Source organism: Meriones unguiculatus, chromosome 3 (assembly GCF_030254825.1).
Source record: "Meriones unguiculatus strain TT.TT164.6M chromosome 3, Bangor_MerUng_6.1, whole genome shotgun sequence".
Taxonomy (NCBI): Eukaryota; Metazoa; Chordata; class Mammalia; order Rodentia; family Muridae; genus Meriones; species Meriones unguiculatus.
This window is the reverse complement of record NC_083351.1, coordinates 181,800,319-181,862,075: the sequence shown is the minus strand read 5'-3', so window position 1 is coordinate 181,862,075 and position 61,757 is coordinate 181,800,319. Positions and strand designations below refer to the sequence as shown.

General features: G+C 47.4%; 2 protein-coding genes and 1 long non-coding RNA gene across 9 annotated transcripts in view; 1 reads left to right on the top strand and 2 right to left on the bottom strand.

Moving 5' to 3' along the window:
- Nucleotides 1-1,168: 1,168 nt before the first annotated feature.
- Nucleotides 1,169-25,632, bottom strand: Tmem268 (transmembrane protein 268). 7 transcript variants are annotated; one of them, XM_060381196.1, is made up of 12 exons: nt 25,324-25,492; nt 23,915-24,207; nt 23,711-23,790; nt 22,256-22,333; nt 20,572-20,763; nt 17,538-17,647; nt 15,280-15,387; nt 13,741-13,890; nt 8,159-8,269; nt 6,058-6,138; nt 5,534-5,713; nt 1,169-2,420 (listed from the first exon to the last, which is right to left on the bottom strand). In XM_060381196.1, exons 5-12 carry the CDS (start codon nt 20,678-20,680, stop codon nt 2,241-2,243), a joined length of 1,029 nt encoding a protein of 342 aa, XP_060237179.1. In that variant the 5' UTR covers nt 20,681-20,763; nt 22,256-22,333; nt 23,711-23,790; nt 23,915-24,207; nt 25,324-25,492; the 3' UTR covers nt 1,169-2,240. The 7 variants fall into 7 exon arrangements, with proteins under 7 accessions (XP_060237179.1, XP_060237181.1, XP_060237180.1 ...); XM_060381198.1 differs by lacking the exons at nt 23,915-24,207; nt 25,324-25,492 and adding an exon at nt 25,544-25,627; XM_060381197.1 differs by lacking the exon at nt 23,915-24,207 and having other exon boundaries at nt 25,324-25,522.
- A 9,243-nt stretch (nt 25,633-34,875) lies between these two features.
- On the bottom strand, nt 34,876-41,768 carry Atp6v1g1 (ATPase H+ transporting V1 subunit G1). The gene is made up of 3 exons (XM_021650018.2): nt 41,566-41,768; nt 37,747-37,847; nt 34,876-35,626 (listed from the first exon to the last, which is right to left on the bottom strand). Exons 1-3 carry the CDS (start codon nt 41,645-41,647, stop codon nt 35,453-35,455), a joined length of 357 nt encoding a protein of 118 aa, XP_021505693.1. The 5' UTR covers nt 41,648-41,768; the 3' UTR covers nt 34,876-35,452.
- Nucleotides 41,769-58,100: 16,332 nt separating this feature from the next.
- LOC132653229 (uncharacterized) overlaps nt 58,101-61,757 on the top strand; it is a 27,006-nt gene continuing 23,349 nt past the window's right edge. Inside the window, exon 1 of the long non-coding RNA XR_009591019.1 lies at nt 58,101-58,335. This is a non-coding gene — a long non-coding RNA (uncharacterized LOC132653229). The remainder of the gene's footprint in view (nt 58,336-61,757) is intronic.

Genomic DNA, 61,757 nt, shown 5'->3' with positions numbered 1-61,757 from the left:
TACAGGCACCTACTGTATACCAGACAGCAAGAATTTAAAAAAGAAACCATGACAGGTTGTTGAGTTCCTGCTCCAGCTGGTGACTTGGTGTTGCAAGCACTGAAGCTTATTTCTATTTCTTTCAAAACATCTGCCAGGCAGGCTCTCTCCTTCCCACTGACTGACGGGATGGAGAACAGAAGGCAGGAAGGATGCGTGGCAGGACCTGACTTTGAATGCTCCCACCTGCAGTGTGTCTGTGGCCTCTGCCTCTGATGGGCAACGTGCCTTAAGAGCCAGGAGCAATGGGTTGTAGCCATGGCTCAGGAGTTAAGAGTGTGGACCATGCTTGCAAACGACCTGAGTTTAAATTGCCAGCACTCACATGTACAGACATATGATTAAACAGATAAAAAAGTAAAAGGAAAATTAAAAACCCGAACTAGTGGCAGGCTAGAGCCAGATGATTCAACCGCTAACCTGTGAAACCTGTGTGTTAGATATGGATTTTACAAAGAAGGAAACTGAGGCACACACAAAGAAATGTCCACCATGGGTTACCCCATATGCCCCCTCCAGAAGGCAGGAAGGCAGAAGTTGTAGACAATGTGGAAGGACCACACCAAGCCCTCATGAGCATAGTCGCCCCGCCACTCAGGAAACAGGCTTAGTCTCCATTAGTACCCTGAAGGGTCATCCAGATGACAAGCACAGGCTTCCCTTGATCAGACTGCAGAGTGACATTTCCCACAGTGGGCCAAAAGACAGTGAATAATTCCACTGAGCAAAGCTGCCACAGGACAAGGCTGGGGACTCCTCCACCTCTGACACAGAGAACGCACAGAGGCGAGACACGTCTTACCCGACAAGTCTGAACTGTGCCACTTCAGTCCGCCACATCGCTCTATAAAGGTATCAGTGGGCACACTGAGAAGCAATGCGCTCAGCGCGGTCACACAGCGCTGGAGACGGCAGATGTCTAACAGTACTCCAGGTTCCTAGCTTAGGCCAGTGCTCCCGCTCAAGGCCCCCACCAAGGACAGCTCAGCTTGGGGTCAGGGGATCACTCTGTGCATGGAGGTAAGAAAAACAAATGGTATAATGAGCTGGAAATTATCAGAATCATCCAGCCTGTGAGGACGAGCAAACGGAGGTGGACAAATAAAGTGACACAACTCAAGGCCAGAACGCTGGTCCATCATGATCTGGATATTATTCTACCATGTCTGCAGAACAAGGCAACCAATCCATGGGACTTCTGAGAATTATTTTTTTCTAGGCAAGTCCAGGTCATTCCCAGAAGGGAGATGGGTACAGTGTTGGACCTTGAGGAGTTTACAGTCTTGACAGAAAAGAGGTATGTACAGGGGGGAAATAGAATAACATAAAACATACACAATAGGAGCAGCTCTTATTATGGAATTTCAATGATACAGCAGCAGGAGATATACGGAAATCTGGGTTTTGAGGCATGAATAAGAGCCCAACAGGAATGAAAACATATGCCAGTTCAAGGAGAGTTCCAACTTATAATAATGATTTGTTGGGGGACAAAAACCACGAAGACTAGTTTTTGGAGCTCGACTTTGTGGACAGTCTTCAAACTCTGTGGAGATCTATGAGCTCTTCATACAGCCCAGAGTGAGTGTCTGATCATACTTCATTCCAGAACAATGTTAGTGTCAGAAATACCACTGCTGCTCGGCAGGATGGAGTTGTAATCACAAGCTAGCACGTTGCACCACAAAATCAGTCTGAGTCCAATAGGATCTTCTTTTCCAAGTGTTAATAGACAGCAAGCCCAGACAGTATTGCAGTTCATAAACAGGCTCACCCTTCTGACAATCTTCCCTGACACTGGAAACGGGTCGGCTTATGACAGCAGCAGCCTGAGGCAATGCAGAAAGAGCAGCATACTCTCTGAGCCTCAGTTTCCCCATCTGACACCAAGGGTCAGGGACTTGCCCTTTGGGGTCAGCTGCAGGTTTCTAGAGCTCTGCAGGCAACAGAAGGGATCCTCCATCCAGATCGCAGGCTCCGTCAACTCTAGCTCATGCATCAGATCCAGCAAGGCCAGGCCATTGTATGATGCAAACAAGGCATCTGGCATGAACTTTATGAGCCCAGGGCCTCCATGAGTGACACTCTCCAAAGCGTCCCCAAATGCTGATTTCATTTGAACTCACTGTTGGCCATGCTGGGCTCCTGACTGTTCCGCCACTTCTCAGTCCTGGAGGAAGATGAACGTCTTTGTCCCTGGGTCACCTGGCCAGGAATGGGCAGCATCCTGTGCCCAGAATGTGTGTTTCTATGAGCTGGCAGGGGCATGGGACACACGCAGAGTCCATGTGTCGTGTTCCCATTGGCTGGGGAAGCTGAGAGGTCACCAGGAGCCGGGTGTAGTAGCCAGCAAACACTGCCAGTAGCTGCCGGGCCATCTCCTATGGGAGGCAGGGAGCAACATAAGCAGACAGACCAGGGGTAACGGGCTTAGGCACAGGCGAAGCAAACACTGTCATCCTGTCCTCGACCTGGGAAGGAAGCTCAATGGAAAGAACAAGCCAGGCCAGTGCCTGGGACTCTTGGACGATGCATCCTGGTCTAGAGCGCCCACTCTGCAAGCCACTGGGTAGGAATTGTTGTGGCCTTGGCTGCTTCATCCCCAAGAAGGCCTCACTAACAAGACACACAATGACTGACTGAAGGATCTGCTCAGAAGTGAATCAGGCAGTTACCATGCCGGACGCTCTGGGCAGCATCCCAAGCACCAGAAGACTTGCAACCTCAGAGTATTGGAGAAGTACCACTCCCCTACCTACACCCATGAGGTCAGACCCAGTCACTTGAAGAAGATCACTAATGGGGGCTGAATAGCAGGAAGCCTCTCATGATAGGAAACCTTCAGTTCACATATGTTGTCTGGTAAACATCTTTCTACCAGACATGCTGAGAATTTGCTTATGAAACCTGGTTTACCACAAAGGAACAAACACTGCACATGAAGGAAACAGTGGTTCCAGGTCTGGGGAAGGCAGAAAGGAAGACCGTGTTGAAAGGGTTTGGGTCCAGGAGAGGAAGCATTCTGAAGACAAATGATGGTGAAAGTTACACAACAAAGGTGGCAAATCCCATGTGTCTATCTTACAAAAATGAAAAAAAAAAAGATTACAAAGAAAAAAATTAATTGGATATCATGCATTCTCTCTAAACATTCTCTCTCTGTAAAGCTTCACTCACTGACTGACCAGTTGGTATTGCAGGGAAGAGGCTTAAATCTCTCACTTGAGTCCATCAAAATGTAATAAAACGGTGTGGGTTCCAGAAAGCTAGTAATTAAAAACAGGTACTGAGATCACAGACACAGGGAATTCCAGCTCCTCCACCCTGCAGCTCACTGGGCACGTCCCTGCCTGCCTGAGGCACTGTCTTTACTGGTCACATGGACTGTGGAGCGGCGGCATGAGGCCGCGGGAGCACAAAGCTGTTGGTCCAGCTCAGTAAAGACCACTGGATCCACCAGCAACGCTAAGAAGCAGAAGCCAGGAGGCTTCTATAATCTCCTCTAATCTCCTCATCAGGAGGCTAAAGCAGATGGGTTGCTATGAATTCAAGGCTAGCCTGGACTACTGACTGAGTTAAAGGCCAGCTTGGGTTACAGAGTGAAACTCTGCTTCAAAACAACACAAAATCAAAACTATAGAAAGATCCTAACTTGGTCCTGGACAAGAAGCAGTTAATGGCAAACAGCTCCCCAGGACCAGCATTTTCTTAAGCTGTCTTTTTCTCTAGGCTAGAGGATGCTGAAAATGCAGATAACATACCTTTCACTAATTCAGACTGGCCTCACCAACTCAGCCCTAGATCAACACTGTAAGAACCAACACTCTACAGCCCAACTGGTTCACTGAGAGTCCAAGGGGAAGTGTCTGTCAAAACTCTCCTGCCCTCTCCTTCGTTCTGAAAGCCTGAGCAAGTCTCAGTCTCCCTGTCAAAGTGAAGTGATGCAGACCTCAAGGGTGTGCTGAAGAAGGCACACCCTTAAAGATGTGAGAGATTGTTCTGATTCTGCATCTGCCACAGACAGGGCTTCTTCAGACACAGCCAGTCCACACTGAGACTTGGGCATAGGTTATATTTTCCCTAACTGATAAGCTACTTTCAAAACATGCACGCACACGCGCACACGCACACACACACACATCACACACACTTGATATTTATGACTAGAAATTGTGTTTCTATGGTTGTGAGCAAATTTGAAAGAATAATTTTAAAGGCCCATATTTAATGGGTTATTGCATGTCAACCCAGACACACAAGCCACCTTGAATAAAACACATGGCCTTATCAGTCTTTTCTGTTCTGTTAAAAATAAAAATAAAAAAAGTGAAGAGACTGATACAGCCATCATTTTCTCTCTTAAATGCCCCTGGTGGGAAGCCTCAGACTTCCACCAGTGTCAGTAAGGAAGCTTGGGCTAGGCTGAACCTTGATTCTCTAAAGCCCTGGAATGAAAGGAAAATTCAAGTGATGGCCAAAGCTCCAAATGTCAGCTGAGATCACTCCTCCTGACTGGGTCTGTCCTCGTAGTTTTCAGGTCTACCAGCAAGGAACCAGACCCCATACATAGCCTAAAAGCAGAACCTTGCAGGGGACCCGGGGCTCAGAGTGAACGAATTCACACAGATCCAAACAGTGACTAGGATTCAAGTAGGCAGAACTGTGGATGATTGAGGCATGGTGACAGATAATGCAAAGGCACAGATTGATAGATGGATGGCAAGATGGATGAATGGATGAATGGATGCTAATGGCTAAACTGATGAATGGATGGATGCTGATTGATGAACAAACAGATGGATGATGGATAGACAAATGGATGGATAATGATGGACAGATGTATGAACAATCACAGAGAGACAGACAGATACATGAACATGTGACTGACCAGTTGAACAACAGAATCTTTATTCTTTAAGGGCCTCCCTGTGTAGGCCAGTCTGGCCTTAGACCTGCCATTCTCCTACTTGCACCTCATGAGTGTTTGTATTACAGGCATGTTTTACCATGTCCAGCAACAGACTTTCAAAAGATCAGTATTTATCCATATTGATCATAGGTTAGAGCTCATCAACACGCAACAATCCTCGCAGCATAGCTTTTAAAAAGGATGGCCAAGGTATTTACAAATACAACCGGAAGGGCCAGTAAGTACAACATTAATCCCCATAAACAATGCTCTAAAGTACTGGTATAGAGATGAAGCCTGAAATCCCAGCAGCTGGGAGGTTTATGGGTCAGCCAATCTGGACTACAGAGCAAAATTCTGTTATGTCAAAACAGAAGTGTCAGAAAAAACAAATTAATAAATAAATAAATGTTGGAGTTAGCAAAAAGAAAAAAGAAAAGAAAGCTTTGACCTTCAAGATTAGAACTGTCTCTAGCAACTAAGAGAAGCTACAACCCCAAGACGTAAAGCTTGAGCCATCACTTGGACCATGACCACATGGGGGCCCGCAAGGTAGGACCTCCGCGACGGCTGTGGCACCATTACCTCTGGCTCAGCCTCTGGAACAAGCTGATAGAGTTCAGTCTGCGTGAGCGGTCTCTCCTGAGGACCAGGAGTGCTGGGCAGGAGGGGAGCATGCTCCAAGTCCTCAGGCCCTTCCACCACAGGGCTCACTCCCGTCTCCATGACAACACATAGCTGGCTTAATCTGCTTCTCAGCAATGACTACAAAGAAAACAGAGGGGGCGCAGGTATGCTCTAAGTCTGGCAGACTTTGACCAGCTGGAGAGCTAGACACTGACCTCAGTGAGCTAAGACGGTGAGGTCACACTTTTCCCCACACGAGCAGAGTCCTGCGGAAGGCCTCTGCCCTCCATGCTTATGTTAGCTCATCACAGCTGGGATAAGAGTGTCTACCCACATGCTGCAAGAGAATCAACTTGGGTGCAAACCCTGCCTCAAGCCAAAGGTTCTAGCCGGACAGGAGGAGGGTGCCACTGCGATCCTGACCTCAGGATATTGAGATCCCAGGAAATGGCTGATCCTAGAAAAGGAGCCAGCCATCTTACCTCTTGGCTCCTCTTCATTTCTTGAACATGATTGGACAAAAACTGCACACAGTTCTCCAGGTCAAAGTAGACAAACCAGAGCTGTGAAGAGAAACAGCAGTGGCCTGACCTTGAACCTCTAACCTCAGGGCCATTCCCCAGCTCCCCCTCCTCATCTAGGCCTACCCTTTCGATAACCACTTGATATGCCTGCTGTCTGGCAGGAACAGTGTGACTGCAACTCATCTGTGTGGCTGGCAGGGTTAACAAATTGGTGGTACCGGAAATAGAACCCAGGAGAGAACACTAGTGCACCCTGCCACTAGGTTCTGTGGCCAACCTAGAAAAATAGCTTTGCAAGCAAATTCAGAGTATGTCCAACCACGGACAAAATGTCTGGAGCCCATCTCCCAACAAGCACCTCGGACAGGCTCCAAACCCCCTTGGCCATCACATGTCCATTGAGGAAGGGGAACCCTCAGAAAAATGGCTACCATTCTGTCTGAGACCCAAATACGCAAAAGAGAAAAGCCCTCCCAAGTGACATCTCCACCAACCAGTGCCAGATTCAAGGTTGTTAATATCAATGTTCTCATTGGAAGGGTGCAGGTAAGAGAGACATCCTGGTTGATACCCTGAACCTCTCCTTCCACTGCAGCCTCAGCACACCGCAGGCCAGGCTATCCTTACTAAGCCAAAACCTTCTGTGTCCCTCGAGACACTTTGATGGTGCCACACACATGAGAATCAAGTTCTGCAGAAAAGTAGAATCCTGAATCTAACACCTGCACTCACCACCTTGATCCCTGCTCAAGATGACTGACCCCGAAACCAAAGGTCACGGCCCTCCCTGCCAGTAGTCTCTCCCACCCAGCTCAACCCCGAGGAGGATCTATTCACATGACTGTTTTTAAAAATCTTTTTACTGCGGAAAAAAAAAATCTCAAACATACACAGGAGATGGGAACACTCCCTCATCCTGTTTTAACAACTCCCCCCATTCCCACCCCTGTTGACTGCTACCTCTTTCCTTGCCCATCACCCTCAGGGATTCTGAAAGACCTTCAGACATTGTATCATCTATGCCAACATGCCATTGTGAAGATAAAAGAAACCCTGTCTGGAAAGATGTGTCCCTTCATTAGCCACCTGGACAACCACAGATTCAACTACATTCCAGGGTCTCTCCTGTGTGCCGAGAGGAGACTCGGAAATGAATGAGGCTAGAAAGGAGTCGTAGACTCCCGAGGTGCAGACGTCCCGTCTGAACTGCCAGCAATCTCAGGTGAGATAACTTTATCCTCCATGCTATCCAGCTGTGATGAGCTCTGTTAAACAAGGACATGTGTATCCTCAGCCCCAGCTCCACCCAGAGAACAGTGTCTGGCATGTGGAGGCTCTCAGCAGACATCTGTCAGATGTGCAGAAGGCACAGCTCCTAGGTCTTCCGTGCACACACACTCTAGGCATCCCTGGGCCTCCCTGAAGCAAAGGGCTGCAAACAATGGAGCATAAGCATGCCAGGGAGGCAGAGCCTTTGCTGCAACCCAGCTCTGCTTCCTGGCTATGTAGGTTGTGTCTCTTCCCCAAGCCTTGCTATCTTCAGTTGTAGACTAAGAATAATGTACACCCCTGCCATGCAAGAAGCGAGGTGAGATATCACCGGGATCATAGGTAAGACACACTGCACTAAGCAATGAGCTGAGGCAACCAGGATCAAATCCAGCCTCAGCCATGTCCACACACAACTTCCTACTGCCTTAGGGAGACAGAAAAATACTGAGCCAGACACATGAGGCCTTAGCACCTTACCAGGCTCTCCAGCCCATCACTCGGCTGCAGCCCTGGGCCACCACGAGCTCTCACTGTCCCTTTAAAGCCACTGTGTATATCTGTCATCCTCATGGGTGTGCAAGCTCATACTGCACAGGGACTCTGCAGGGACCTTGATTCCTACAGTGCCCAACTGCAAGATTCAGCGGAGAGGAGTCCTGAGGGAGAGGCTGGAACAGGGTGGGGTGGGAGGGTGGAAGAGCGGGCCATCCCAGCACCCCACAATGCAGGCCAGAAGAACACGAGGCCGCCTGCAAGCAGGCCACCGGGAGGGTCGCTGAGACAGTACCTGGATCACACTCTGGCAGCCTTCCACTGCGTCTGTCACCCCCAGCAGCACTCGGTGGCGGAGGAGGGCTCCATTGGCGGCCACCAGCCTCAGGTCTGTGTTAGTGTTGGCCTGAAAGACAAGTGCCAGGCCCCAGCTGCCAAGGAGGTCCCCAGCCCTGGACATCACAGCTGTGCCTCTCCCACGGGCCACGTATCAACCTTCATGCTCAAGACAACTGTTTTCCCCTATGGTGAATTCAGTGTGAAGGAGCTTAAGCCCAGCTCTGCTGCTTTCTGGCTCTGTTGCCTCTTTCGCCACTGAGTCTTGCTGTCTTAGGTTATAGGTTTAAACAACAAAAACAAAAACACACCCTTGCCTAGGAGTGGGAAAAAAACTCAGTGAGTTGTGAAGAAAATCTTTAGCCCAGGACTAGGATGAAATTGTCTGAGGGAAGGAAAGGTCTAGTCTGTATGGAAAGCAGCAGCTCTGTAAACAAAACACCTACTTTTTTCCCTTTCTCTTTTCTGAGACAGGAACTCCAATTTCAGATCCCCTGGCCTCAGCCTCCAGCAAGCCAGGGGTGAGGCACATTCTACCATACTACAGGCCCACGTCTACAGCTCTCAGCGCAGTACCTGGCCTTCAGAGAGGCTGTTTCTTTCAGCTCCCACGCACTGTAGCCAATGGCAAATCTGCAGCCAGCAGATGCCAAGGAGACCGGAGAGCAGAAAGGAAATGTGTGACAGAAGCCAGAGCAACGGCCTAGAGAAGAGACCCTCAATGTGCCTTCAGGAAACTTCAGAGTCAGCCGAAGATAAGGGCTCCCCAAAACAGCAGGCCCCCCAAAGGAAAACTGGAAATGTGAAAAGGCTTTTGGGGGGATCACACAGAGACAGACAATGCTGGCACTCAGTGACAGAGGTCAGGGTTGCCAGCACATGCCTCCCATTGCAGGAATGATTAAGGGCCTATCCTCTGCCCTACCTGTGCATGGAAAAAGATCACTGGTCATGGAAGAGGTTAAAAAAAAAAAATCTATGCAGGATTCTCCAGCATGTTGTTTTGACTCCATTGCACACAGGGCCTAGAGCTGGAGTTCATGAGGGGTCACAGTGTACTGGAATGCCTCCACTGGCTTTAACTAGAATTCTGGTCAGTCTTGCTCATCTTTCAGAAACTCACTAACTGAGAGTTCAGTTCTGGACCCTTACTCCACTGCCTGTGTCACCATGGACAGGTCACTTGACACCTCTGCCTCCATGTCCTCATCTTAAAACCAGAGATGGAAACTCCCTTGACTTACAGGCCTTAATATTGATGAAATGAGCTACTGCATCTGGCCCACTCCATACACGGTGGCCAGGACTGTCACTATGACAAGGAACTGCAATGTCACATTTTCCACTATGTCACTGTGGCCACACACGGGCATCTCTACTGATTACCTAACTGTGTGTTGTACATGGGGTGGACATGCGGCAGAGTATCAGCCTCTCAGGTCTTGCACCACCCATCTATTCTTGAGGAGGGCTAATCACTCACCACATGAGGATAGAAAACAATGGAGAAAGCATGAAATCTTGAGGCTCTCACTAAGTAATGCAGAAGCTGCTAATTCTGTAGGGGACACAATCAGGAAGAAGAGGTCTGTAGGCTATCCCTAGAGCCAGGTGCATACTGTTAATCCAAGTACTTGGGAGGCCAAGGCAGGCAGATCTCTGTGAGCTTGAGGCCAGCCTGGTTTACATGAGAGTTCCAGGACAGCCAGGGCTGTGCAGAGACCCTGTCACAAACAAACAAATCTCAGGGGCTTGAAGTCCATGATCTAAAGGAAGAGCTGAGGGGATCTTTGTAGCTAGCACAGCATATCTAACAGGAATAGTGAAAGTCATAAAGCCAGCACAGCTGCTCGACAAAGATCCAGCAAAGCTGAGCCGAGTGATGCAATCGCTGTGGTGCAGTCTCACACTCTTTTGGATCTTTGGATCTCCATGTTGGACTTGATCACACATTGGCTGGGCGGGGGTGGGGGAGATATTATTTATACAACTTGGGGATGTTGCATTGATGAAAATTTTCTTATGAATCATCTATGCCTTCTCCCAGAAGTACTGCTTCTAAGCTTCCCCAGGAAGTCCTGACCATAGTACCCCTCCTGCCTTTAGGGAAATTTGCTTATCTGAGCCTCCTTGAAGGTCTTCCTTATGCCTTGGAGGTTGTGACCCAAGTAAATATGTCAGAGAAATCCTTATGAGGCTCTGACTCAAAGACACTCTGGGCACATCTGCCCTGTACTTACTCAGGAACAGGATAATCAGAGCAAAGTCAACCTTAAAAGGCTAACAATAGGCTAAAGAAGTTGGGAGCAGATCAAATTAAAAGCCTCTTTCTAATACTGATGGACAAAGAATGCTGTCGATAAATGATAGAAGAATAAAGTACTAAGACCTCCCTTTCTTAGAAAAAGTTAACTCATACAGAGCCACTGTTGTGTTACATGAGCAAGAAACAAAAAATACCAAGATTAGACATATGAATAAGTTCTACAAATATATAAAATATAAACACTGTGTTATGGAAGAAATTGAATAATAACTGCAGCAGCTTTAGCCTGAAGAATTTTCCTGGGCCTAATGATAATTAGCACTCTGACTATTCAAAGTTGATAATGCACTGCTTGGGACATCACAGTCTGCCCAGGCTGGCTTGGAGATTTTCTTTCTGTCTAGTGCCCTCGAAAGCACAAGAACTACCAGCTTGAGAATGGGCTGTCCTGCTTTAGCAAAATAGGCCCTTGAAAGGGCAATATTGTTAAAAGGTGGGTTGTGGGACTGATGAAGGAAAATGATTGTAAAAGATAATTCTATTCTGTCATGGATTCTCAATGATGACTAAACTTATGACCAAGTAGAAGTTAACACACATGTACAGAAACAAAAATGATATGATCTGTTTTGGAACAACACCCTTCTATCCCTGCTTACTAAATCCTGCATAAATAAAGAAGCACTGAGCCTGCCAGTCAGACAGGCTGGAAAACTACGGATCCGATCCCTGTGCCTGGCTCACTCCTCCCTCGCCCTTGCTTCACAAGTACAACTGCAGAGGGCAGAGGAGTGGAGAGGGGTCTAGGGAGGAAGGAGTCAGGCACAGGGATGCTCTTGCATCCACCCTTCTTCAGGCCTGACCTCACCTGGAGCTAGACCCCCGCATGTAGCCAATGTTATTTCTTGAATCTAGAGCTATTTTTACTACCAAACAAAATCAACAGTAACAATTCAGACCTATTGAGCATTTATGTAACACCAAGTACAACTGTGAATGCTTCCCACTTAAAATAGGCCCTTTAATCCACAACCACCCTACGATAGAGCCTGATGATCATGCCATCTTCAAATGAGAAAACAGGTTCAGAAGTGTTGTGACTCAGCCTACCCTGGGTTGTAGAGCTAAGAAGTCACAGCAGAGTTCTGTGTCCTACAACACTGTTGGGCATGGACAGCAAGCCCTAAATACGGAGCACACAGGACCCTGACAGGGTTCAGCTTGCACTTGAGGCCCCCGAATGTGCAGACTGCAGAGAGCAGGCCCTTCTCTGTGACCTGTGTCTAGCGCTCACCTGGCACTCTCCTGCTTCCCAAGCACAGCTGTATAAGAGCAGGAGGGGTGGAGAGGGGTCGAGGCAACCAGCAGGCACCCCTGGACTGTGAGTCACATGGCACTGGGACACATCTGTTAGGTCTCCTCCTCCCTTCCTCCTCCTTAGGGCAATTTATTTTTATAGACCAAGCACAAGGGTTACAAAGGCCTAAACAGAGCTCAGGGGTAGGATTATCTTGTCAGACTCAAAGCAAAACCCAACAAAGATCCTTTCAGAATGATTAAGCCATAAAGTCCCAATTTGCCCCTGTGAACACAGGCATGAAATGGAATTTGGCAATATGAAGCCAAGCCAGGCGGAAGCAGAACACTTGCTAAGGACTTTAGTGCAGCAAGCAGTAGTCCAGGAACTCCAGACACACGGACAGAGGTACCTCTCCAGGGACCCAAAGATAGCATCCTGAGCTAGGAAGAATAAGGCCTACAAGACATCCAGCCCTCTCCAGAACCTGTGGCCACATGGTTACACAGCACAGTGGACCAGGGCAGAAGCTGCTCAGCTGACCTCACACTAAGAGAGGGTCTTGGCACACCCAGGGGGAGTCCCCATTACCACAGGGGTCCTTAAAGTGGAACTGGAAGAGGGCAAGAAGCAGATACACCCCCAGAAGCCCTGACAATTTCTGGGCCAGGGCCACTCACACTGGACTTCTAACCACAGGACTTTAAGAAAATAAGTTTATACTCATGACAGCAGCACTGGATGCCACACACTGGGTGCTAAGAAGGTAACCTGGAATCTAAGCAGTCAAATCTTGAGGTCTAGCCTCATCACTTAGCAGCAGTGAGCCTGGGGCTGCTCCCAGAGCCTTGCTGAACCCCTGTTCCATGTCTGAAGCCCTCTGTTCAGTCATGAGGTGTAACCATGGAAAGCCTCCACAAGCTACCTGCCATGAAAAGTTCGATACACAGCACAAGCATACAGGGACACCAACCTCCGAGCACCACAGAGAGCTGGGAGGCAGGGATTGCCTCTCTAAAGGCGACTAGGGAGCAGAAGCTTGGCTCTGAACCCTGCCTCTTCCCTTATAATGGGATCCAGAACAAGTTCCCTGTCTGAGCTCACTGGCTGCCTCTCAGGTTGCTACAGAAGTGAGGCCTGGTTGTCAGTGAAGGAGCGACCCACCTGAGGAGAATCAACAGCACTGGCCCCCAGCCCTCAGTCTCCAGCCCTGGTACTAAAGCGAGGTGGGCCATGACCTTCTCTCCCCAACAATCCTAAGTATTGTACAGGTCCAGGGACAGGTGTGTGAGCAAGCTCAGCTAAACAGGGTGCTGCAGGAATGCTGGCTACTGGGAACTGCTCTTGAAACATCTGGCTTCAAAAAAAAAAAAAAAATCTGCTGTGACTGGCTAAGAAAACAAAGAAGAGAAAACAAAGAGCCTTTGCTCCTTGACCAAGAGGCAAGTGGCTTTGCACACCACACGCAATTGCCCCAGTGAGAACCAAAGCCACAAGGCCATCAGATTGTGAACTGAAAGCACTAAAATGAGACAGAGTAACCTTCCAGAGGAGCAAAGGAGGAAAGGAGAAGGGAGAGGAGGGGAGAAGAACAAGGCGGCACAAGCTGGTGGTCCTTGCACTTACGGAAAGAATCCTGAGTTTGGGGACAACCTAGGTTACCTGGCAAGACCCCACCTCAAAAAACCAAACAAAACAGGAACCACACGTGATGGCACACGCCTATAATCCTAGCACTCAGAAGGCACAGGCAGGCCAACCTAGTCTACACAGTTCCAGGTCATGGGCCTGCACGGTAAGAACCTGTTTTGTCTGTTTTTTTTTTAAAATGTACAACAAAGGACTTAGCATCACATGTGACCTTGTTTCTGTTAGTCATGGATGTGCAGCCATGAGGGTGGTTGCAGGAGCTGCCTGAGGTAGAACGTCAGACTACCCAGCCCTATGGAGAGAACAGACAGGGCCCCTGGCATCTCACCTTCCTCTGCTGCCTTTCAAAGACCAGCACAAGGGTCAGGGTCAGGCTGATGGCGGCCAGGGTCGCAAGCAGCACACCTGCCCACTGGTTGCCCAGGGTAAACATTTGGCTGGTGGAGTAGATGTTGGCCCACACCACCACGTAGAACACCTGTGGAGGAAGGCATGGAGCACTCAGGGACAGCAGTGCCACCCACTGGCAACCCTGTGGATAGCCCCGTGGCCTCTTGGGTCGGACAGCCTCCCAGGGGCCTGGAAGAATCCCTGCCAACCCTGGGACCTGAGCGCCTGCTCCCTGCTATCGTAAGGGACTCTTGACAATGGGTTGTAAGTGTCCTGGCAGAAGTGAAGGTATTCTAAGGAGACGCGTATGTCTCTCAATCTGATTATCACTGTTGAAACTATAGACCCCAAAGAATGGGGAATTCTGCTAGGAATCTCCTGCTGGGAAATGGCACCAGCCAAGGGGAAAGAGATATCACACCACTCTAACAACTTGTCAGACCACCTTATAAGATGTGACCAAAGCCCAGACAAAGCTAGGCCAGTGGTGGCCGGGGCCGCATCTTGCCTGAGCTGCGTAGATGTGTATAGCCTTAGATATGTGTTTAAACATCGCTCTCCCTTCAGGACCTCTGGAGTGTTTACTGAACCTTTATCACTCTCTCCAATGTGGCCACGTTGAATAAACCTCATTTTTCTGTATTCCACTTTTAATTTGGTTCTTTTATTTGGCCGGTTGAAGATGGCCAACTGGGTAAACCTGACGTGGGGTAGAGGTTATGACCCCTCAAGTTTGATAACAAGGTCTATCACTCATAAACCCCCCCCACCCCAATTCCAAACGAAACACAAAAAGGCAGCGCACTTGGGAGAATATTCAGTGTCTAAAGCCCACAGTAATTCTTGCCTTGCATATGACTTGGGACAAGCGATGGCACCACTCTGATCCTAAGTTTCTCCACCTGTGAACTGGAAACAACCCTGCCTACGTCACAGGGCTGTTCCAGGGCTAACAGTGTAACATTCCATAGCCCGGTACTTGTTAGGGAGTTGGTAAAGGCTAAGCTCCTTGTCTCCTCCTCCAACCACGTGACCATAAACACATACAGAACCAGTGAGCTGACTGGTTAAGGGTTTAGCAGCAGGAGCGAGACTGGGTTCACACACTGCTTGGCCATGTTCACGTGTGTTTGTGTGTGTGTATATGTAGGTTAGGTGAATGTTTGCAAGCACATGCACACAAAGGTACATGCGTGCACGATGTGCATGCCTGTCTGGGGACAAAAGAAAAACCAAATCTCAGAGAGAAAAGTCTTGGCCAAGGGCAAAACACTGAGTGGGGAGCCTAGTGGTCTGCAGATTCCCAATCCCAACTCCCCTCCCCTACTGACCCCATCCACAGTAAATCCATGTCTTTGGTACTGGGCTTCCCAGGCAACTGGATTCCTCGTCCCCTTATATGCCCCAGGATACACTGCTGTATTTGGTGTGCCTGAGGCCAAGGCAGGAGGCAGTGTGGGCCTACCCAACTACTTACCACAGCAAAGGCCAGCCGCATGGGCCTGGAGTTGTAGATGATATACCTCCTCACTTGAGGTTCCAAAAGGGCACTCTCAGCCAAGTTCCTGTACTGCTCAGCAGGGACCTATGCCATGCAGGATAAAGAGGTCATCAGTTACAGGACAGCCACTCCCCACCTTCTTCCTGCCAGCAAGCATGGCATTCCCAGTGCACAGAACTGCCCATGGGAGGAGGATAAGGCACATCTGAGGCACCTAAGAGGGCAGAAGAAGAAGCTCAGAGCACAGATTGGCACTCCTAGGGTACCACTCTACCTGCAGGAAGGTGACAACCTGAGGGCCAGGTCATCCAGCAGAGGAAGCAGACAGCCTGAGTCTCAGTACCTTCCAACAAGCACGGGACACAGCTTTGGGCAAGGCACAGGCCCTGGACCAAATCTGGTCATGTCATTCAAGCACTGGGTAACTTGGGCTAAGTGAACACGAACACACAAACAAACACACACACACACACACACACACACACCAACATAACATATCATAACATGACATAACAATCACTGTCATCAGTGTGTATATGTAGGTTATGTTATACACAGAGCCCGCTGTGTATCCTCATGTTAAGAACATATTACAATATACACATGAGCTCTTCACTAATCTCAAGGCAATGCTTTAATGTGGGCGGTGGGAAGATGGTTCACGGGTGATTCTACTGCGCAAGCATGAGGACTTAAGTTTGGATTCCTAGCACCCATGTTAAATAGCTGGGTGCTTTGGGGAAAGCCCTGGCAGCCAATCTAGGTAGATGGGCAAGCTCCATGTTCAGTGACAGACCCCATGTCAATAAACAAGGTGGAGACCAAACCAGGAACACACCAAGCTCTGGCCTCCACATGCCAATAAACAAGGTGGAGACCAAACCAGGAACACACCAAGCTCTGGCCTCCACATGCCAATAAACAAGGTGGAGACCAAACCAGGAACACACCAAGCTCTGGCCTCCACATGCCAATAAACAAGGTGGAGACCAAACCAGGAACACACCAAGCTCTGGCCTCCACATGCCAATAAACAAGGTGGAGACCAAACCAGGAACACACCAAGCTCTGGCCTCCACATGCCAATAAACAAGGTGGAGACCAAACCAGGAAAACACCAAGCTCTGGCCTCCACATGCCAATAAACAAGGTGGAGACCAAACCAGGAACACACCAAGCTCTGGCCTCCACATGCGCACGTGTGTACATATGAATGTGCACACCTCACAGGAAAGGGAGGGAGGGAGGGAAGCAGACAGAGAGAGAAGAGAGAGGAGCGTTAGGCTCTGCACAGGGGTGGGGTAGAAACACAGAGGACAAAGCAGCTTGTCCAGAGCAGGGGACGCTCGGTGCTGTCTGGAAAGTCTTCTTTCAATGGCAACATGTTAGACTCAGAAAGCTCTGGGGCACACTCAGCTGCCTGTGTCCCTGCCTGCCGTTTCCTGGCTAGCCCAGCGGACACCTCACTCGAGGGCACTGGGGACAGAGCCACACCACTGCCCTGCACACCAGGAGTGGGTACTATGGTTCCCTGAGAGCCCGCTGTGTACCCGAAGAGCTGCAGACGTTCCTTGCTATCACACGTGCAGCCCTGACAGAAGCCTACAGAACTGGCATTAACATGACCCTCTCTTGCAGACAAAACTGAGGCATAGAGAGGTTCAAGCCACACAGGTAGTGAGCAGCAAGCCTGTATCCACATCCACACAGCAGTCCTGTTTAGTCCAGGCCTGGGTTCACTGTTTGAAGGTTCCCATCCATTATGTGGTAAGTTCCATGAACTTACATGAACGCAGTTTCCTCCCCTATAATGACTCCCACCCAACATACTTCAATTTATTCCTCAACAACCTAGCAGGGTCTAATGTTCCATGAAGTTGTTGTGACTACCTACCACATGGAATTTCAAAGCTTCCTCCTGTACCATCAGGCCGGGTAGGGTCCTCTACTGTGGCATCCATGACAGGCTGACCTTACTTACTTAACTCATGTCTGGCTCCTGCTGGGCAGTGTGAGCTAAGCCCTGGGTCCTGTTCACCTCTGCACAGTTTAGCCAGCTCAGGGCCTGGACATAGTGACCACCCACCCCACACATACTGGGGAAAAAGGACATTTCTAATACACTTCCCTATGCACCTAACCACAGCCAGCACACTTAGGAGTTAAGGAAATGTTTGCAAAGAGATGGCTAGATGGACAGAGAGAGGACCACAGACTCAATCAGCTGTACTCACCTGAATGCCCCAGGCCTGCAGTTGCTCTTCTGCAGCTCCCAGGTCGAAGGAGATGGGTGCACAGGTATTGTCGATCCGAAGGACGGTAAGGACCTGGCCATTGTGAAGCTCTGCAGGCAGACCACAGTATCAGAAGGCCAAGCACAAATAACTCTGGAGGAGCTCAAAACTGAAGCTATTACACCTCAAGCTAGAAGGACCTTCTCATGATGAGGGACACCATAGCTGTTCCAAATCTCTAAAGACTTAGCCTGACTGAGAAGCCCCCAGGAGGCAAAACTAAGGCCCACGGGGTCAACTATATAATTTAAAACTTCCCAGACAGAAAAACCATCCCACAAAGAATATGGTAGTGATCCCCCTGTCACAATGTAAACAGAAGCTGAACAACCAATTACATTAAGTAGATGTTTAGTCAAGCCCTGAACAGGAAATTCAGCTGAATAATTTAAGTGCCAGCAAAGCACCAAATTCAGACCTAAACAGTTACCACAAAACATAAGACCCCAGATGGACACTCCTTCATCCCGACTTGTGACCATGCTGCCAGCCAGGACAAAGGGTAATAAGCACTGCTGATGGAATCCAGGGCACAGATAAGCTGGCCTGAGGCAGCTGCCTACCTAGATTACCCACTGGGGCTGAAGGAATCCCAGTGGTCCTTAAAGGAAGGCAGGGCAGAGTCAGGAGAAAGGACACAGAGATCTACACCATTACTAGCTCTGACCACGGGAGGAGGAGCCACGGGCTACGTACTGTGGGTAATCTGTACCACCTTGAAGGGAAGGACACAGAGCCTTGTACAGAACCCCCAGAAAGAACTACAGCCCTGTACTGCCTCCACAGTGAGCTCAGGGAAACCAGAGTCAGGCTCTGACTGCAGAACTGCAAGAAGAGCATGATTTTCAAGCTTCTGTGTTAAACATCCAACATCCTCTCCAGCCGTGCAGAGTCTTCCATCACACTCAGACATTAACCTTGGCCCCCACTGCCTCATTTGCCCACGTCAAGAATGAGCATGTGTGTGTGCAATTGTTCAGTTATTCCATTAAGCTCTTCCTTTAGCCCATAGTTCCATGCTGGTCTGTTCATTTACATGTTTGACAATTAATTAAGTAATTAATATGATAGAACTCTAGTCCTCAGTCTTGACAGTGTACTTTTCTCATACCCTGGATCAAGTAGGGAGAGCACCACCTATCTTAAGGACTCCACCACAGAATTCTAAACTCTAAGTCCTGTCCAAAAGAGCTTCCAATTTTACCCTTTCCCCTCCCTTTCTGAGAGGAATATGGGACATGGAAAAAAAAAAAAAAAACGCAGGTTGGATCTTGAGGGATCAAACTTTGAGCCAGCCTTTTACTAACAAGGTAAACTTAGAGGATCAACTGTTTCCTCTCCTTACCAGATGGTCACAGCCGCCACAGGAGACCGTGGACCACACAGATGATAGCCCGAATGTGGCCTCAAGGGAAGATTACTAGCCCAAGTGAGATCATAGCAAACTGAAACATAGCAAACTTTCCTTATCAAAAGCCTGATAAGGAAACACTAAGCCTTTTGCCCTCCCATACCTTGATAAAAAAGTCTAAGATTAAACTGAAGACTACTCTGATGAAAAGGGGTAGACAGAAATGAAGGTATCTAAAAGTCCCCCATTCTAGAACTGGGCCCTCACTGTGCACTTGCTCCAAGAGTCCTAGGAGGCGGGTGCTGTCACATGGAACAGCAGCTGAGCCTCTGGCATGCGGAGGAGTTTACCCAGTTGACCTGAGGGTAGAGGGATGGAGCAAGCAAGAATGGATAGTATAGTACCCAAACACAGCCACAATTCAGTGACATCTCCCACTGGTGCCCTCCTTGCCACACAGGACTCTCAACCTTCAGCCAGCCACACCCTGGGTTTCACAAGCATTTGCCCAAACACCACAGAGACCTTTCCCCCAGTCTCTTGTTTGCCTTTCTACCAGGAGTTCTCGGATTCTTGGCGACATGAACTCTCATGTTACTTAAAATCAGAACAACAAGTCCTGCACTTGGAAATACTTGCTTCTACACCCAAGCTAAGCAAAGCAGAGACAGAGAGAAAGGAGGAGGAGGGGGAGATTGCACACAGACTCAAGAGGAAGAATGCTAACGTTTGGCAGAGGGACGCCATTCAAGTCCTGAAGGAAAAAATATTTCATCCCGCCCCTTTCTACTGCAGCATATATAGATATTTAAATTTCTTTCCTAATAACAGTCATACACCTTTTTTTGAGCACTAAGTTTCAGGCCTTCTATGTAAGCCCCACATTTCTACAGAACACCTACAGTTCACAGTGCTATTTCTCCTTGCTCCACCCAGCTACCATCCATCCCTTCATACCCCCAACACTGACTGTGTCTCCTATGGCAGAGGCCTCCTGCTGGCTCTAAGGACACCATAAGGGTGAAACAGTACGAAGCCCTATCCTCCCTGAACTTCCACCCTGGTAGGGAAACTGGCACTCAGTATTTATTACACAGATACCTAGTACACTAAACAAATTCTACAGAAAGAATAAATCAGAAAATCCTGACTAAGGCTAAGCCACCAAATAATTTGTCACAGGAAGAAAGAATGAATGGAGGCCTAAAGAATGAATGGAAATCAAGCACTAAAAAAGCATCACGGGTAGGAAGAACATCATGTACAAAGGTCCTGAGACAGAATGCCCTGAAAAGAACAGAGAACAAGGCAGCAGAGGCCACCAAGGCTGGCCTGGTGAATGGTGGATCTTCATGACGTGTCCAGTCAGAATCCCTGAGGCAGAATACGCCAGCAGGCTACACATCTGAAAAAGGCTCTCTGGTGGAAAGAGAAAATTGGTGATCAAGCTTAAGGTGGTGACAGGGGGCAGTGACCATGAAAACACAGTAGATATGATAGAAAGTGGCCTGGAGCTGAATCCCAAAGTCACCCAGTTATCCAGACAGCCTAGTCATATGGTGGGAGTTCAGTATGAATGGGACACAATGAGAAGGAAGGGATGCAGGGAGGTCATGGCCTTACCTTGCCCCCAGCCAGCAGGGCTCCCCTGAGGCAGGGTGTTGCAATCCAGAGTAGAGGTGGGCAGAGGACCAGCTGACCCACCAGGGTCTGTGGGAGGCTCACAAGCCATGGCAGGCAGACAGCTGCTCTAGCTTTTACTTCCTGTTTCCGGGGGTGCAGTCCATGCTGGGGCAGTGTCTCACCTCCACTTGCCTATAAAAGAACAGCAGAAGAAAGAAGTCAAGCCTGGGCTCTCTGGCCCTCCCAGAGTTGCTAAAGGCCCGGGATGACCGTCAAGAGTCTAAATGCTGACTTTCTGACCCTACTGAGGAAATATCTTTGAGGGAGAAGGAACCAAAACCTTCTGCAGGCCTCAGTTGAGAATTCCCCTTCTTGCCTGGGGTCTTCTCCAGCTCAGCTACACCAGGCTCCCACTCATTCCTTCCTGAGATGCCCAGGCAAGCAAGCCTATGACAGGTGTTATAATCATTATGGAAAGGCTTGCTTCTAATACATACATATCACAAAACAAAACCAGGGAACAGGAAACACAGATTACATGCAAAAAGTCCTGGCACTTACAAAGAGGAGAACTAGCCAGACGGTCTGGCTACATTCCAGTTCTCTAAAGAGGCGAGGTCCGTGTTCAGGACTCAACACTGTGACCCCACTGCCTCCTACTTGTATAAACGTGGATAGGTGGCCCAACCTCAGATCTTCGAATAGGTTTCTTCAAATCTAGCAGACCTCCTGCCTCATGCCCGAAACCAGGAATCAATGGGCAGTACACACAGGAGGCCACAGGGGACAGAGAGCACTCTCCATGAATATCAGCTCTTTAAACTCTTTAATGCCAGTACTCTAGTGGAGGCAGAGGCAGAGGCAGACTGACCTATGTGAGTTCACCAGCCTGGTCAACGTAGTGAGCTCAAGGCCAGCCAGGGCTACATAGTAAGACCCTGTCTCAAAAAGAAAGAAAGAAACAAACAAACAAACAAACAAAAAAAGAAACCACCCTCAGTCCAGCCTCATGACATATGTTGATAATCCCAGCACTGAGGGATGCAGGGGGCAGAAGCAACAGGATAAAAAAGTTTAATACCAGCCTGGGCTACACAGTGAGTTTCAGACAGGTGTAGGCTACCAGGAAAGCCTGCTTCATAAAAAGAAAGATGATTGCTCCTGGTGTGACTGTTTATAGACCTCTGACTTAGTCAAGGGTTTGGTCTCTAGGACTTTCAGGTGGGCAAAGCCAGCATGGAAACATTGGCAGCTAAACTCTTATCTGAGAAAAGATAAGGAGAGTCAGTCCTGGCTTTGCATCTGGTTCTGAAGGATCATGGAGACAGAGCCAACGCCTCCAGCCTCAGGTGTCCCAGAGGCACAGCAGGCACCACTTTTAGCCACTTTCATCAGCAGAAGTGTGGATGCTCCATATGGGGTCTCCCTTGCTGACTTCGTGGGTCACTATCTGCTGCAACCTGTGCCTGTGACCTGAGAAAAAATTCATGTTCCATCAAATACCCAGGAATGGCACATCAATCCTACAAAATGCCCTCTAGATATATTTGGTAGACAAATGGTGGATAGTCCTCTAGAACATTCATTTGATACCAAGGAAGGTGACAGTGGGGAAGTCATGAAGTTTCCAGATGACACACACCTGCTTGAATCCAAAATGGGCCCCAGGCCTACTGCCACTGACCTCTCCATGGAAAAGCTGATCCTTCTGTCCTCCTCACTGTTTATCTCATTGCTTCAATAAGAGCAGCTGTGGGACACCCTGCAAAATGAAAATGTGGGCACTCTTGTTAAGAATGGAAGGATCTGGGGCCAGGGAGATGACTCAGCAGGTAAAAGCACTTGTGGGCACAAGTGTGATGGCCGAGTTCTACCCCCCCCCCCCCCGTGCCCACATAAAAATCCAGATGAGGTGGCAGGGTGTCTACAGTCACAGAGTTCCTATGGTAAGATGTGAGGCAGAGACAGAAGACAGGCAAGAAGTCTGTGGGCCAGGCAATAAGAAGAGAGCCCGGGGCTGGACAAATGGCCCAGAGTTAAGAACACTTACAGAGAACCAGGGTTCAGTTCCCAGCACCCACCTGGTGGCTCACAACCACCCACAACTCCAGTTCCCGGAGAGACCCAACACTTTCTTCTGCCCTCTGAGGGTAGCAGGCACACACTACACACAGACTCTATGTGTACAGTTCAGACATGTGTGCAGGCAAAACACTTACACGTAAATATTAAATAAATCTAAAAAATAAATACTGACAGATAGACCCTGCCTCCACAAGGTAGAGGACAAGACCTACTCTCAAAAGTTGTCCTCTGACCTCTATATTCATGCCATGGCACGTGTGTGCTCACACTTAGACACAAAAACTGAAGAACATATGATGGCAGCATAACGTGAAAGCCAACTGTGAGGAAAAACGACTCTCTGTGAGGGTCCCTGAGCAACCATGCAGCCACATGTGCCTGAAGCCAGCCCAACCTTAAACTCTATAACAGCAGGTCTCAACCTGAAGGTCTGGACCCTGTGGGGGTTGCATAGCAGATATCCTGCATATCAGATATTTACGTTATGATTTATAACAGTTGCGAATCTAAAGTTATAAAGTCACCATAGCATGAGGAACCGTATTAAAGGATAGCAGCGCTGGACAAGTTGAGAACCACTGGTTTTTGGGGAGCCTCTTCTTCCAAAAAGAACAGATAAAAGATGAATATTAACAATTTTCAAACCACTGTCCTAACGGAGCCTAAAGCCAAAAAGCAACAAAATGTTATGAAAATACTGAAAGCTTTGGAGCCAAAAAGCCTGTGTAAGAATACATGCACAGCCATTCACGTGCTTTGTGACTTCTGTCCTCAGCCCTACGCCGCCCCACCCCCACCAGACCCCTGTGCCTGGACTCTACACAGCATCTGCACAGTGGGGGTAGGGAGGCCTGCCTCACTCAGCTGCTTTGGGAACATAACAGCAAGAATAAGAATGCTGTTCTCTGCCAACACCCCAGGTTCCCTCCTTCCCTCAGTGCGGTTTTCCCTCAGTGTGGTCAAGACATGCCCTCTCCAAGCTATGTGGCTATCAGCTGAAGGATTCTAGCATTCGGCTCCAGAGTCTTGGCCCACAGCACCCATGCCCTCATACCTCTGGACCTGGTCTGGCTGGCTTCCTTTCAGCTTATTCATGACACCACCTTTGAGTAGATCAGGAAGAAACCATGTTTCCTAGGCATGATATAGAAACAAATTCTAGTCAGCCTGCAATACTCCTCACGGGCAGACAAGGCCTCCTCTCCGCTCCTCCTCAACCCGACTCATAGCAGCAGTGTCAAACATACTGAGTACTTACCAGCCAGCCTTACCAGCCATGCTTTCCTTCTTGTAACCCCCAAGAGGCACAAAAGCCACAAAAACAGCCACAAGGTTGTACCCTGAGCTGACACGGCTCCACTTCCTCTGATCAACTGCTAGGCTGGCAGGCACAGCCTTGACATCTGTACTCCGGGGACTCAGGGCCACAGTTAAGCCTCACAACACTGGAGTGTTGAAAAGCCGGGAGGAGCTGACACAGCTGGAGTTGCTCAAGCCTGGGGCTGTACAGAAGGATCCACGGGTTGCAAAACCCCACAATGAAGCATTGTGCTGGGGGCAGAAATCACAGCACCCACATCAGCCCCCTCTGCTGCCCACAGAGACCCAATCAGCAGACGCCCGTCCTACACCCAAGGCTAAAAGTAACCTGCCCAGCCCAACCACTCTCCACCTGGGCAGCCTTGAGCAAGGTGCTGGACTTCTCTAGGCCTCCACTTCCTGGAGCGGGGACGAGAATAGTAACTTAGGATTACACTGCGACTCCATGTTCACACAATCGGCACTTGGAAACCGGCGGTTACTGAGAGAAGGTAGTTGTCCTCAATCTATTCCACAAGCATTCCCTGAGACCCTTCTAGGGCCAGGCCCAAAACTGTAAAACCAGGCACACAACAGGAAGCCTCTGCTCGGCCCTTCCTGTGGGTGATCATCAGCCACTGGGAAAGACATACTCAGAGAGAGCCGCCAGAGATGAGGAGGAAACCAGGCAGCAAAGGGGAGCAGCTTAGATGGAGGAGACTCCCTGGGCTGCAAAGATGGCCCTAGGCTTCACCATGGTGGAGCCTGAAAGGAGCCATGACGAATTTGAATGGACTAAGACCAGAGGTCAGGGGCTCACCCTGTATCCATCCAGCCCAGAGACTACAGGGCCACTAGGGTGCAAGCAGAACCCCAAGGGCTGCTGCTCCAGTTTTCACACCCAAGTCAGGGAGGCCCGCAAGCAAGGGTAAGCAGAGTACAGAGGGAGCAAGCACCTAAGCCTCCTGACAGTCCCTTAGGGAGTGCACATTTCCACCAGATTTTCCAGTCGCAGCCTGTGCAGACTCCAGTCCCCAGAGGTCCTGTGTCTGCACAGCGCAGGGCAGCCTCACCAACAACTAAGCACCTGGCCAGGATGCCCTGAAGGGAAAGAGAAAGCGGCTTTCCTTCTTCAAACTCAGCTTCCTTGGTTAGTTACACTGCAAGTCCAACAGATCAGAGGGGCGGCTGTCCCCAAAAGTTTAGGGCAGAAAAACCTGGCTAGACAAGGAGTCCAAACGACCCATTTCAAAGATGAGGACATTAAACCCCGGAAGAGAAAGCTGACTATCCAAGGTCAGAGAGCAAACCACGGAGGGAGCCAGAACAGAAAGGCGACTCGGCGCGGCCGGGCGTCTCCCACCGTACCTGGCCTTGGCCTTGGGCAGCTGGCTCCCCGGTCTCTGCCCTTTGGCCTTGAGGCTCCTTCACCCCACAAATCACCCGCCCTGCCCCGCAGATCCCACGCCTCACGCGTGGGGCGGGGAGGGATCACCCGAGCCTTAGCGGCGGGCCGCGCACGCAGGCCCCGTAGCCCCAACCCCCGAGCGCGGGCGTGCGGGCGCGCGCACGGCCCGCGCACACTCACCGCCGCGCCGCCGCCCGGGGACGCGCAGGGTCGGAGGCTCCGCGCCCCTCCAGCGCCAAGGCGTCCCGGCGCCGCCGCCGCCGCCGCCGCCGCCGCCGCCGCCGCCGCCGCCGCCGCCGCCGCCCCCGCGCACAGCCCCGGCCCGTCGCCTCCGCCGAGCGCCCTGCGGCGAGCGCGTCTCCCGGGCCCAGCCCGGAGCGTTTCATCAGCCGCGCTCCCCTAGGGCGCCGGAAGGGGCCCCGCGCCCGCCACGTGCATGGGATCTGGGCTCGTCCCCGCAGCCAAGGAGCGGCGGGGCGGGGTGGCCGGTCCCGAGTGACAGAGTGTCACGGGATCCGGTGCATAAGGCACACTCGGGACCAGAAGTTTCTTCGAGGCTTGTTTTTAATGAAGAAACAGTGTGCAGTATTGAGAGCGTCCGTGTACTCTCCACTTCTTAATCATCCGGTAAATTAAACGTATCTGCGTTTTCTTTAAAAATATTTAGTTATAACTGTGCCGTGAAATTATGTGAAGTTTTAAGGAATTAATGTGTGAGCTGTTCAGTGCCACACTTGCTCACCCTACTCAGTGAGATTTAAGAGGGTCTGTGATGACCTGCTTTTTCCAAGTGAATCACTATTCTTGGGTTCACTTTGGTTGGCTGGTCTGACACCACCAGACCTGGCTAACCGCATGTAGTTAAGTCTTTAGCGTACGTGTTCATATGAAAGGAGCAGATTCTATTCTCTACCTTAAGTTGCCTTTCAACAAAGACCCTGGCTACTTTAGTTCCTGCACCTGTGGCCTCATTGCTTTTTAAGAGGATCATACACACCTGTATTTTGAAAAACTGGACCTCCCTTTGCCTTGTCCCTCCTGTATGATTGATGCATGCATGGTTCCTACCCTTGCTTGCAGGAAGGACTAGGACGTGCCACTGCCCATGTTTCTACAAGTGGTCCTGAACACGCATAGAGACACACAAACACATTTCTCTTTTCAACAGTTACTGTCACACTTGAGGACTTTCAATCCGAAAGACTTACATGTGGCTGCAGGATGTTTGGAGGCAGCAAAAATGAATTGAAAACCCAAATTAACATATCCCAAGTGGGTGCCCAAGGGAACAAGTAAGGATCAAGGTGGCGGGCTACTAAAAATGAAACTGTTTTTGAGGAACTCGGTACTGGTACCTGCTCAGTGCCAACATTGCAATGGGCAGTAGAAAACAGTTTATGGAAGGTTCCTATGTGGAATGATCAACTTGTTAATAGTAATTTAGAGGCCTGGAAACGAGACCCAAAGGGTGCTGAGACTTCTAAATGCTCGCAGGCTGTTGAAAAGGAACCAGCAACAAGCAGGGGCCTAGCTCCCTCCCGTCCCCCCTCCTCTAACCCCGCGTCTGGAGCAAGGCCTACCTCCTCCCCTCTGCCTTTCCAGCAGCCTGCCTTCGCCCTCCATGCTCCAGCAGTTTTACATGGACACATCAGCCTCCTACGGGTGCACAGAAGGGGAAGGCTGCCGACAGGGCTGCACAGATGCACCTTGTAGCAGCCTGTGTGCCTGGGCAACTCTGTTCACTCTTTCACCAACAGTCAGTGCCGCCTGCTGGTGTGGGGTTGTCAAGGACCAGACACTGAGCACTTAGAAAGTGTTTTGATAAGCAAGGCGTACCCTTGCTGCAACACAAGTGTCGGCATACCTGAAACTGGGGGGAGGGGGGGAGCATAAAACCCAGTAAAACACTACAGAGCCAACAACTGTAGTAGCGAGAGCTTGATGAATGTGGAACCCTGTTATTAAGGTCTCAGTCTGGCATTTCTGGATAGCCTCTGAGCTCAGTATAAGATTAACAGACTCCCTTTTTCAGCTGGGTTCCCTCTCCACCTTTTCAGGGGAACCCCAGGTTTTCTAAAGAGCCCTCAGGGAGATTACAAGACCAACCCTTTATGATAAACCCATTCAGCAAGCACCTGGGGATTCCTGGAAACACACACCCTATGCTAATGAGGTGTCTTGGCTTTCAACCAATGACCTTTAACTGTACCTGGAGTTCTTCCCCCCCCACCCATAGGATAATCAAGTACTCTTGTTACATGTAAATCAAGTATCCCTGGTACCCCTAGCCCTCAAAACCCCTCCCACTGCCCAAGTTTTGTAAGTCCCTGTTCTACACTAAAGGGGTCAGCATCATCTATTTCACCACAACCAGCTAAGACTATTCTGAGGAAGGACAGGTTCCCCGTCTGTTCTAGACCACCAGGCCCTGGGCTTGGCTTCTCGTCACTCAGCCAAGTGCTGCTGGCCACAGCAAGCTTCCACCATTCACTGGTTTGTCAACACAGATCACTGCTGCCATCTTCCTAGCAACAATCCACCGCTGCAGTGCCCTTCTTCTGGAAGGCAGGAACAGCAGTTCCCAAGGCAGCCGCTTTGTCCAGCGAGACAAAACTGGGCTCCTGCTCTGCCTCTCTCCTTAGGAGCGCCAAACAAGCCTTCATTACCAGCTGCTCACAAAGCAGCCGCCGACTTGCCAAAGTCAGGTTGGACCCCTGTTGCCAACTGGTTCGGTTCTGGAGGCCTGAGTTGCTTTGACTCTGTGCTTCACCCTTTCTCACCTGGAGTGCACGTCCAGTTTTGTGCTCAATGGGGCCCACTTCCCAGGAAAGTACCCCACAAAGCCCAGGCTCCTGCGGGACGTGGAACGACAGATGGGGTCTCTGAGGCTTCTGTGGTGATTGCAGTCTGCACCACCTGCAGCCTACCCTGGATGAATCATTGCCCTCTCCCCAAACCCCAAGCTCCATAAATAGAGCGTCTCTCAGTTCCTCCTGCACTCCAGTCTTTCACTTCCAGGTCTCAGTGCTTGCCTCAGGTCTTCCCTCTGCATCTGGAAGATTAGTGCCACACCCATCCTCACCACCTGACTGGCCCATTCTTGGGTCTTGGATAACAGGGCCCTACTTCTGAGAGCCCTGTCCTGCCCTCAGCTGTCCTCCTCCTCACTGGTTCTTGTTTAACCTACAGTTACACCTATCATCCAGTATGGTCATTGCCTCATTCTTCCCCTGAGGGCACAAACCTTCAAGTTCTAGGGCCATTTCTGCCCATGCTCATAGCTGCCCAGTGCCCAACCCACGGCCTTTTTTTCAATACATGGATGAAGTAAAAGAATGAACTTCTCCCCAGAATGGCAGAGCCTGGAAATGCAGCAGCAGATGGGATTGCAGGGAGCCTCACAGAGCACTTGAAAAGCTAAAGGTCTAAAAGAAATGCTCTGCAAATTACATCCACTGACTTTCTAGCAAATATCAGGAGTGCTGCTTGAGACACTGCCATGGGCTGAACAAGTCAGATCATGCACCAGCTCAGGTTAGAAATCCAAGAGTCACAGATTCAAATGCAGCTGTTGCTACTAATTATCTGTATCCTTGAATAATTACTTAATCACTCTAAGCCTGTCTTAATTTACACAATAGAAGTTATACTACCGCAGACATGGAGACTGTGTATATCAATACCTTGAATTAGCATTAGTGCTGCTATATGTGAACTACTCAAAAAATATACAAAAAATGTTTCTCATAAAAGGTGTCACTGGAGGGAGGGGGAAACCAACCTACCCATAAAACCTTTGATCCAAAATTTGTCCTGCCGACAAGAAGTGGAAATTAAGGGAAAGGCAAAATAACGACTAGCCTAACTTGTGACCTGCCCACAGCAGAGAGCCAGCCCCTGACAGTTAATGATACTCTACTATGCTTGCAGACAGGAGCCTAGCCTGTCTTCTGAGGGGCTTCATCCAGCAGCTGATGGAAACAGATACAGAGTCCCACAGCCAAACAATAGGCTGAGCTCCAGTTTTGTGAAAGAGTGGGAGGAAGAATTGAGGGAGCCAGAGGGGACCAGAAGACCTGCAGAGTCAACTCACCTGGGCCCACAGGGCATCACAGAAACTGAACCACCCTACAAAGAGCATGCATGCGCTGTACCTAGAACCCCTACACATACGTAGCAGATGTACAGCTTGCCCTTCATGGGGTCCCCTAATAATGGGAATAGGGGTTGTTTCTCTCTGTTGTCTACCTTCGGATCCCTTTCCTCTAGCTAAACTGCCTTGTCTGGCCTCAGTAGGAGAGGTTGCGCTTAAGTCCTGCTGTAACTTGAGGTGCCAGGGTGGGCTGGTAACTATAGGGGGCTCCCCTTCTCTGAGGAGAGGGTAAGAAGGTGGGACTGGGAGGAGAGGGGGGAGGGAGCTGATATCATGCTGTAAAATGATTAAATAAAGAAAATTAAAAGGTGCCAGAGCTACCTCTTAGAAGCTGCACCACCTGATGTACTGGCAGCAGTGACTGCACAGACTAAAAACAGAGCTGCTGTCCTTGTCAAGGGTGCTGGGAGGCCAGCAACTCCCCATCCGTCAAAAGACTGGGTCTAAAAGCAGAAGAAAAACTTCCAAGTTACTGTTAGGAAAGGGAATAACCCCCACCCACCCACCCACCCAGGGTGAAGCCAGCTGCACAGCGCTAAATGCTAGGTAAGTACAAGGCACAAGTGGAGTGGAGCCATGAGAGGATTCCTGTATGGCTGGGCAGAGGATTCAAACAGTGTGTTTCTCTTTCCATCCTTAAAAAACACAGAAGGTGGCAATAGGTTTGGTCTGCATAGGTTTGGTCCACACAGACTCACGTGTCTGAATGCTTGGCCCACAGGGAGTGGCACTATCAGGAAATGTGGCCTCCTTAGAATAGGTGTGGCCTTGTGTCACTGTTGGGGCAGGCTTTGAGGTCTCCTATGCTCAAGCTACAGAGTGACAGTCTCCCCGCTGCCTGAGGAGTTCTAGGTCTTGATATAGACCTTTCTGCTCCTTTTCTAGCACCATGTCTACCTGCAGGCTGCCATGTTTCCTACCATGACAGTAATGGACTAAACCTCTGAAGTTGTAAGCCAGCCCCCAATTAAATGTTTAAGAGTTGCATGGTCATGAAGTCTCTTCGAAGCAACAGAATCCCTAAGATACAGCCCCTTCCTAGGCTCTGACCTGTCAGTCCAGCTTCTCTTCTGGTATTATCTGCAGCTGTTGCCATCTGGTGTAGGATGTGCCACTGGAACCTGTTATTTCCAAGTAGGAAAGGTTGGAGGTGGGCAGCCTGTCAGTCATTCCCCCAACAGAGTAAGCATGTCATTAAGTTCACATTTGATGCAGGAGCTAGCCAGCATCATCTGACACTGAGACACAGAAGTAAACGTTGATACAGTATTCTGGTCAGCATCTTCTCCCCTAAACACCAGCCAAATCTTTCCTTAAAAACTGTGCCCAGGTTGCCTATTTGCACAGGAAGGAGATAAACAGCAAAGCTAAAACTGCCTGGTGGTACACAAGCTTTTGCAGGAACTCCAGAGCCACTGAGTGATGGAAGATGAACTGACAGGAAGAGAAAAAATAGTCTTGGCATCCACCAGTGCTCCTAAAGGAGGTGGGGCTGTGATGTGAAAACCGAGAGGCATGCAGAACTCATCAAAGCTCCAACTTTTGGAAGGATAAACCAATCATCTTGAGTAGAAGCAGGCTGAACATATCTAGAAGTCCAGACCATGTTGCAGGCTTTGCTTCCCTGGCCTAGGGGCATGTGGAGAACACAGTACACAAAACAAGCCTGGCTTGGGAGCAGGCAGCCTGACCTGCAGCACACAATGCTGCTCTGAACTGACTGTTCCTTTCTTGTTCTGTAACCTTTGGCATTTTGCAAGCCTCTCGGCATGGGTTTTCTCACGAATGAAGATGGGATCACACCTCCAACGTGCAGGATCTAAAGGTCTCAAAACAGAATGAGGCTCCTGACTAATGGTTTGCAGAGATTAGGATGTGTGGGGTGTAAATTACTTCATCTCTCTCTTCAGTTGCCACCAATACAAAGTAAGAGTGGTCACTGAGGGAACTGTTAAGATTACCCACAGGTTACACAACCCGAGTGTAAGCTATTTTATGCCTTCCATCAGAGAGACTGTAAGCTATGGCATCAAACAGAATGTTCTCATGTTTGCAACAGGTAATTGAGAAATCCTTTCTAGGAAACAGCACAACTACCCAGAGGCAGTGATAAATTTTGGGGAAGGGATGTACATAGAACAGACACAGAACAAAGACACAGAAAGCTCAGTAAAGACTGCACAAGAGTTAAAGGCATAGATGCTTAAAGGCACTGAAGACTCTTGACTCTATCACATACATCCTTGCCTGGCTCCTCCATCTCCATACCTCAAATTACCAAGGAGTAAATTGGTAAGGGGCTGGAGAGATAGCTCAGCAGTTAAGAGCACTAGCTGTTCTTCCAGAAGACCAAGGCTCTATCCCAGTACCTACATGGCAGCTTACAACTGCCTATAGCTCTGGTTCTAGAAACTGTGACTCCCTCTTCTCCAGGCACAGATGTGGTGAACATACATAAAGGCAGGCAGGCAAACCACTCACGAAGTTGTGTTTTGTTTGTTTGTTTGAAATCTTTAAACAAGAGTAAATTGACTAATATAAATGCAAACATCCTTTTTCTTTTTTCTCCCCACACCCCACCGAGAAACAGGGTTTCTCTGTGTAACAATAACCCTGGCTAGCTGGTTTGAACTCTGAGATACACCCACCTCTGCCTCCGAGTGCTGGGATGAAAGGTGTGAACCACCACGTCTGACAATGCAGACATTCTTAATGCACTTGCTAGCATGCCATAGCAAAAATATTTCTTCACTGTCCATTGCTCCCTCATTTCTCAGTCCTCTTGTACAAGACAGGTTGGTTAAATGAGATACAGTATCAGGTATCTTCTGAGGATTGAAGCACCCAAGAACTGGCTCTTACCTTTTTCTACCTCTAAATGGTGCAGACTGTGTGCTGAGGCAGACACACACAGAATGGGCCTCATCACCCACTCACCACATGTCCAACAGCTGCCCCAAAGAAACCCAACTTGTATCAAACTTTTAAGAAGTAGGTCTTTGTTGTATTTCAGAAACAGGAAACATTTGCTGAGCACCTAGAATGTTCCAGGCACCATATGTAGTGCTTTGATGTATTTTTAATAATTCTTTTCTTGTTACTGTAGAACAGCAGCTCTGATCTGTGGATAATTCTGGCACCCAGGAGCTATGGCAATGTCCAGTGACATTTTGGGTTGTCACTACTGAGGTGGTCCCAGTAGCATCTAGTGGGTGGAGACTAGGACATTGCTAAACACCTTCGTAAATAATGTTACATCAACCCAAAGAAAACTCTTCCATTTGAAGCCCAGAGCAGAGGTCAAAAGACACTATCATTTTTCCCCAGATTTACACACACATATGTGCGTGTATCTATACATATACACCCATATTTCATTTTTTTATTCTCAAATGGGGACAAATCCCACACAATGCTCCACTGTGTGTATCTCCAGTTCACTCTGCACCAGAGCCCACACACCCACCAGCCATTCCAATTTCTCACAGTACACAAAAGCCCTTTCCCTTTTATTTCTCTAGAACATAAGAAAGCTCACTTATGGCCCCACCCTTGAGCCAACTGGCCTGAGAGGAACTGAGCACCTACAAACTGCCAGGGATAGGAAATCCGACTGCTAGCGACAGGACTTCCAGAACCCACATCACTCCTCCCAGAATACCATCTCTCACCTTGCTCGATTCCTTTCTCCACCAGCATTTAAACATGCCATCAACTGCCTTGTACTATCTGCACCATCAACCACATCCTCTCCACAGCCATACTTCAAAGCACTTAGGTTCCTCTCCTCCAAAATCACCAACCCCTCACCTCATCACCCTCACCATCGCCTCTCAGCAGACCAATGATCTCATGCTTCTGAAACGCCACCTCTTCTGTTGGATTCTGTGCCACCAATCCTGAACTGCCAACAACTCCAAGCTGAGTTGGTTTGGAGTCAGGTCATCACACATGTGCAATTCTAATAATACAGGATAAATATACCTGGCCGCAGGGTTAAAAATGTCAAGGCTCAGCTTAGATAGCAAATGCCTATAGTGCCAGCTGTGGGAAGGTAAAGGCAAAAGGCTAGTTTGAGGCCAGCTTTGGTCTATATAGCGAGTTCTAGGCCATCCAAGGGTACATAATGAGATGCCAAGACTGAGGATGTATAGCTAGGTATTAAGAGTACTTGCCTGGTGCTCCCCAGATGTGCATGCTCCTCCAGTTTTTGAGAAACAACAGGTGGCGATTAGAAGCCTCTACACTTAGCTGTATGGAGATTGAAGTCTTAACCAAATGGTGTTAGACACATTAAGGAAAGAAGACCATAGCTTTACAAACAAAACAAAAAGCCAAACAACCAATTTCATGACTGTTTGGAAGAGATGGGCTGGAAAGTTAAATGTGGGTCTTCAATGTGGGCAGTAAAGCTAGGACATGGTAATGGTCTCACTAAAGAAATGCAGAAGACCAAAAGCCATCCCTTGAGCAAAGACAGAGAAGCAAGTAGCATGCCTGTAAAGCTGCAAGAAAGTGGTACAAGCAATCAGAACTGCCACCAAGTAGCAGCACATCTTTCTCCATGCTGAGCCTGAGAAGCAGCTCCAGCACGGTGGCCAGCCTCGTTTTAACAGGACAGTGGTAAAGCTAAGGCTGGAAACCCTTGAGACCATCAACTATTTTAAAAAAAGGACACAGGAACAAAATAGTGACCAGATACCAGAAGCAGCCTAAGAGCAAATGACCGTGAGGAACAAAAAAGTGTGCCTCATACTGCTGTGGAAAAAGGAAAGCCCCAAACATTCTTTTGACTGTTTCTTCAAATTACTCTGCAACCAAAGAAAGCCTGTTGGCCTGCAGAGAGCCGCCAGGTATCTCCCTCACACTTAGGAGCCAGGGAGTTACAAGTTACACATCACTCAGGTTGCTCCTCAGAGAAATGCTCACTGGCCCAAGGCTGCCCGGCACAAGATCCTCAGGGCACTGGCTCTCACCAGACTTAATGCTGCGACCCTCATGCTGCGATGAGACCTCCAACCATAAAATTATTGCACTGCTACTTCATAAATCTAATGTTGCTGTTAGGAATCGTAACGTAAATATCTGATATGCAAGAGATCTAACACACAGTCCCCAAAAGGGTCACATCCCACAGGTTGAGAACCACTGCTCTAGACAAACCCCAGGCTCTTTAGTTTCTTGCTGCTTTCTAAAGCAAAGGGTGAAATCACAACCAATCTCCTTCCCAATAAAACACACACGTTGAGTATTTATTAAAAGGGTATGCAAGTCCAACACCTGTTGACTCCTAAATGAAATTCTGCTCAGCATCTGAGTCAAGATGCACTTTGCATTATTAAAAAGAGGAGTCTGAAGGTTGAAAGGCAAAACAAGTTTTACTTATTATTAAATGATTACAAGTACACCAAATAACATGTAACAAGTAGGGTCCTAGCATCTAGTGATTTGGGTTAGGATGCACTAACAGCAGCCTGAACAAGCATATTCACTGTCCTAAGTTAGCCAGGATGGACTACTGTAAGGCTGGCTGCTGCTTCATGGGAGGCACAATTAGCTATTTACTACTTTTTCATAGATAACGCCCCTGACCTTTAAGAAAGTGGAAGGGACCAGTTTCCTCCCTTTCTTCCTTCAAAGAATTGTTCTTTTCTACTAGACTAATAACAGAAAAGTCAACATTGATACCTGTTACTTGCACAAACACATTGGAAAACATATACTCCTTACAGACATACAAGGTAAGATGATGAAATTTCAGGTACATACTAAATCTGTACAGAAAGCTAGAGTTGACACTCTTCATAAGTGACGGGAGCTACAACAGCATAGAGAAATAATTTAATGCCTTCCAGAACAGAACTTAAGCTCTGTGGAGGTTCCCTGTTTTATGACGGCATCTCCCATGCCAACCACAGAGCAGCTGCTTCCATTTCCTATCCGTTTATGCGGTAGTTCTCATGGATTTCTGGCCGGATGTCACACACAAAGGCCAAGAGGTTATCCAGGACTTCATCCCTATTCTGCTGGAAGTAGTTCTGGAGGATGGTCATCTTCTCCTGGGTCTCCTTCTCCACTTCACTGCTAGAACTGCCATGGGACCCCAGTGCCTGCAGCAGAGCAGAGAAGACACAAGAGGTCATCAGAAAGATTCTCTGGTTGAACCATTTAGCAAGCAACCTGCTGGCCTATGAAAAGCCCCAGCTCCTTAATAAGAGAATGCAACACATCAGCAGCAAGCGGTCACCTGTGAGTAAAGCTGGTGGTGAACCAGGCACTCCACCACAGCTCACTGCTACCCACAGTGTAGTGTTCCACGGTCTAGCACACAGTCCTTAGAAAGACTGGAACCATCCTCGAGATGCAACAACCACAGCGCCACCCAAACTCAGGCACACTTGTGATCCCACCTACTCAACTGCTTCAACATAAGAAGAAAAAAAAAAAAAAAAAAAAAAAGAGTACAAAGAAAACAGTGGTTTACTCAGCTCAGTTCCTAGCAGTAGTGACAACAGTGCCACAACCAGCAGCTGCACATGTGTGCACAAATACAGTCCAACAACTGAAAACTGATTATGTATTATGCATCTGTACAGAAGAATACTGCTCAGCAATACAAATGGTAAAATATGCAATCTATAAACAAAAAATAATACAGCAGTTATCATTCAAGTTAGCATTTATGTTATTTTTTTATGTGGCTTTAAAGTGAAAAGATGGAGACTGGAGAGATGGCTCAAGCCGTTTATAGCACTTGTTGCTCTTGCAGAGGAACCAAGCTTGGTTTCCAGCACCTACGTGATGGTTCTCAACCATCTGTAACTCCAGCTCTAGGGGACACAATAGCACGTCTGGCCTGACGGGCACGAGCTATCGACAAGATGCACACACATACATGCAGGCAAAAGACTCCTACATAAAAACAAGTTTTTTAAAAATGTAGAAGTGGGAAATGGGGCTAAACTCAGCTGAGAGGCACACGTTACTCCAGCACGCGGACACTGAGCACTGCCCCTCTGTTCCATGAATATGAGCCATGTGCCATGGCCAGTAAGACTCAAAACTAAAGGCATAAAGTATCTTTACTGACAGAATCCCATAAGCAACTTTGGTACATGTGGACACAAGATGGCTACCCTGACACAAGGAATTTACTGTGCAATACAACAGCTTATAATACCAACCTGCCAGAGGAATACGGCAGATTTTTTTTTAAAGATTTATTATGTATACAACATTCTGTCTGCACGTACAACTTCATACCAGGAAAGGGCATCAGATCTCATTATAGATGGTTGTGAGCCACCATGTGGTTACTGGGAATTGAACTCAGGACCTCTGAAGAACAGACAGTACTCTTAAACTCTGAGCAATATCTCCAGCCCAACACCACAGATTTTAATGTACTTTTGTGATCTCCCAGTGCAAAGAAGATGGAAGCCTATGTTACTTAAAGCTAAGAAGCAGGCACGGGTGCCTATGATCACCGGACCTTGGCTGGACAGGTGTGGTGATCAACTATGAAGAGCTTGAGAACAAAGTAGGGGAAGCTAAAGGCAGGACTAAAAAGAGCCCAGAGTAGTCACCTCAACACCTACACGAGAGCAAACTCAGTTTTCACTTGGATTTTTAACTAGGCCAGTAAACTGTGAACCACTGTTACTTATATGGGTACCACACAGCTGTTTCCCCTTCCCCACTCTACAAGTTCCTCCACATCCTTTGTTTCCCCGAGATCTCTCTCTATGTAGCACAGTTGGCTACCATGGTAATAAATCTCTATTCTTTACTGAGGTGCAGGTTCCATTTTAGTCGCTTTGTCATAGCAGTGTTCACAGCTATAGGTTTGTAAAACTTACTGTAAGCTAAACCTATGAGGACAGGGACCAAAACTACTGTTCCTGGTTGATCCCCCAGCATCTAACATGGTACCTGGCACATGTGAAGCATTTAAAAACATTAAAAAAGAGGAATGAAGTCTAGATTTTGATACAGTAAATAAATAAAAGTGACCATCTCAAGAGACAAGCTGAGCAGCAAACAAACCATACAATAAACAGGGGTGGGTGTGGGCAGAGGCTTAGTGGTAGAGAACCTGCAAAAGCCAATTCAATCCCCAGAACCACCAAAAGCAAAACAAACCCCCCTAAACCCCAAAAACTGCACTAGTGGCTCTAAGCTGTGCTGGGTACTTCCAGAAGGCAATAAATGAAGAGAAACAGAGGCCCACCGCAGCTTCCTTGGCCTTGAACTCCTTCTCCCTCTGCAGGCGGTACTGTTCAATCTCGGCCTGTGCCTCTTCTTTGGCCTGCTTCAGCCTCCGGTTCTTTCCTGTTTTCAAAGAGACAGACATCAAGAAGTGTCTAACAGCAGAAGAGCAAGTAGATGCTGATGCTGAGTTTCAGCATTTGAGGAAGAAAATAGTTAAAACAGCAGGAGTGCCCAGGAAAGAGGGGCTGCAGATCTAAACAACGTGGGTTCTGCCTCCAGCCTTTAAGTGGAGGAATGCCCTTTAGAGCTGTAAGCAGTGCAGGAAGCCAATACCCAGAACTCCACACACATTCAAAAGGAGCCTGTAAAAATGAGGAAAATACTGTGGAAAGTCACAGCATAGTCTCTCAATCTCAACTATTAAAAACCTGTTAACACAGATGGATGACAGCCATCTGCGGAGCTCCTCCTCATCCCAAACAGCGAACAACTAGCTGTGTTGCTGCAGCTCTGCTTAGGAGTTTGCTAAGAGCTAATGCATGCACTCAAAGGACATCACCTAAAATGTAGCTAAGGAAAGAGATGATGTAATCATGGAAACCAGGCACCAGGGCTGTGGCAGAGGCAAAGCCACAACTGGGGAGAATGCTAAATGCTGTGCCAGAGCACACAGAGCTGGGAGAAGAGGATAAACAGGGGTTCTGTCTCAGGTAGACAGTTTAACACAGGTTGACAAACACTCAGGTTGTCAGACCACAAGTCTAGCCAACAGTCTTTGCTTTGAGACAGGATCTCCCTATGTAGTCTTGAATGTCCTGAAATTCACTATGTATACAACAGGTGGGCCTGAAATCACAGAGATCAGCCTGCCTCTCTCCCAAGTGCTGGGATTAAAGTTGTATGCCACTATGCACAGTTTCACCAACAGGGAGTTCTAGAAAATCAATCTAGTTAAGTAATTTATAGCAACAGACAGCACACATCTAAACTTCAAGCTTTGTTAGATGTATTATCAACTGTTCAAGGCCGATTCTACCCAGGTAGGTGGATGAAACTGAACTGACCTCAAAATCCTTCATTAGGAGAACTCTGGGCTCTAATAACTCCATTGACATCGACACTGTCCGGCAAGTCTGAAACAGTCTCTCTACATACCCCAAACACAGTATTTCAGCCCATTCCTCTGGTGCTTGACCCAGCCCTTCACAGATCATCCTCCCCTCACCGGCTACACTGGCTACATTTCCAGACCAACAGTCTATCAAAGCATCCATCCATGGCCTAACCATCATCAAGGCACTGTCTTTTGGCAAACATCTTCGAAGGTGTTCTGACACACTTTCCTGAAAATCAATGCTACTGGGCCAGTAGATCACCAAACATAAACACACGTTCCCTGGGAAGTCCACACAGCAGGGAAGCACTCCAGCATGAACAACACAGTCCCCAGGCTATTTTCCCCTCCTCCTGTTTGGGTTTTATACAGCCCATGCTGGCCCCAAACCTGGATCCAACCGCCCTTTGGGATCAGCCTCCCTTACGGTTAGGCATCACTGCTCCCAGCCCCAATTTTTTAAAATCATGTGTTTCTCAGACCTTATAAATGGGAAACAGGGTTTTTGTTTCACAACAGTGAAATAAACCATAGAATAAATCAAAATGAAATTGTTTCACATTTTATCCTGAAAATTCCAAAGTAATGATTCCATGAGAAACTTAAACTTGATTATTTTACATCATACACTGTTCCTTCCCAGGTTTTGTTGTTGTTTTGGTTTTTTTCTGGTTTCTTGAGACAAGGTTCCTCCAGCTGTCCTGAAACTCACTCTGTAGACCAGGGTGGCCTCAATTCACCTGCCTCCGCCTCCTGAGTACCAGCTTTACCAGCTTTCCTTCCAAATCCTTTTATTTTTTGGGGGGTTTCTTTTCTTTTCTTGAGACAAGGTTTCCCTGTGTAGCCTTGACTGTCCTGGACTGGCTTTGTAGATTAGGCTGGCCTTGAACTCACAGCAATTCACCTGGCCCTGCCTCCCCGAGATATAGGATTAAAGTTGTGCACCACCACACCCAGCTTCCTTCCCAATTCTTAACGGATCACATTAAATGTGATCCAGATCAAGACAGGGGCTAGTTTTCAAATTTTAGCTCTTTTCAATACCTTTCTTCTCAACTACCGAAAATCTTAAACTGTTGAGTTAGATGTAATCTGACCTCACTAAAACAAACTCCTTCAGCAAATAACAGCTATCTGATTCACACAAGATCATTTCCACCGTAAGTATTTGTTCTTGCACTTCCTCCAAATAGTCCCACATACTTCCCAACACATACACCTGCTTTTGCTGCTGAGTCATCACTGGACAAGCTGACAAGTCATTCTGGAAATTCTGGATAAAGAGCATAGCAACAGGGCTTTCTAGCCAAGAAAAAAAAAAAAGGCTTCTCACCATCCCTTGCAGAAAATGCCTCCTAGGAAATAAAAAACAGCCCAACTCCTACCAGAGGCATACTTGAAATTTACTTGGGGGCAGATGTGATGGCACATGTCCTTCATGCCAGCACCAGGGAGCAGAGGCAGGCAGATCTCTTAAGAGTCCTCAGCTTGTCAAAAGTATGAGATGTGTACTGCAAGTTTTATACTAAGAAAATGTCCTTGCATGAGAAAGACCTATCAACCCCATTCTGCTTACCAGAGTCTCATCAAATTGAGTCTCATCTTTCCCACCTGCAAAATAGAGGAGTAAATACACCGGCTGCTTACCTTACCTTGGAACACTGACTACATAAAGTTACTGAGAAACAGGTTCCAGTTTCCAAAAGCTGGTTCTAGTATAGGGGGCCACATAAACCAACAGCTTATTATAATACTATGTCAAAAATAAGCATTAGAGTTCGGCTTCCAACCTCGTCTGAGAGAAAGAAGACTGAATAAGGAACTGCTGCCTACACTTTGAGATCTAAGAAGACCAAGCATGGGGTGGAGGGGATAACATTGAGAAAGGTTCTTAAGATCAGAGCAAAAGATGTGCAAAGGCTTGTAGGGACATAAATACACCTACCATCAAGACTCACAGTGTTTATGTACACAGCTGAAAAGAATACCTCACAGGGACATTCTTAGGGAAGAATACAGAAGCCCCATTGATGAAAGCACTTCCTCTAATCCATTATGAAGTACCAGCTCCCTTCTGCGAGGGCCCTAGGAGTGCTGTTGACTGGAAGGGAAGGTATGAGGGAAGTTGTACTCGCATTTTAAGCAGGGGACTGCAGTGGGGGGAAGGGGGGGAGAATGGTATGCAGAATACTACTGTCTTGTTCCACTCCTCAGTCCCGGTTAGACCCATGTGGTAAATTGGCTTTTCTGGCCACCTTGTCCCTCTCAACACTGGCCTTTTCACACACACCCTGCCTGGTATGCGCTCCTCCGCTGGATCATGAAATATCCGGTGATGAAGATGAACTGGAAGTGTTCAGTGGGGGTGCGGGGGATGGGGAAAGGGAGGGAGGAATGAACGAGTTAGGCAGCTACATGAACTCGGGTGGTTCAACTCAGGCGCTGGAGGAAAAGACGGGAGTCAAAGTGACCAAGTCAAGACCAAGTCAAAGACCATTCGCGGCCGGGATGATTTAGGTTCGCCGGCTCGTCAACCCGGTAGCTCCGTGGCTGGACCGGATCAGGCTGGGGGGGAGCTTCTGTGGGTGTCCCACTTTACGCCCTCCGCCCGGGAAGGGGACGAAGCCACGCGGTCTCTATGGGCTTCCAGGGTCCGCCCGGGCGGCCTCCGCCATGGCCTAGCCACCGAGCCCTGCCCAGCACCCCGCCCGCCCCGGAGCTCACGCTTGCGGGCCTCGGACACCTTCTCGGCCGCCCGCTTCTCGGCCTGCAGCAGCTGCTGGATGCCCTGCGACTGACTCGCCATCGCTGCGACGACTCGCGGCCGAAAGAACGGCCTAAGCCAACGGCTCCAACGCACTCAGAAGCCCCTCGGGTCACCTGACCCGCCACTCACGATCTGCGCCTGCGTGGCGCGCCGGGGCCCCGCCCACCGTCAAGTGACCCGCGCCTGCGTCTCAGCTGACCGCTTTGGAGCTCCCAGGAGACGAGGCGGGGCGAGGCGGGGCGGGGCGGGGCGGGGCGGGGCGAGGAGGGAAAAGCTGTCCCACTGCGCCTGCGCACTGAGGGATGGCCGCTCCGGTCTTTTCCCTCCGCAGTATCATCTGTCAGTGGCTGCTTTTGACTGGTAGTGTTCCCAGGCCACGTGGTTGTTTCCCTCTTCCCCTAATTGATAGTGTGCCCACGTTTAAGTCCAGAAACAAGGACCTTAACCCGATTATTTACCCCAATTCTTCCAGCTAGACTTTCTTCCTTTCTGAAACTTTCTTTGGAACTTAGACCTTACCAGCAAGCAGTGCTGCGCATAGTGGTGAAAGCTGCAAACTCTGCACGCCCGTATCAGGGTGCTGATGCAAGAGGATTGAGTTCAAGGCCTGACTAGATTGTTTAGTGAGGCCATGTTTAGGAGAAGAAAAAGAAAATAGGAAGAAAATGAAGCAGGCGGGGACAAGTCACAGCATAAAGTCAATCTGAAGACAGATTGAAGAGACAGAGTGATGGCTCAGGGTAAAGCATTAACTCAAAACCTAACCTAAAGTGACTCCTATCCCAGGGACCCCCGTGGAAGGAGAAAAACAATTTCTGCAAGCTGTCTTCTGACCTCCACAGCGCCATGCATTACTATGGATACCCATGCGCACAATTTTTTTAAAGTTAAGACATTAAATAAATAATTATAGCATAATAAATGAAGGAAACTTGCAGTGTTTTAAGAAGTGCCTGTTAATGAAAATAGGACAGTGTGGACAGTAATGAAGACAGGAAGGATGTGAAGACTCTCCCAAGGGTCACATCTAAAATCAATCTCTAGGGCTTTGTTGGCAGCGGCATCATGCTGTATATAACCCCTGCCTACTGTAGCTAGAAAACGTAGCTCCTGTTACAAAGAGAATAAGAGAGAGCACAATATTTTGAGCCAAATATGATCATTGCCCAGGAACAACAAATTCAGACTCCCCTGAATGGAATGTTCCACTGAGGAAGAGGTTACATTTGTGCTCAGAAAACAACAGAAGGTTGTAAATACTTTTACCTAATGCATGGGTGGGTTTAACAGGGAGACAGCCTAAGGCATTGTGGGAAAACCTCTTCTGTAGGTTCAGCATGCTGTCTTATAATAGCCTTAGCATTAGCATCTAAGGGAGCCAATGGCCTCTTAAGGTTAGCAGTTCATTCCAAACATTCCATCACAGAGCTGTCCCGGCAAGTGTGAAGGTTGCTAGTAAATGGCTATCTAGGACCCTAAAGGTAGGCCAAGGTGATTTTAGCTCTACATCTGAAAAATTGTATCTCTTCAGTCAAGAACTTCCAGTCTGTCAGTCTTCAGGACCTTCCACTCAGATGTTGCTTCTTCAGAGGTCACCACTACCATGGGCCAGGCCTTCATTCTGTCCCCAGGGGATGGGGAAGGCAAGGTAGGAAGCAAGGCTTGCCTTCGCACTGTGCCACACACTGGGCTGACTCCTGCCAGCAGACTCAAAAGTGCTATTAAATAACAATCTCATTTGATAGTGTTCAAATGGAAGCTTGGCAGATTAAGTAATCTGTCCACAGTCGCTCCCCTACTGACTGCCAAATGGGATGTTCACCTCTCCTCAGGGCTGCTGACTGACATCTCTAGGCAACTGTGCTCTTCTGCAGGAGTCCTGTGGGCTTTGGAAAGGATCAGATGACCTCTTAGAGTCTGTGAAATGCTGAGAACATAAAGTCCAAGATGATTTTTTTTTCTAGAGATCTCTCTGCACCGACCGGCAAATGAGAGTAGATTCGTGACTCAAAGCTTTTTCACTTGATTCAGGTTGGACGTGACATAAGAACTAGGACATGACTAGTCTCTGGAACTTTTAAACTGAGTCAATAATTTCTTGGGAATATCGACCCATCTTTATGTTCCCAGAAAACAAAATATACTCAGACAATCGATGGAGAACAATATGCACTGTAAAGGCAGGAGAAAAATTAAGAGATGATTGAGGGGAAAATGACACAGATGCCCACTTACAGACAAGTGGGTAAGTGTAGATAAATGTGGCCTATTGTGCCATAGAAAAGTATTCAGTCATGTGCCTGTGAGCTGACTCAGTGTAGACACTGACAAGCCTGACTTTCATCCCCAGGCCCTAGGGGAGGAAGCAGAGAACAGACACCCAAAATTGTCCTCTGGCCTCTATACGTGTGCTGTGGCAGGTGCATGCCCCCATATGTATCTCATGTTTATATGAGAGGGGAGGGAAGGGAAGAGAGAGATTGTAAAATTTTGACAGGGTCTCATTATGTCACCTGGCTAGCTTAGAAGTCTCTGCGTAGACCAGTCTGGCCTCAAACTCACAGAGATGCACTTCCACTCACCTCTCTGCCTACTGAGCACATACAATGCATGTGCCACATGTCCAGCACTCAGAAGCTTTTTTTTTCTTAAACTTTTAACTTTATTTATTTAGTTGTTCACTTTACAACCCAATGACAGTCCCCATCCTCCTCTCGTCCTGGTCCCACCCTTCCTCCTCCTTCCCACCTTTCCCTTCCTACTCCCCAGGAAAGGGGCCCCTGACCACTGCCAGTGCTTCAGTCTCTTCCACAGTGGCCTGGCAAGGGGACCCCGCCAGGGGGAGTGACTGGAAAGCGTGCAACACTCACAAGGTTTTAAAAATACATTTTTATTATTTATTTGGTATCTGTGTGCCTGTGTAGAGATGACATACATCTTCCCTTCCCTAAGTTGTCTCTTGTCAGCTATTTGGTCACAGCAGTGAGAAAAGTAACAAACACATGTGGGTTGTCTTGACATAGTCTGGAGCAAGGATTCTCTTCACAGGCCACAGCTTGGCAGTAACTCAGGCAGGCTAAATGCATAAAAGGCCTGGCTGCTAATTCCAGCCCTGTCTTCCGCCTCCTGGCTAACCCTGAGAAATTATTTCACCTCTCTGAGCGCAAACTCTTCATACGTTAAGATGAGGTTGGTAATAGAGTAGATGTCTTCATCAGTAAAGTGGTCCAAATCAAGCATAACAACCTGAGTTCAATCTCCAGACCTTGCGGGTGGAGCTCTGAGGCTTGTTGAGTGGCCAGCCTAGCTGGCTTGACCTTGTCTCAAAAGCCATTATGGGCCTGAGGAGATGGCTCAGTAGATGAAGAGCTTGCTATACAAGCACTGGTTCTCCAGATCCATAACACTCTTACAAATGCCAAAATGGGGGTGGCAGCCAATTTATAATTCAAGCAGTTGGAGGGTAGAGAAGACAGGGAATCCCCACAGTAGGGAGACTAGACATGTAGGAGAGCTCTGAGTTCAGCCAGAAGACCCTGTCTCGAAGAATAAGGTGAAGAGCAAGACATTACAATTTTATGGTACAGTTCACCCAGAGGGTATCTTGGTCAGAGTTTCTATGGCTGAGATGAAACACCGTAACCAAAAAGCAAGTTGCTGAGGAAAGGGTTCATTTGGCTTACACATCCATCATTGGAGGAACTCCAAACTAGAACTCAAGCAGGGCTATACCCTGGAGGCAGGAGCTGATGCAGAGACCATGGAGCAGTGCGGATTACTAGCTTGCACCCTATGGCTTTCTCATCCTGCTTTCTTATAGAACCCAGAACCACCAGCCCAGGGATGGCACCACCTGCCATAAGCTGGGCCCTTTCCCCATTGATCACTAATTGAGAAAATGTCTTATAGCTGGATCTCATGGAGGTCTTTTCTCAAATGAGACTCCTTCCTCTCTGTTAGATGACTCTAACTTGTGTCAAGTTGACAGACAAAACCAGCCAGGATGGAGGGAAAGGCATGGTGGCTAGAGCCGGGGGTCATGTTTTGCCATGGTCAGAAAGTTTACAGAGCGTAAACAGAAAATGGGGCTAGACTATCAAAACTGGCCCCCATGACTTCTTTTCTTTAGCAAGACTGCTTCCTAATGGTTCTACAACCCTCCAAACTGTGAAGCCTACTGAGAAGTTTCAACAAGGCAGACCTTGTTGAAATGTTCTCAATGTATAAAATGCACAGCAGATTTTAAAGACTCCACATAAGAAATTAAACTTTTCATTAATCTTTATTAATTTCAGGTAGATTTAACACCATTTTTTTTTACAGGAATACCTTTTTTTAAAATTTCATTTTCTTTCTTAAATATTTCTTTTTTTATTAATTATGCTTTATTCACTTTGTACCCCCCCCCAATAAACCCCTCTTAATCCCACCTTCCTTCCCCCTTCTTCACGAATGCCCCTCCCCAAGTCCGCTGATAGGGTAGGTCCTCCTCTCCTTCCTTCTGATCCTAGTCTATCAGATCTCATCAGGAGTGGCTGCATCGTCATCTTCTGTGGCCTGGTAAGGCTGCTCCCCCCCCCCCAGGGGGAGGTGATCAAAGAGCAGGCCAATCAGTTTATGTTAGAGGCAGTCCCTTTGACACCATTCGAGATGTATTAGACTAAATAAAAGATCTAAACTGATCATGGTGGCACACACCTACAACCCCTGCACCTCAGGAAGCAGAGGCAGATGGATCTTTGCGAGTTCATTCCTGGCCTGGTCTGCTGGTCTACATAGTGAGTTTCTGGTTTCTTCATAGGTCCTTCTGCATAAAGGGACCCCGTCTCAAATAGATAGGTAGATAGGTAAGTAGGTAGGGAGATAGATAGATAGATAGATAGATAGATAGATAGATAGATAGATAGATAGATATAGATTAATAGGGCCTGGAGAGACATAGCTAAAAACATTCAGTGCTCTTGCAAAGGACCTGGGTTCAGTTCCCAGATGTATATGGTAGCCAATAACCATCTGCAACTCTAGATCCAAAATATCTGATGCCATTTTTATCTAATGCCATCTTTTTTTATTGGGGGAGGGTTGGGTTTTTTGAGACAGTGTTTCTCTTGTAGCCTTAGATGTCCTGGATTTGCTTTGTAGACCAGGCTGATCTTGAACTCACAGCTATCCGCCTGCCTCTGCCTCCTGAGTACTAGGATCAAAGGCGTGAGCCACGGCACCCGGCTTCTGATTCAGTCTTCTGACCACCATGGATACTACATGCAGGTGGTTCACAGACACATTACGACAAAGCACCCAGACACAGCCTCCTAAAATAATAAATTGGTACACAGGAGGACTTAAAAAATTAGTTTTACTATTTAATACTTATTAGGTAGGAAAAGAATGCTGACCAGGGCATGGAGAAAATAGAACCTTTGAGCATCATAGCGTATGAATGGTATAGTTACTAAGGTAAGGCAAAAAAAATTAAAAATACCTCACAATCCAGAGTTTTTCTTCTGAAGATGCACTAGAGGATCTTAGAGCAGTGTCCCAATTAAGCATTTATACACTTCATAGCTGTGTTACAGTGGCTGCTCGTTTTGCATTATCCTTGCCATCCTCTCACTTGACTTGTCCTCAAGGTTACTTCCTCTCCCTCTGCTTTTGTTAATATTACAGGGTCATTTAATGGTCACTAATACTTTTACCATGTTTTACAACATCAGGCTTCCACTGATGAAAACCAAAACAGATCCCTAAAAAGGAACTGGGAAAAACTTTAAGATAGACAACAATAAGTATCAAAAGATGCTGCTACCAAAAGCAAATGCAAACAGGAAAAACACTGAAACACTTCAATTATCAGGATGGCAGAAGATCAAATGAAGGAAATTAGCCTTAAATAGGAGATAGTTGAACAGTTCTCACATTCAGTTCATGGGTGAGACCATTCAACCTGTCAGTCATCGAGGGAAATCATAAAGCAGACAAGAAAGCGTTGAAAGGCCTCACAGTTCTCTGTGTCTGTGAGGAACTGTGGCAGTGAAACAGAGCCCTCTGAGAGATTTCATAGGCAGCTTCCACAGAGGAAGAAGGGACCCATGAGCAGCAACTACAAGCCTAGATGACAAGGTCACAGAAACGGTCCCATGTGACTCTGACTGGGGACACGTATGGCAGTGTCAGCTCACGGAGAACAGGCAATCCACCCCCAGCAGGTTGGGGACACTGTGTGGGCACCTACCTGGTTCTGCTCCAGACCCTCAGGGTCCATGGGATCTGCTGGATATCATGGGAACAAAATCCTTCTGTCCCCAGTTAGGTTTATAAATGACTCGGGCCTGCTTTGTCTTGGTCTTCCATGCTATTTCCATCCTGAGAGTGAGATGTGAAAGAAAACAAGCATCTCTGGAAGGCATTTAGGGCTGAGGGAAGCTTTGGAGAAGTCCTCAGATGTAGGTCACGCTGTGGCTACAGCAGCTGGGAAACTCCTTGATACTGCATCAGTGGTCCCCAGGCCTGTGTGTAGCAGAAGAATCTGGCCTCTGTACTGGGTAATAATTCTCAGGATCTGGGCAGAGGAAGGCTACTGTCACGTAAGCCAGCCATAGATACACTAATAGCACTCATTGCTGGAATCCAGCTCAGGACATGCAGCAAGCAGATCATGAGCCACACCCCCATGCAGCATTCCTTCAGGTTGAATGTGGTAGCCAGGGCCACTCATGATGACACAGGAGGAGAACCTGTCTATCTTGACATGTTACCACAGCTGATGATGGGGATCTTTCAGTAGATTTTGGCAGAGAAATCTGGGGACACTGGGGAGCCAAGTGCGTCGCTCAGCTCTTGCACGCCAGCTCCTACGATGTTCTTTCATACTTGCGACAGGGAAATACTTCCTTTTGTCTGTGCCAGCATTCTAACTTCTAATGAGGAGCTGCAACCTAAAGTGACAAGGTTATTCATTGCCAAATAACCTTTACAGAACCAGAACATCTGAGAACATTAAAACAACATCAGAATGTATGGTGCACCCCTTGGTCTCTGTTCAATGTATGTGCTAATAAGAAATGTACATTTCCGTAGGCTTATCTTGCAGAAAGCTAACGTAACTGTTTTAAGAAGGCACATGAGAACTAGTTCAACCCCAGCATCCACTAGGCAGTTCACAATTGTCTGTAACTCCAGTTCCAAAGAATCCCATGTTCTCTTGCCTCTTCATGCACCCATGTATGCATACAGTACATCAAATACATGCAGACAAAACACTCATATCCATAAAATAAAACAATCTCTAAAAGAATAAAAACAAAACAAAAGGTTCTGGGGGTTGATGCTACAAGAACAGTGTGCCTAATGTCACTGAATACATGTTTCAAACTCATTAGGATGAAGCCAGATGTGGTAGCAAAGGCCTTTAATTCCAGCACTCCAGATGCAGTGACAGACAATCTCTGTAAGTTCAAGGCCAGCCTGGTCTACATAGAGAGTTCTAGAGCTCCAGCCTGAGCTACATAGTGAGGCTCTGTCTCAAAAGTTATGCCCTCCTAAGGACCTCCACAAGACCCTACACTCAGAGGTTCTACCAGAGGTACCAGTAGTGCTATCCCAGCCCAAGCCTTTACCACTTGGATTTGTGTGAAATATTGAGCCAAAGCCTATCTATGGCTGTGTCAGAGAAGCAGGGCTGACCAGGTATTGATGGTACTTGACTGGGGAGGGGAGAGTCTTGCGGGACAGAATCTTTCACCTGTGGGCACTAGCCTCTGGTAGATGGTCTTATTCTTAAATAATAGGACACTGGTTGACATCCAAAACAATGGAGGATGGATGGATGTCACATTATGAAATTGGCACATAAATGCTCAATCTTCATTTTGGTGTGGGATAATTGTGAGGCATGTGTTTTGTGCTGGGTTTCCCCTCAGGGAATTAACTCTGTCACCCAGGGTAGTATCTGGCCAGACACAGCAGATTCCTATTATCCATGGGTGGCACATCCCAGCCCCTCAGTGAGTGCCCAGACTTTATATAATAGTGATATGTTCTTTCCCTATAAATTCCTATAACAAAACTCAGTTTATAAATTAGGCATAATAAGAGATTAACAGTGATAACTAATAATGAAAAATGATCTTAACGAAACATAATAATAGTGATTAGGCAAATATGGTTTCTCTGTCCATGTCAAAATATATTTTTATACCATCTTTCTTAGTTAGGGTTACTATTGCTATGATGGAACACCATGACCAAGGCAACTTGAGGAGTAAAGGGTTTATTTAGCTTACACTTCCACACTGTAGTCTGTTATCGAAGAAAGCTAGAACAGGAACTCAAACAAGACAGGAACTTGGAGGCAGAAGCTGATGGAGGGACACTGCTTACTGGATTGCTCCTCATGGCTTACTCAGCCTGTTTCTTTTAGAACCTAGAACCACCAGCCTAGGAGCAGAATCACCCACAATGGTCTGAGTCCTCATCCATCAATCACTAACTAAGAAAATGCACCAGCCCCTTAGATTCCTGTGTATGAATGCTTGGCCATAGGGAGTGGCACTGTTAAGAGGTGTGGCCTTGTTGGAGTAGGTGTGGCCCTGCTGGAGGAAGTACGTCACTATGGAAGCAGGCTTTGAAGTCTTATATGCATAAATTATGCCCAGTGTGACACATAGTCTCCTGATGCTGCCTGCAAATCAAGATGTAGAACTCTTGGCTCCTTCTCCAGCACCATGTCTGCCTGCATGACACCATGCTTCTTACCGTGACAATATGACCCAAACCCCTGAAACTGTAAGCCAGCTCCAATTAAATGGTCTTTTTTTTTTTTAAATAACAGTTGCTGTGGTCATGGTGTCTCTTCACCAACACAATAGAAACAACAACAATAGAAACCCTGAGACAGGCACTATGACCTGGGGTCAGCTACTCTTTACTACATTTTGAAGTGAGGCACTATAAGAATTCATCAAACTACACAGACAACTGTGTGATTTAAAATGTAGGAATTCTTTGTTTCTGGATATTTCCATGTAATACATGTAATATTTCTGCTTCAGTTGACCATGGGTAATTGGGAATGGGATTAATTACATGGGAACAGCCACAATGCACCCCTCCTCCTTTCTGACATAGACTCTCTCCTGCCTCTCTGCCTGCACATTCCAGACTGAAGACTTGTGCTCAGATCTTTGCTGTTGATTCTGTTTCAGACAAAGCCCATACCAACCACCAAGTTCGACTGATAAGGAAGGACCCTCGACCCTTGACCCAAGTCAAGACTCCTCACTGTGCATGGTGATAGTGAGAGTCCAGATGAGCTGCATCCAGGGAATGGTGGGATCCTAAGAAGGTTGTAATTCTGAATCTCTCCTTGCTGTGCTTCTCTGGGGAGTCCTACGTGTGTGCAGATTTCTAAGACTAGCACCATTTGAGCCAGCTTACACTTCCTTATATCTTAAAAGGTCCAACTCATCAAAGTTTCAGTCACACAGGCACAAATCCTGATGAGTTTCATGGTTTTCGACAACTGGCTTGGTAGCTCTGAGCCTCAGTTTCCTCATTTCTATACAGAGCAGTAGGCTCCCAGCCACTTCACAAGTGCTCCTGTTAAGTCAGGTTAGCATATGCTAAGCATTCTGGCACCCACATAGCTTATTGTTGGTAAACCTCTCCCTTCCCTCACCTGAAATCGTCCGCAGGTCCAGCCTCTACAAATAGCTCCTGTCTGCTGGTCACCATAGCAACCTTAAGCAAGCTATAAAATTCTCCTAATGAAGCAGAGATATTTTCACTTTTCCCTGCTGTGCCTGTCTGGGTCTTAGATAGATTAAAAACTCCCTGAGGAGTATTGCTTTGGAGTGTGTAGTCTGCCCATTTATAACCCACATCACTGACTGTGACAGAGGCAAAAATAACCAAATAAGAAAGGCAGAGTCAGCCTTCCCTGGGCAGGAAGCTGCCTCTGTGATTTAGACGGGACAACAGCAGCTGGTGGTTGGTGTTAGGGCGTGTGTGTGTGTGTGTGTGTGTGTGTGTGTGTGTGTGTGTGTGTGTGTTTGTGTGTGTGTGTGTGTGTGTGTTTGTGTGTTGACTTGGTTTTATGGATGTTGGGATAGAACCCAGGACCTCCTGCTTACTAAGAAAGCACTCTCCGACTGAGCTATTGCTGGTTTTAGAAGGGCAAATTGGTGCCATTCAAGAGGCCACCAAGCACATCTTTCTGCCTCTCAGTCCGTGGCTCCACCTCCCTGTGGACTCACGTGGAGTCCACACAGTGCCAAGCCCTGAGTGCAGGAGAGTCTCCGCTTTGAACCTGGCCCTCGGGTCGGAGTCAGCAGCGCCCTTTGCTTCTTTTGTAACATGACGGTGTTGGATCAAGTCGTTTTAAAAATCCTTTCACATCCTGAGTTTCTGTGGCTTTTATGTGTCAATCTCTAGCAGAAGCTGTGCAGAAAACCGCTTCTACCGAAGATGCAGATAAGGATGGGAAAGGATCAAAATGCTATGTGCTGGGGAGGGAGGGAGGGAGGGAGGGAGGGGGCTATGGCTGGGATACAAAGTAAATAACCTGTGATTAATATTAAAAAAATAAAAAGTAAAAAATAAAAAAAACAAAATGCTATGTGCTTCCAAGAATATTATCAAATACTCCCTTCCATCTTTCTTTAGAAATGTGAAAGACCTAGCACGAATGTAATGCTGGCACTTGGAATTCTGAGGCATAAAGTTTCCCAGTTTGAGGCTAGCCTGAACTACACTGTGATCTCAGGACAGCCTAGGCTACATAGAAAGACCCTAGGTCAATAACAACAAGAAAACAACAACAATAAAAAACAAACAAGAAAACCTACCACAACATTGAGACCCAGCACGTAAAGGAGTTGAGTTTACTTCTGAAGTCCAGAATATCTGAATTAAACATCTGTACTCTGTTCTGGCTTAAAGATGCAAATTTGTTTTAATGCCACTAATATACTGGAGAACAATTTGACCACATTACAAATGTTGCCTTTGCTTCTGTGTGATTTCACCCACAAGACACACTAGGGAAAAGCAGAGAGCTGCACACAGCCAAACTGAGGTGTGCCATGTCAAGTCAAAAACCTTTATGCCAATCAAGTTTTGCAAACAGGATGAGGGAAAGAGACAGAAGGACTGTTCACTGGGTGAATATTCCAAGCATGAAGCTATAAGCATCTAAAGCATTAGCAAACCCAGTATTCCCTTTATGGACAGAAGTAAACATAACTAGAAAGAAGCAAGGGTGAGAAGTGAGGTGAAAGGTTGATGCAATTGTTGCTGAGTGGACCAGAGGAAGTCAGCTTGCTATGGAAAGTGCCCTAAGGAGGCTGAATGCCTCCCAAACTCTGTCATTTCCAGTTGCACAGTTTTACATAGCACAGTAACTTTAACACATACACCATGTTACAGCAGAAGTGACTGTCCTAGCAATGGTGCTTAGGGAGCTTTCTAGAGAGAAAGCTGCCCGGGGTTGCTGGTCCTGCGAATCTCTGGGAGACAGTCAACACTCAACATCCTGTGCAGTGCGAGTTTCCAGGCAGGAAGTGTCCATCAAGCCTATAGCCTTTCCATCCAGTCCACAGGCAGCACCTGCTTCAATCTTACTGCAGAGAGAAGGGCAAGCAGTTTCCTTGTGCTGAGGCCATCAACTGAACAGGACTGCACGGTGAGACTTGACCTGTAACCAACAGCAGCACTTGTAAACCTCGCTGGAGGTGGAACATTGGTGATCCAAGGCAGTGGACCCAGAGCTCTGGATGCTCCAAGCCCTTCTGGGCTATCCTCAAGGCCAAAGGGATCCATGTGAGGCCCACACAGTGCCAAGCCCTGGTTCCTTGTGTCCTTCGACTCTCACAGGCAAGTATTTAAAAGCTTTCATCTAGGAAAAAAATTAATGAAGGAGTCTCACCTCAATGGCACTGTGGGACCATGGTGGAGACAGGAAGGTGAGGGAGGGTATGGTATATACACCTATTTGAAGGAACAAAGCTGCTTCCATAAAGGACCGCATTCTCAGTTTGCTCAGACTGTCCTTTCATCTCAAATGAGTTCTGGCAAGCCTATTTAAATTCCAAAAAGCTGAGACTCCTCAAAAAATATCCAGAGAAATAAGCCTAGTATAATAAGAAATATGTATTTGGTCTTCTAGTCTGATTCCTGGCATGGGGCTCCTAAATCCCTTGAAATTTCCTTATTTCCGAAGCCTGCGTGGCTTTGTTATGCAGAAGAGTCCCTTTATGGAACTGGAGGGACAGCTCAATCAGGACCTGAATTGATCCCCAGAAGCCAGGTAAACACCAGGTGTGGTGACCTGTGCTTGTGACATCCACACCTCACCTGTACCATATGAACACAAACCCACACATATGCATACACACAGCAGAGATGGGGTAAGGTAGAGAAAGCCAGGTGGGCATGGCTATGCTTGTGTCCACCTGCAACCCTCATGCTCGGGCAGTAGAGACAGGAGGATCGCTGGGGCTTGCTCACTGTCCACCCAACTCCAGGATCACTGAGAGAGTCTGATAGAGAAAGACACCTGATGTGCTTCTCTGGCTTCTGTGAGTGTGTGAGTGCAGACACATACACACACACATACATACACATACACACACACACAGGTGGCATATATCACATACACACTCTGCACACAACACACACAGACACACTCACACATGCAAATCCTATTCAGTGGGATGCAGAAGATTTCAGACAGTTGGAGACATCCTTGTGTTTTGTGAGGTTTCTGTGCTTAACACCATTCCAGACCTCTTGTTATCCACCTCAGCCTGCTCATTTATATCTTTTATAATAAACTCTAGAAGTATATGGTTTTCCTTAGTTCTGTGTCTCATTCCAGCATATTATTGAGCCCAAAGGGGAAAGAGTTCACAGAAAATTACCTGAATTCATAGATAACTGGGACAGAAATGTGGGTAGCCTAGGGAGCCAGGGCTCGTGACGGACATCTTAAATGAAGACTGTGCTGTAGGGCTATGCCTTTAGTCTATGACATCTCATGAGGATGGAGATACTACCTACTTTGTGTCAGAAAACCACAGAGAGCCCCCTTCCAGTTTTAACCGTAGCCTTGTCTAGGAGAGCTATGGCAGGAAAATGGATTGACGCAGATCTTAATAGCAAATGCCAGGTAAAACACTCTTCCCCTGAGCTGAATGTAGTGGCACACCCTTTTAATCCCAGCACTCTGGAGACAGAGTCAGGCAGATCTCTGAGTTCAATGTCAGCCTGTCTACAGAGTGAGTTCCAGGAAAGCCAGGGCTACACAGAGAAACCCTGTCTCAAAGAACAGGAAGAAGAAAAAGGGGGGGGGAGGAGCAGAAGGAGGAGGAAATCCCCTTTCCTTTAGTAAAAGAAGCATGAGCCAGGGTCATGGGCCTCACCCCTCCTCCCTTCAGATGCATCAAGTTTGCCACATCACAGACACCACCTCTTAAGTTTTCTTTTCTCTGTTTGGTTACTAAGTAGAAAGTTTAGCCAATTCCCTGACTAAAAGGTGTTCAGTTGTAGAACATTTTAGACATGCCTCGTGGGCTGTCTGGATGTTTTTGTCTTGGGAGAAAACAAGGATCCTCCCTATGGAAGCCCTGCACTGTCCCCAGCCTTAAGCTCCTCACTCAGTCCTTTGCTAGGATCGCTTGGAGAGGCTGTGGATCAGTTCCTTCTTCTCTTGGTAAGATGGTGAGGATAGACATGCTTTGGAGAAGCATCAGGTATCCCACTAGGATGTCCTACCGCTTAGAAGGAAGAGAGGACAAATGGTCTACCACAGGGCTTATGTGAAACTCCGCAAGGGTCCTCCTAGAATACCTTGGAAGGGTATTCTAGCTATTTTTCTTTTCTTTTTTTATTGTTTGTTTGTTTGTTCAAGACAGGATTTCTCTACTTAGCCCTAGCCAACCTGGAACCTGCTGTGTAGACCAGGTTGGCCTTAAATTCAAAGATCCACCTGCCTCCAAGTCTCAAATAATGGAATGAAAGGAGTGTACCATCACAACCAACTTCCAGTTTTGTTGTTGTGATAAAATACCCCTACAAAAATCAACATAGAATAGAAAGGGTTTACTTTAGTTCACAATTTTAGGTTACAGTCCATTGAGGGGAAGTCAAGCCAACAGGAGCTTGAAACCTAGTCACGTCACATCCACAGTCAAGAGCAGAGAAAATAAAACAAGCATGCTCACTTGCTGTTTGTTCAGCATGTCAGCAAGTGAGTTCAGGACTCTTACAGCCCAGGACCACCTGCCTAAGGAATGGTGCTGCCCATAGTAGGCTGCATCTTCCCACAACAGTTAACTCAATCAAGACAATCCTTAACAGACACGGCCACAGGCCAATGAACACTGACAGTCCCTCTAGGCTGTGTCAAACTGTCAGAGCTACACAGCACGGTGAGACCATGATAGGGAGGTTATGGAGACTGACATTAAGCATTGTATTGTCCGCTCACTCATACATTTTGCGTATCATTTTTAAAAATATGTACAGGGCTACTGTCTCCTGTTAAGCACTGTTTGTTTTCTTTTGTCTAATCCAGTCATAGGCAAAGAAGAGATAATCTCTCTCTCTGTCTGTCTCAAAGTCAATGCCTCTTTGTATTCTCAGTGCCTGCCTACCCCTTCTGGAAAATCACTGCCTACTTTTCTGTTTCTCCTTCTGCAGGGTCAGCATTTAATTTTTAATACTTGTCTTTTCAAGGTCACAAGGTGGCACAGTAGTTAGGTATTAACTACAGAGACAAAAGGGCAAGTAAAAAAATCAAAATTTCTACACTTTAACAACCAGGCCGGACACTACCTGGAGCCTGATGCTCAGTGATGTATAATGTTGTATGCAGACATGTGGAGCTGTAAAATGGTACCTTACCAGGATGTAGTGTTATTGTATTTAATAAAATGGTGTGTGTTGGGCTATATAATGTCTATTACTAGCCCTATGATTATCATGATGGTATTATTTAACCCGATATCACAAATAATAAGACATAGACACCTGTTAAATTTATAATTGCCTTATTAACCTTGGTCCGGGCAAAGATTTTTTCTTACACTGTCTCAATATCCTCACATCCATCTCCCCGCTCCTATCCAAAGCCATCCACCTTAATTCTCCTTATCTGGTCTACCTTCCATACATAATAAACCCATAGTACTTTTTATTCTTTATGGAACCTTAGTCATGCCTACCCCATTCTGCCCTATCCAGGTATAGGCCTTTTAGTCAACCATGTCTTGCTTACAAAACAAGGATAGGAAGGACCAGATCTTGAGGGCCAGTAACATGCCTCAGACAACCTCAAAAATTGGAGTTTTGAAAAGAATAGCAGGCTGTGAAATTCATTGTGTCACAAGCTAGTGAGATAACATCCTGCCTCCTGGATAATCCACATGGAAAGCATGGGAGAAAAACCAAAGTACATACCCCTTAACTGTGATAAAAGAGCTCCCATTCCTCTCCATGACAAGGTCCCCTCTCTGTGAACTTGACTGCTTCTCTCCTGCGGTGTGTTTCAGTAAACTTTCTCCGTGTGTCTGTCTGTGATCCAGGAGATTCTTCTACCACCTGTGTCACCAGCCTTTTCTATGTCACTTCACAGGGCACGAACTTTCAGAACAACCTCCCGAAGACGAAAGTCACAGCAAAGAATCTCCTCCTCACTAGGCTCTATCTTGTTTTGGAACTGAGGGTGTTAGTCTGAATTCCTTCAGGCTGGGGACAAGAAACAGTCACCAAAGGGACATGGGCTTGTAAGGACTGCTTTAGAGACCTGACGACACATGCGTGGGGTCAGGGGAGGAATGAAGCCTCCACAGCAAACTTGGGCAAGGATAGAGGAGTGTTTAATAGCTGTTGTGGCTCTGGGGTTGGCTGATCATTACCATCCATCTCATTTTGCTGGGGGGCTTTGCAATATGTTTGTGCCTTCTGGTACCTGAGTTATTCTTGCTGACACTCTAAATGGAGAAAACCTTTGTGTTTTCTCTCTCCTGAGAGTACATTCTACAAAACTGAAGGTAACAAAGAAAAAGTGGGATTTTGGGATTTGGGGATAACAAAGTACAGAATTTATGAAAAAAACATTTTATAAATAGAACCTCTAGATGAGAAATTTCTTGTTAGTAGCCTGTGACTTTTGCCAGGGGTTTTCATGACCTTCTGAAATTAAGTGACACATCTTGCATTGGAGTGTATATGAATTTGGCATAGACTATGTCCTTGCTGTAAACTGTGTCCTTGCTATAAGTCATATCCTGAAGGTTTCTGCAAACTTCAAAAGACTAGAACACTCCTCCAAACATACAATTTGCCTAGGACAACACATACACAAAAGATTGCTATGCAAAGCAGGAGCCAGTGCCCTCTAATGAACTTTGTCCAGCTAGACTGGGCACCTGACTCCAGGACTTCTCCTCCCACAGCCACAGACTCTGCTGACTCTATTTTTAAGAGACAAGTCCAAAGGATGTTATTATTCTCTGTCTTGAAGCACAGCCTGGAGCAGAATGGCCAGACTGGGAAAGGAGCCTCTCAAAGTGACTCACCATCACCCTCTCCTGAGTAATGGTCTGCGGTTCCATCACTCACTCTTGTCAACACATCGGGCTGGACATAGTTGGCCCTGAGCCAGTGGCTGGATGAGTACACGGAACCCTGTGGCAGGTACTGGAGATGGAAGGTTTGGGGGAGAACAGGTAAGTGTGCATGACCTGGATTCACCCCACCTGCCCAAGCAGAAGGAAAGATAGCTTATTTATATGTTGGGGTCAGTGATCGATCAATTAATATTAAAATTCCCAGCAGCAAGACCCAGCCTGGTATGCATCTACAACCCCACCATCAGGCATTCAAGGGTGGGGGGACCTCTGACCCCTGAAGATTTGTTGGCCAGCTGGTCTACCCAGTAGGTGTACTCCAGGTTTAATGATGGGCCCTATCTCAAAAAATAAGTTGGGGAAATAGAGAAAGACAGCCAACCTCTAGCCTCCATTTCAATGCACACAAACACACATACAAATGCGCATATATATATGAAATCAGTACCGTACACATATAAGTTCTCAGCAGCCCCTGCACAGATGAAAATATGTAGGAGATGTGGGAAAGGGAAGATAAGAAGCCCCTCTCCTCCATTGGAAACTAATTCCAACCTATCCTACCAGGGAAGGCAGTGTGGAAGGCCGAAGAATTAGCCATGAGACAGCACCCCAGCTTATAATCCAGAACGTTTGAGACCAACCCCAGGAGAGTCTCCAGCGTTCAGTCTCCCAGGGTTGCCAACAAAAAAGGTTCCACATAGGCTATAGCATAGGGTCCAGTGAGAGATTTTAGAGGCTTAACAGAGAAAAGTCATGGGCAACAAATGGAAAGACCCTGGAGAGGAAGGACTCTGGCTGCCAGACATTTTGTGCCCATAATTCTGCAACATGGCTGCCCTTCAGACAACTGTAAAAAACCCAAACTTCCTTTCCCAGATCTACTGACTGAGTCTTATGAGGGATGGAGGCTGGAATCTGAACTTTCAGAAAAGTCCACAGGAAATTCCAAAGAGCAGATCTTGGAGATCCAAGATGGAGCTAAACCAGTAAGCCCTTAGTTGCCCCTTTCCTAGCAGCTCTCTTCTGCAGTAAGATGCCAGTTCTAGAGGCAGATTCAAATGGGAGTGAAAAACTGTTCTCCAAAATGAGAAGTCTCCGGAAAACACGCGTTACAGAAGGCCTTCCCAAGATCTCTCTCACTCCCAGATGTTTTTGGTGCATTCAGCTCACAGCATATGCTCCCAGCCTCCTCCAAAAGACATACTTCCTACAGTCACAAGCCTACCCAGATGCTAAGAGGAAACATTGCTTCATTAGGCTGGAGAAAGACAATACCAACAGCAGCAAGCTTATCATTGCTATGGAAAGCACTGAACGGGGGTGGGGGGAGGTGAATAAGCACAGTTCTCACTGTCACATGGATTCATTATCAGACTTGGCCAGCTCCACTCTGACATGTTCTTAGCACTACAGTTTTCTGAAATTTACATTCCTAGATGGAGAAAGCCACTGTTACCAGCAGGCAGAGAAAATGTGGGGGAGGCAAGGGTTCAGAATAGGGTGGGATGACAGTTGCCTGGAAAAAAAAAATGTTGCTGGCAATGGGAATCCCAAGCTAGAAAATTCAAAGCAAAAAGGAAACTGACTGGAGTCATGAAAGAACTCAAATTTATATCTGACTTATAATTGTAAAACTCCCAGGTTCTGATCCTGTTTGTTTCTATGGGGACTTCTATCCGGGTCACACCTCCTAGTAGTAACCAATTACTTATGTTTTAAGTTGCAAGCCTAGCCTTAACATCTGAGCCATCTCTCCAGCCCACTAATCACTTATAAGATAGGTGGTGACCTAAATGTCACCATTTAGCCATAGTTTGCTGCTCCAGATAACTGGCTCTCTTTAGGCAGTATTCTAAGGCGGGCTGATGACACACCAGCGTAGCCAATCCAGGGACAGAATAGCATTGTATCCTTCAAGACCCAGCAGAAGTCCCCTGCGACTCCCAGACAGAGACACTGGCCATGCCTGGAGCTCAGATGTGAGGTTGGTCTGACTCCAACCTTGAAGTTGCTGTGATGAAGGTGGCGTCTGTATGAGAATCTAAATATAAGGACAGGAAGATGGTGGCAGATGTCAAGAAGGCAGCATGAGGATCTAAGGTGGAAACCTTAGCAGAGGGAGGAGAAGTGCTTGCTCTCTCCCATGTTCAACCCAATGATAGATTTTTTTTTTTAACTTAATGCCTTTGATGTATGTATGGGCCCTCAGGGAACATCGTCAAGCCCTGTCATTTTCAAACTTGTTGCCACAGGCCTGTTGCCTGTCAAGCTTACTAGAATGATCTGGGTTAAAGAATCCTGAGGTTTGATTTGGATTCTGTTCCAAACTTTTGTGCAGTTTTAATCATTTTCTCTGGCTCAGGCTGCTTTCAAACAGGCTGGAAAGGTGGCTCAGTTGATAAAGTGTTGACTGCACAAGTGTAGCAACTTGAGTTTGATCTCCCAGGACCCACATAAAAGCCTGGTACACTAACATATGCGCCTATAATCCCAGAGTTGGAGAGATAGAGACAGGAACATCCTGGAGCTTGCTGGCCAGTCCAGATGAATGGCTAAGAGACCTTGCCTCAAAAATAGGTTGCTGGGCTGGGAGAAAGCTCAGTGGGAAAGAGCATTTGCTACGAAGCTGTAAAGATCTGAGTTTAATCTCTAGCACTCATGTGAGAAGAAAAAAAAAAAAAAAAGCCATGCATGGCTGTGTGTGCCTGTGGCCCTGGCATCAGATAGTTAGATAATGAAAGTTCGTAGTGTAGCCAGCCTAGGCAAAAGAAGGAACTTACCATTTCAATGAGAAACCCTGTCTCAAAGGAATAAGGCAGACAGTGAAAGCGGTAGACATCCTATGCCTTCCTTTGGCTTTTATATACACACACACAGGTGCATGCACCCACACATATATGCATCACACATACACACTACACACATAAAGTAAAATAAGGTGGAGGGCTATTGAGACAGCTAGCCAATGTTGACCTCTGGCTTCCACATACACACGTGCACACAAAAGACTAGCTGATATTTTAGGGTGTGTGGGCTTTGCAACAGGTTCTTTGCTCTGTCATGCAACACAAAAGCAGCAAAGACTGCATGAATGGATGGGAATTACCATGTTCCAATAAAACAGTATTTACAAAACAGGTAGCCATGTAACCATAGCAGCCTTCCAGGTCTTTCCCAGATCCTGTCCCATAAGTGTTATATGACAGGGCTGAGAAGCTTTAGAGTTCAGAACATCTCTACTGGTTAAGTGGGTGGCTGCCCTCTCTAGAGAGGAGAGTGCCCTGCGCTAGCCTGGGGTCTCAGCTTACACTTAGGTGTTGTTCTCTTCTGACACCAGTGCCTGGCACAGAGCCTGGCATATGTTTTCAACAAGCCATCCGCAAATGTGTATCAGAAGAATAACTGGCTGCTGCTAACTTTTTAGATTATTTTGAAAAACAAAATAATAAACCTTCACTGTCAAATACTGCTCTAAATAAAAACCCTAAGCTGCCAATATATGTATAATCAAGAGTTAA

What these genes read in the sequence shown, in the direction of transcription:
- Tmem268 (XM_060381195.1), bottom strand. Translation starts at nt 20,680, where the DNA reads ATGGCTTGTGAGCCTCCCACAGACCCTGGTGGGTCAGCTGGTCCTCTG. An exon ending in CCCTGCTGGCTGGGGGCAAG is followed by an intron (nt 17,648 to 20,571) that starts GTAAGGCCATGA and finishes GTCTGCCTGCAG; the next exon opens with AGCTTCACAATGGCCAGGTC. An exon ending in TTGAAAGGCAGCAGAGGAAG is followed by an intron (nt 8,270 to 13,740) that starts GTGAGATGCCAG and finishes CTTGTCTTTCAG; the next exon opens with GCCAACACTAACACAGACCT.
- Atp6v1g1 (XM_021650018.2), bottom strand. Translation starts at nt 41,647, where the DNA reads ATGGCGAGTCAGTCGCAGGGCATCCAGCAGCTGCTGCAGGCCGAGAAG. An exon ending in GGTGTCCGAGGCCCGCAAGC is followed by an intron (nt 37,848 to 41,565) that starts GTGAGCTCCGGG and finishes CTTTGAAAACAG; the next exon opens with GAAAGAACCGGAGGCTGAAG. An exon ending in TCAAGGCCAAGGAAGCTGCG is followed by an intron (nt 35,627 to 37,746) that starts GTGGGCCTCTGT and finishes GCTCTGCTGCAG; the next exon opens with GCACTGGGGTCCCATGGCAG.